The 69,926-nt window shown below is 43.5% G+C and overlaps 1 protein-coding gene across 1 annotated transcript; it reads right to left on the reverse strand.

Moving 5' to 3' along the window:
- Positions 1–768: 768 nt before the first annotated feature.
- LOC109427893 (titin) lies at positions 769–31,696 on the reverse strand. The gene is made up of 5 exons (XM_019703499.3): positions 28,875–31,696; positions 28,656–28,808; positions 28,497–28,597; positions 11,203–11,300; positions 769–11,143 (listed from the first exon to the last, which is right to left on the reverse strand). Exons 1-5 carry the CDS (start codon positions 30,795–30,797, stop codon positions 975–977), a joined length of 12,444 nt encoding a protein of 4,147 aa, XP_019559044.3. The 5' UTR covers positions 30,798–31,696; the 3' UTR covers positions 769–974.
- Positions 31,697–69,926: the final 38,230 nt, after the last annotated feature.

A 69,926-nucleotide genomic window follows, 5' to 3' on the forward strand; every position in this document is an offset into this window, starting at 1 on the left:
GTTCTGATGCATATTCTCCTGTTTCGCTGTACCAGTGCAGTGGCTGGGGCTCATTGGTGGGGGCTGATTGGTAACGGAGGCGCGTTCGCAGATTGCGGAACACCGCCCTTATTTAGCCTCAAATGATACTAGAAGGGCAGCTGATTGTTTCGGAGAAACACAAGGTCCACTGCACCATTGCTCCGGTTAACGCAGTAAGGGTAACATACTGTGGAGGGCGCCCTGGTACTCCACAGGCTCCGTTTGCAGTTAGGTTTTTATTAGACCCCCCTAGCCATTCATTCCTAGGCTCGGTAAGCATAAAGCCGCATCACACCATGAATTTGGGGTCACCTGTTGGTGGGCTCTTACTGAACTAGGTAGCTGGTGGAACGCTTACCAATAGAGATTACACATGTACGGCCCCCTCCTTTCTAGAAATCATCCCTAAAGGGCGTACTGCGGAGGTACTACTTTTCATTTGGTGGGTCAAGCCGATCAATGTGACCGTGCTGTAAGGATGGGAAATATTACATGACATTTTTCAATTTCCACTTCTTTTGGTGTAAATTTCCGTCCGATTTATAACTCACCAATCAATAATTGCGAATGATGTCGTCGAAAAACATTCTTACTAGGGACAGAGAAATTACGAAATCACAAAATGGCATTATTTTATGACAATGCCCATCCTTGCCCTGCTGATCAATGATTTTCCGTTGTACGAAACTGAATGTTTTAAATAGGAGTAAAACAAAAAGGGTTTCTCATAAATCAGAACACGACAAATGTTGTACAATTCGTTCATTTTTATTGCATTTCAAGCAAGGCTATAAAGTAGATATGAATAATATTAGTGTAACAAATAAAAAAAAATATAGCAAAGAAGCTTCTTTTTGTCATATTCATTCACTTTTATTGCATAAAACAAGCATCAACAAGCTGCTATTACTGCGATAGCTAATATACTTCTTCCACAGGGACAGTCATTGCGATCATCGTCTGTCGTGCATGTAGTAGGTGTGCTGCTTGGTTACTTTCGAAATCTTGAGATTATCGTTGATGGCATGGGCGGGGCAGCGGCCGTCATTCTGTTGCACGTACTGCATCTTGTACGAACTGGTGCCGTGGAACTTATTGTCATCGCCGAACGAAATGCTGGACGCGTTGGACTTTGTCGAGCTTCTTGTCGTGTTCAGAGCTGCGTGGTAGTCACGCAACACTTTGGTTTGTTGCGTGCTGCTGGAATGTTGTCCGATGGCACCGCTAGTGGTTGTGACGTTGGTTGAGGTGTTCAGCGTTGGCGGAGGACAAGGCTGCAGCTTGGTACGGGTAGTGATCGTTCCAGATTCCAACGTTTTCAAATAGTTCTGCATTCGCGAGTCGGCAGATTCCTTCTCGCGACGATGCAGAGAGCTGTAACTGGTACGGTTTGTTGTTGAATACATTGCACTGTCGTTCAGATTGGAAATGCTCTTCCTCTGAATTGATCCGGAAACGCTCATGCTGCTAGTATTGGATGGCTGCACATTGGTCTGCTGTTGTCGACATAGAATAGAATTGCCAGCATTTTCTGACGAAAACGTACTCTTGCGGTTGAAATGCTTGTCGGATGCAGCATTGGAGTCGTGCGACACGATCTGTGAAGATGTCTTCGAGTCCGTTCGCTTCGATTCGCTACTTTCGGTTTTTGATGACTTCGTCATAGATGTTGATTCGGAATGAGTAATGTTGTTAACAGACTTGCTATGAGCTCCATTGACTGTCGAAACTACATTGGAACCCCTGTCGTCGTGTGAGCAGACATGTACTAATTTTCCACCTATTATCTTGGACGTCAATGTTTGCTTGCCACTGCTAGACGTATCTTCTCCAAGGACGATACTAGAACTACCACGTTGCTGAGTGCGTCCAGACTTCTGCTGTACATTATCAATTTTAGCGTCAGAGGAATCTTTAACATGCACTAGTTTGCCACCTACTAGCTTCGTACTCTGACTAGTACTGGAATGCTGACTTATGCTACTACTAGAGGAAGTTTGAATAACGGAATGTTCCTGCTTGGAGGCGGTGCTGCGCATTTGTTTGTCTGATTGAACGTCATGTGCATCGGAAACCTTTTCTGTAACCGTTCTCGTAACCCATTTGCCTCCAACCAACTTTTTCACTTGCACCTGAGTAGTACCGTTGTCAACAGTTTTTCCACCCTTGTCAACACCGTTAGTTCCGTGAATAATGTTGTTCGTTGTCCGTCCTTTACCGGTAATCGTTCTGGTCGACTCATGACCCTGCAACGCTACTTGTCCATCGAATCCAGCCGATCGTTTCTCACTAAAAGATTTATCGACCTTTACCACTCCGTCCTCGACCATTTTCTCCAGTCCTGCCTTGTGGGTGACCGCCTTGTCCGTGACCACGTTTCCGTCGATAACTACACGCTGACTTGCGGAGGAAACACTTGATCCCGAGTGGTGTTCATGGGATGTAACATGTGGCGCATGAGTTTCCGGGCCATCCGATGAATGGACAATATGTTGACTCGTTGACGATGTTGTATGGCCTGTTGTCCTCGAAGTCTTGCTAGACGTGTGATGCTTGGAAGAGACGTCACCCTGCTGGATGTCCGAGTCAGTCATTACAGTTCTCATTGAATCAGGCTGTCCATGCGATCCATGGGGATAATGTGTTTCGTGAATTTTTCCATCCGTAGAATGGATAACCTGCTGACTTGTGGATGACTTTGAGTGAGTAGACATTTTCGATGTTTTACTTGTAGTCATATGTTGCGAGGAAACATCACGATGCTGAACATCAGATCCCTGCACCACAGTGTTCATAGTTTGCTCCATCACATGTGGTTCATGTGGTCTGTGCCCATGAGGACCTCCAACCATTCCATCGGTGGATTGCATGATCTGCTGATTTGCAGTTGATCTGGAGGTTTTGCTGGTTGCGTGATGTTGTTGAATGTCCGTTCCCTGGATTATGTTTTTCATTGATTGAGTTCGCGCTGAAGTAGTAGTTTCTGTGGCCAATGATGTGTGTGCCACTTCTGGATGCATTCGATCTTGGATGTCTCTAGATGTTGTTCGATCATCGACATTTTGAATTGTTCTCGAATCTATGATGTTCTGATCCACTCGTCTTTGGTTTACTTCATCTTGATGTGATTGTGATGTAGATGATGTGACTTGCTTAAGATGTCGCTCCGTTGCGTGAGATAGACTCGTGTGATCTTCAGTTTCCGAAGTTGTTACTTTCTTTCCTGCTGCTTTCGGTTTGTCACCTTTGAGGATCGTGGTTACCGTTTGGGTGGTTACCATTACTGCTCCGTCCAAAATGCCATTCTCGTGCACTTCCTTTATCTCAGCTTCCTTACGTTGCTTCTGTTCTTTGTATTGCTTCAACGAATGGAACTCGCCCTCTATGTGCAGATTGTCATGAGGTTTCACTTGTTTAGGTCTTTCAACTGGTTGATAACCAGGTTTTTCAACGGGTCTCTCGAATTCTCCTTCCGGCCTTAGGTTATCCCCGTGGCGTATGGGCTTTTGTCTTTCACCTGGATGATATTTCGGCTTTTCTGGTACTTGGAATGAACCTTCCGGTCTTAAGTTATCCTCAGGACGGATCTGCTTGGGACGTTCAGCAGGTTTGAATTGACCTTTTTCAGGACGTTCAAACTTTCCTTCTGGACGCAAATTATCACCATGGCGGATTGGTTTCTGTCGTTCTCCTGGCTGATACTTGGGTTTTTCAGGCGTTTCAAACGAGCCTTCGGGGCGCAAATTATCCTCCGGACGGACCTGTTTAGGTCGCTCAGCAGGTTTGAACTGACCTTTTTCAGGACGCTCGAAATCCCCTTCGGGACGGAGGTTATCTCCGTGGCGAATAGGTTTTTGTCTTTCGCCTGGTTGGTATTTCGGCTTATCTGGAGTTTCAAAGGCTCCTTCTGGTTTCAGATTGTCCTCCGGCCGAACTTGTTTCGGACGCTCAGCAGGTCTGAATGGAGACTTCTCAGGACGTTCAAAATCTCCTTCTGGTTTAAGGTTATCACCATGTCGAATAGGCTTTTGTCTCTCACCAGGTTGATATTTTGGTTTCTCTGGTGACTCGAATGTTCCTTCTGGTCTCAGATTGTCCTCAGGGCGTACCTGTTTTGGGCGCTCTGCAGGTTGGAATGGAGCTTTTTCAGGCCGTTCGAAATCTCCTTCAGGTCTGAGGTTATCACCATGACGGATAGGTTTCTGTCTCTCGCCTGGCTGATATTTGGGCTTCTCAGGTGATTCGAATGTTCCTTCCGGTCTGAGATTGTCTTCCGGGCGTACCTGTTTCGGTCGTTCAGCTGGTCGGAATGGAGTCTTCTCTGGTCTTTCGAAATCTCCTTCAGGTTTGAGGTTATCACCGTGACGAATGGGCTTCTGTCTCTCACCCGGTGTGTATTGTGGCTTTACAGGTGACTCAAACGTACCTTCCGGTCTTAGATTATCCTCTGGACGAACTTGTTTGGGACGTACAGCTGGTTGGAATGGTGCCTTTTCAGGGCGTTCAAAGTCTCCTTCGGGACGGAGATTGTCATCATGACGAATGGGTTTTTGTCTTTCACCTGGTTGGTATTTCGGCTTTTCGGGCGACTCAAATGTTCCCTCAGGTTTCAGATTATCTTTGGGGATTACCTGCTTGGGCCGTTCTGCAGGACGGAATTGAGGCTTTTCAGGCGTGACGAAATCTCCTTCAGGTCTAAGATTATCATCAGGTTTGATTGGTTTCGGCCGCTCTCCAGCGATATACACTGTCTTTTCTGTACGTTCGAATGTTCCTTCCAAATGTAAATTGTCTTCATGGCGAACAATTTGAGATCGTTCAACCTTTCCGATCGACACTGGCTGTGGACGCTCAAATTCACCTTCGGGTCGCAAATTATCTTGAGGTCGCACTTGTTTCGGTCTTTCAGCAGGTTTAAACCCAGGTTTTTCTGGACGCTCGAAAGCACCTTCAGGTTTCAAATTGTCCTCCGGTCGAACCTGTTTTGGCCTCTCAGCTGGCTGATAATGCGTTTTCTCCGGTGTGGTGAATTCACCTTCAGGTTTGAGGTTATCATCGTGCCTTACTGGTTTAGGTCGCTCACCGGCTATGTAAACGTGCTTTTCAGTTCTTTCGAAAGTGCCTTCCATATGCAAATTATCTTCATGTCGCACGATTTGTGCTCGATCCACTTTTCCAACTACTGTAGGCTGTTTAGGTCGCTCGAAATCACCTTCAGGCTTAAGGTTGACTTGAGGTTTGATTTGTTTCGGCCGTTCTGCTGGTGTGTATTGCGGCTTTTCTGGAGTAACAAATGCACCCTCTGGCTTAAGATTGTCATTGTGTTTTATTGGTTTCGGGCGTTCTCCGGCAATATAAACAGTCTTTTCAGTTCGCTCAAATACACCTTCCAAATGCAAATTATCCTCATGTCTCACAATTTGCGACCTGTCTACCTTTCCAACAACGACAGGTTGTGGTCGCTCAAATTCACCTTCCGGGCGCAAATTATCTTGCGGACGGACCTGCTTTGGCCTCTCCGCTGGTCGGAATTGAGGCTTCTCAGGCGTTTCAAACGATCCTTCCGGTCTCAAATTGTCTTCTGGACGAACCTGCTTGGGACGCTCAGCTGGTCGGAACTGAGTCTTCTCAGGACGCTCGAAGTCTCCCTCAGGCCGAAGGTTATCATCATGACGAATGGGTTTCTGTCTCTCTCCGGGTTGATACTTCGGTTTATCGGGAGATTCGAACGTTCCTTCTGGTCTCAGATTATCCTCTGGGCGAACTTGTTTCGGACGTTCAGCAGGCTGGAATGGAGCCTTTTCAGGTCGTTCGAATTCTCCCTCAGGGCGAAGATTATCATCATGGCGAACAGGTTTCGGTCTTTCACCTGGCTGATACCGCGGTTTCTCCGGTGACTCAAATGTCCCTTCAGGTCTCAAGTTATCTTCAGGACGAACTTGCTTCGGACGCTCGGCAGGTTGGAACGGAGTCTTCTCAGGACGTTCAAAGTCTCCTTCAGGACGAAGATTATCACCATGGCGGATGGGCTTCTGTCTCTCTCCGGGTTGGTATTTAGGCTTCTCAGGAGACTCAAAAGCACCCTCAGGTCTCAGATTATCTTCTGGGCGAACCTGTTTCGGACGTTCGGCAGGTCGGAACGGAGCCTTCTCAGGACGCTCGAAGTCTCCCTCAGGACGAAGGTTATCATCATGACGGATGGGCTTCTGTCTTTCGCCGGGTTGATATCTGGGTTTCTCGGGTGACTCAAATGTCCCTTCCGGTCTTAAATTGTCTTCAGGACGTACTTGTTTCGGCCGTTCGGCTGGTCGGAATGGAGTCTTCTCAGGACGCTCGAAGTCTCCCTCAGGACGAAGATTATCATCATGTCGAATGGGTTTTTGTCTCTCACCGGGTTGATATTTCGGTTTCTCTGGAGATTCGAATGTTCCTTCAGGCCTCAGGTTATCCTCCGGACGAACCTGTTTAGGACGCTCGGCAGGTCGGAACGGAGCCTTCTCAGGACGCTCGAAGTCTCCCTCAGGACGAAGATTGTCATCGTGACGGATGGGCTTCTGTCTCTCACCTGGTTGGTACTTCGGTTTCTCAGGGGATTCAAAAGCACCCTCGGGTCTCAAGTTATCTTCTGGACGTACTTGTTTCGGACGTTCGGCTGGTCGGAATGGAGTCTTCTCAGGTCGTTCAAAGTCTCCCTCAGGGCGAAGGTTATCGTCATGACGAATAGGCGTCTGTCTTTCACCTGGCTGATATCTTGGCTTTTCTGGTGACTCAAATGTCCCTTCAGGTCTTAGATTGTCTTCCGGACGAACTTGTTTCGGACGTTCAGCCGGCCGGAACGGAGTCTTCTCGGGACGCTCAAAGTCTCCCTCAGGACGAAGATTATCATCGTGTCGAATTGGCTTTTGTCTCTCACCCGGCTGATACTTCGGTTTCTCGGGAGATTCGAACGTGCCTTCTGGTCTTAAGTTATCCTCAGGACGAACCTGTTTTGGACGCTCTGCAGGTCGGAATGGAGTCTTCTCAGGTCGTTCAAAGTCTCCCTCAGGGCGAAGGTTATCGTCATGACGAATAGGCTTCTGTCTTTCACCTGGCTGATATCTTGGCTTCTCTGGTGACTCAAATATCCCTTCAGGTCTCAGATTGTCTTCCGGACGAACCTGTTTCGGACGTTCAGCCGGTCGGAACGGAGTCTTCTCGGGACGCTCAAAGTCTCCTTCAGGGCGAAGATTATCATCGTGTCGAATTGGCTTTTGTCTCTCACCCGGCTGATACTTCGGTTTCTCGGGAGATTCAAATGTGCCTTCTGGTCTTAAGTTATCCTCAGGACGAACCTGTTTTGGACGCTCTGCAGGTCGGAATAGAGTCTTCTCAGGTCGTTCAAAGTCTCCCTCGGGGCGAAGGTTATCATCATGCCGAATGGGTTTCTGCCTTTCACCGGGTTGATACTTCGGTTTCTCGGGGGATTCGAATGTTCCTTCAGGTCTTAGGTTATCCTCTGGGCGAACCTGTTTAGGTCGCTCGGCAGGACGGAATGGAGCCTTCTCAGGTCGTTCAAAGTTTCCCTCTGGGCGAAGATTATCATCGTGGCGAACAGGTTTCGGTCTTTCACCTGGCTGGTATTTTTGTTTCTCCGGTGACTCAAATGTACCTTCAGGTCTCAAATTATCTTCAGGACGAATCTGCTTCGGACGTTCGGCTGGTCGGAATGGACTCTTCTCAGGACGCTCGAAATCTCCCTCAGGACGAAGATTATCGTCGTGTCGAATGGGTTTCTGTCTCTCACCTGGTTGATATTTCGGCTTCTCAGGGGACTCAAAAGTACCTTCAGGTCTCAAATTATCTTCTGGGCGAATTTGTTTCGGACGCTCAGCTGGTCGGAATGGTGTCTTCTCAGGACGTTCGAAGCCTCCTTCAGGTCTGAGATTGTCGTCATGACGGATGGGCTTTGGACGTTCACCAGCCACATAAACTGTTTTTTCAGTTCTTTCAAATGTTCCTTCGAGAAACAGATTATCTTCTCTTCTGATAACCTGGGATCGCTCAGCCTGATGAAAAGCTGTTGGTTGAGGACGTTCAAAATCTCCTTCTGGCCGCAGATTGTCTTCTGGACGTACTTGCTTTGGACGCTCTGCAGGTCGGAATGGAGTCTTCTCGGGTCGCTCGAAGTCTCCTTCGGGACGAAGGTTATCGTCATGTCGAATTGGCTTCTGTCTCTCACCGGGTTGATATTTCGGCTTCTCAGGAGATTCGAATGCTCCTTCAGGTCTTAGGTTATCCTCTGGGCGAACTTGTTTCGGACGCTCTGCAGGTCGGAACGGGACTCTCTCAGGACGTTCGAAATCTCCTTCAGGGCGAAGATTATCATCATGACGTACAGGTTTCGATCTTTCACCTGGTTGATATCTTGGTTTTTCAGGAGACTCAAATGTACCCTCTGGTCTCAAGTTGTCTTCAGGGCGAACCTGTTTCGGACGTTCAGCTGCCCGGAATGGAGTTTTCTCAGGACGCTCGAAGTCTCCTTCAGGGCGAAGATTATCATCGTGACGAATCGGCTTCTGTCTCTCACCAGGTTGGTATTTTGGTTTTTCGGGTGATTCGAATGTACCTTCCGGTCTCAGATTGTCCTCTGGGCGAATTTGTTTGGGACGCTCAGCCGGACGGAATGGAGTCTTCTCGGGGCGCTCAAAGTCTCCTTCAGGACGAAGGTTATCATCATGGCGAATTGGCTTCTGTCTTTCTCCCGGCTGATATCTTGGTTTTTCTGGAGACTCAAATGTCCCTTCTGGCCTTAAATTATCTTCCGGACGAACTTGTTTGGAACGTTCAGCTGGTTGAAAACGATTTTTTTCAGGACGTTCGAAGTCCCCTTCTGGTCGAAGATTATCATCATGTTTGATAGGTTTCGGACGCTCACCGGCCACGTAAATAGTCTTTTCAGTTCGTTCGAAAGTCCCTTCAAGGAACAAATTGTCTTCTCGTCTGATAACTTGGGACCTCTCAGCATGTTGAAAAACTGTTGGTTTGGGGCGTTCAAAGTCTCCTTCAGGTCTTAAGTTATCCTCAGGACGAACTTGTTTCGGACGCTCTGCGGGTTGGAATGGGGCCCTTTCAGGACGCTCAAAATCACCTTCTGGTCTCAGATTGTCATCGTGACGTATAGGCTTCTGTCTTTCACCAGGCTGATATCTTGGCTTCTCGGGTGATTCAAATGTTCCTTCTGGTCTCAAGTTGTCTTCAGGGCGAACTTGTTTTGGACGTTCAGCAGGTCGGAACGGAGTCTTCTCTGGACGTTCGAAGTCTCCCTCAGGGCGAAGATTGTCATCGTGGCGAACAGGTTTTGGTCTTTCACCTGGTTGATATCTTGGTTTCTCGGGTGACTCGAATGTCCCTTCAGGTCTCAAATTGTCTTCAGGACGAACCTGTTTCGGCCGCTCGGCTGGTCGGAACGGACTCTTTTCAGGTCGTTCAAAGTCTCCCTCAGGTCGAAGGTTATCGTCATGACGGATAGGCTTCTGTCTCTCACCGGGTTGATATTTTGGTTTCTCGGGAGATTCGAATGCTCCTTCAGGTCTTAGGTTATCCTCTGGACGAACTTGTTTAGGACGCTCGGCAGGTCGGAATGGAGCTTTCTCAGGTCGTTCAAAATCTCCTTCGGGGCGAAGATTATCATCATGACGAACAGGTTTGGGTCTTTCACCTGGTTGATATCTCGGCTTCTCAGGCGACTCAAAAGTTCCTTCTGGTTTCAAGTTGTCTTCAGGACGAATCTGTTTCGGACGTTCGGCCGGACGGAATGGAGACTTCTCAGGGCGTTCAAAATCACCTTCGGGTCTAAGATTATCATCATGACGTATAGGCTTCTGTCTCTCGCCAGGTTGATATTTTGGTTTCTCTGGAGATTCGAACGTTCCTTCTGGTCTCAGGTTATCCTCCGGACGAACCTGTTTAGGACGCTCGGCAGGTCGGAAAGGAGCCTTCTCAGGTCTTTCAAAGTCTCCCTCTGGACGAAGATTATCATCATGGCGAACAGGTTTCGGTCTTTCACCTGGCTGGTATTTTTGTTTCTCTGGTGACTCAAATGTTCCTTCCGGTCTCAAATTATCTTCAGGACGAATCTGCTTCGGACGTTCGGCTGGTCTGAACGGACTCGTCTCAGGACGCTCAAAGTCTCCCTCAGGACGAAGGTTATCGTCGTGCCGAATGGGCTTCTGTCTCTCACCCGGCTGATATTTTGGTTTTTCGGGTGATTCGAATGTTCCTTCTGGTCTCAGGTTATCCTCCGGACGAACCTGTTTTGGACGTTCGGCTGGTCTGAACGGACTCTTCTCAGGACGCTCAAAGTCTCCCTCAGGACGAAGATTATCATCGTGGCGTACTGGTTTCGGTCTTCCACCTGGCTGATATCTTGGTTTCTCCGGTGACTCAAATGCCCCTTCCGTTCTCAGATTGTCCTCTGGGCGAACCTGTTTAGGTCGCTCAGCTGGTCGGAAAGGACTCTTCTCAGGTCGCTCAAAGTCCCCTTCTGGTCTGAGGTTGTCATCATGACGAATTGGCTTCTGTCTCTCACCTGGCTGATACTTCGGTTTGTCAGGAGATTCGAATGATCCTTCTGGTCTTAGATTGTCCTCTGGTCGTATTTGCTTCGGACGCTCAGCCGGTCGGAATGGCGTTTTCTCCGGCCGGTCGAAGTCTCCTTCAGGGCGCAAATTATCGCCATGCCGAATCGGTTTCTGCCGTTCACCAGGCTGATATCTGGGCTTCTCGGGAGACTCAAACGCTCCTTCTGGGCGTAAGTTGTCCTCAGGACGAATCTGCTTCGGTCTCTCTGCAGGCTGAAACTGTGTTTTCTCTGGTCGCACAAAGTCCCCTTCTGGTCTGAGGTTATCTTCATGGCGAATGGGCTTTTGCCTTTCAGCAACTATTGTGGATTCTTTCAGTCTGGAAATGTCAACGTTCTCGAAGTCCTCTTTAGTCCATGTTAGTCTACGATTGGACACATTCTGTTCGGTGCTGCTTCGTTCGATGGAGGAGGATTCTACGCGATTCAAATAATTATCGGCGTCTTCCTTTGTCCAAGTTCGGCGACGAACATACGTGCTTTCCTCATTGAGGTGTGAAGATTCTGAAAATTAAATGAATTATTGAAAATCTTTGTGTTTGTGGCACTGTGTTATGTCATACCTTGCTGGTAAAAGTTTTCTGTGGTACTGACGGTGGCAAACTTTGACGATGAAGTCTTTTGGGTTGTTCCGCTGCCGCAGTTGAAGCAATTGTGGCGACTGAAAGTAAAACAGTAAGATCAAAACTTTCGTCTGGGTAGATTTTGTTTAATGTTGCGCCAAAAGGGACAAAATCTAGAATATTTGATCAGAACATTTTAATATAATCAGGGTCAGTTTATATTTTTAGGAGCTCCTATAGCCACAGCTGCAAGACGAAGGTGGTCAGCATGAGCGTGCTTAAGGTGACGGATTCGATTCCTGGTCGGTCCAGGAACTTTTCGTAATGGAAATTTCCATGACTTCCTTGGGCAGTATCTTGAGTAGCTTCGTGCCACACGATATACACAATGTAAAATGGTGATTGGCAGAGGGAGCTCTCAGTTAATGACTGTGGAAATGCTCATAGAACACTAAGCCGAGAAGAAGGTTTTGTTACATTTGACGCAACGCCAAGAAGAAAAAGATGTTGAAAAGTCTCTATTCAGCGACCTCTCCGGCAACGCGCATTACTGTCGGCCAGGTTTCACCGAACAACATATGGTTTTAATGATCCGATGTCGAAGATGATACGAACATTCACGTTGGTTGAGGATCTTTTTGAATTCGAAGAATCGTCGCAAAGCTTTAAAAATAAGATTAATCGTTCGTCCATATTGTAAATGTCATTGTGTTTAGTTATGTTGTTTTTATTCATTAAGACTTTCAGGTCAGATGGATTATATGTAAATAAATAAATAAATAAATAAATAAATAAAGAGTGAATAACGCCTAAAGGTAGGCAATTTCTTAGGAAAGATAACTTTATGGAAGCATCTATTATGAACGTCACGCTAAAATTGACAACACCTCTTTATTTCAGTGCTCCTCAAAAAAGCATTCCTTTGCCTAGAAGTTTCAGTTCTTTCGAAATTAGCATGGCCCATGATTCACGCTTGGGAACCACTGAGCTTTGCCACTCCAATTTATTGTATTATGTGCTCCTTGAAACGCAGAATTTTTTAGCTTAAGAACCACTGTACATTGCAATGCCACTATACTGTGATAATGTTTCTTGAGACAATCTAAAAACTGTTTTCACTTTCTAATCGAACTCTCGGTACTGGAGAAATTGGCATGACCCGTGGCCTCTGCTTGGGAGCCACTGGGTCTGTGCAACACCACTTTATTGTAATGAATGTAATATACATTAGCGTTGTTCAAAAAATCGTTTTTGCTCTACACCACTTATTCAATTCGTAATCAGATCCTATGGCTTCTCCCAAAATTTGAGCTCAATTGGTGGAAAATTGTGACTGCACAAGCCCTTTAAAGTTTATATGAAAATTACTATGGGAAATTCAATCGACCGTAGGAGGGTTGATTGACCCTTGGTGCTCTTAAGCTCTTAAGGCTGCAAAACGGTGAGTCGATAAGGAGAACGTCCATATAGCTCTGGTCCTCACAAGTTCCTACCTCATGCTTCCACGGGTCAAGCGATTACAAAGACCGCCAGCTAAGAGTTGTGTGCTTAGCTGGTAGTGAAGCCTGGGCACTGTTGTCCTTCTGACTTCAGCTAGATTCAGGAGGTACGATTCGAGCGTTTGTTCAACAAGGAGGTGCGGCTCAAACAGCGTCTGTTCTGGCATCCAGCGGCTGAGTAAGAAAGGCTGCACCACGCCCAGCTAGATCCAAGGTGGTAGCTCCATCAGCGTGGTCGTCCTAGTGTTGGTTGGGACGTTAAACAGACTGGTACGACGGCGAATGTGAACAGTTTAAAAACAAGAAGAATGCAGCATGGGCGACACCGTACGAGAGCAAATGAGGCACGTTACAAACAGGCGCGGAACAGACAGAACTCAGTCTTCCGGATGAAGAAGCGCCAGCAGGAAGAACGAGATCGCGAAGCGATGGAAGAGCTGTACCGCGCTAAGGACACACGAAAGTCCTACGATAAGCTGAACCACTCGCGCAGAGGCTTTATGCCACAAGCCGACATGTGCCGAGATAATCACGGGAATATTCTCACGAGCTAGCGTGAGGTGGCGGAAGCATTACGATGAGCACCTCAATGGCGACGTTGCAAGTACCGAAGGTGGCGTGGTAACAGATCTAGGAGTATGTGCACAGGACGAAAGACTTCCGGCCCCTGACCTTCAAGAGATTGAGGAGGAGGTTGGCCGGTTGAAAAACAACAATGCCGCTGGAGCAGATCAACTACCAAGCGAGCTTATGGAGTGTTTTAAATTGAAAAATTTATCAAAAGTGAATAAATAATTCTTTCGGAAGTCCTTAATTACTGGATTTAAGGATAGACTTGTTAGAATCCCTTGAAAGTCTTGAAAATTTATATTTAATTATTTTTACTTGAATTTTCTTCCCCTTACGTGACCGTTTTTAAATCACGTAGACTTTTTGAGGGATTTGGGTTGGTGTGGGTTCTGGAAAAAAGTCCACACGCCAAGGAAAGTCTACGAGGGGGGGAGGGAGGTTTCGTTCTGAGATGGCCAAATATTGGTCTCCGTGGTTTATGAACAGTTCCTAAACGGCTGTACTAATTTTGTTAAAAGTTCAGAATACCAAAACCAACCTGTTTTTAAGCTTTATTGATGTTCCGAAAAAAATATACAGTAGACCATAACTGCAACATGTTTACGTTTAACTTAGCGAACAAAATTCGATAATTGCAACAAGATGTCAACAAGATGTCAAGAATCTCTGTAGATGTATTTACATAAAAGCAAAGTAGATTAAAACAATCAGTCGGATTGATTTTTGTTTTCAAAACTCACCGATACGCCTTAAAGTATGCAACCCGGTTAGAATGATTTTAGTCAAATCGACACTGATTTTTCATTTGGGCCTAACTGACATTTTCGAGTTCTCTTCATCGATCCTCGTTTTGTGTTATCACAGAATGTGTATTGACTTTTCCAAAGTTTTTTTGGTTGAAATGCGAAGAAGACGACTACATGTTGCTAAAGGAACAAAAAGAATAATGATTTTGTTTGTTGGCACGGTAAAGGCTGGGTATGCTGCGCAATTCAGATTCCATTGTGATCCACTAGCCTCTGCCCAGCAACTCCTATCCCTACCTCCACGCGATACCAGCCGGAAACTATGAGCAACCTTAGGGAAGATCGGGTAACCAACCCCGGTGGGAACTTTGGTCGTAGGCTGACAGGGATGGGGGGTTTGCTTCGGTAAACCTGAGCCTCTGTTCTTCAGGAGGAGCGGCTCACAACAGCTCCTGATCCCCATGTTAGGGGCTGATCTACGTCCGAGTTCCAGGGAAGGACTCTAAGCTCAACTGTACACTATGGTCCTCCGGAAAGTAGGGGGTTGGTGTCAGGCCCTACGAGCCAGCCGTAAAAACAATTGCGGGTTCGGTATCGTAGCGCTGCAGGAGGTGTGTTGGACAGGATCCATGGTGCGAACTTTTAGAGGTAATCATACCATCTACCAGAGCTGCGGCAACACACGCGAGCAGGGAACAGCTTTCATCGGGATGGATGATATGCAGAGGCGCGTGATCGGTTGGTGGCCGATCGACGAAAGAATGTGCAGGTTGAGGATCAAGGTTCAACTTCAGCATAATAAACGTGCACAGCCCACACTCCGGAAGTACTGATGATGACAAGGACGCATTTTACGCGCAGCTTGAACGCGAGTACGATCGCTGCCTAAGCCACGACGTCAAGATCATCATAGGTAATTTGAACGCTCAGGTAGGCCAGGAGGAGGAATTCAGACCGACGATTGGTAAGTTCAGCGCTCCCCAGCAGACGAACGAAAACGGCCTACGACTCATTGATTTCGCCGCCTCCAAAAATATGGCCATACGTAGCACCTTTTTCCAACACAGCCTCCCTTATCGTTACACCTGGAGATCACCACAGCAGACATAATCTCAAATCGACCACGTTCTGATTGACGGACGACATTTCTCCGACATTATCGACGTCAGGACCTACCGTGGCGCCAACATCGACTATGACCACTATCTGGTGATGGTCAAACTGCGCCCAAAACTCTCCGTCATCAACAATGTACGATACTGGCGACCTAGAGCGACTGAAGCAACCGGATGTCGCCTCAGCATACGCGCAGAATCTCGAGGCCGCGTTGCCAGACGAGGGCGAGCTCGATGAGGCTCCTCTAGAGGACTGCTGGAGTACAGTGAAAGCAGCCATCAACGATGCAGCCGAGAGCACCATCGGGTACGTGGAAAGGAATCGACGGAACGAATGGTTCGACGAAGAGTGCAGAATGGTTTTGGAGGAGAAGAATGCAGCGAGGGCGGTAATGCTGCAGCAAGGGACTCGACAGAACGTGGAACGTTATAAACAGAAGCGGAAACAGCAGACCCGCCTCTTTCGGGAGAAAAAGCGCCACCTGGAAAAAGCGGAGTGTGAAGAAATGGAACTGCTGTGCCGTTCCCAAGAAACACGGAAGTTCTATCAGAAGCTCAAAGCATCCCGCAACGGCTTCGTGCCGCGAGCCGAAATATGCAGGGATAAAGACGGAGGCCTCTTGACGGACGGACGTGAGGTGATCGAAAGGTGGAAGCAGAACTTCGATCAGCACCTGAACGGCGTGGAGAACGTAGGCACGGGAACCCACGGCAACGGAGGAAACGACGACGCCAGTGCAGCGGAGGACGGAAATGAACCAACTCCCACGCTGAGGGAAGTTAAGGATGCCATTCACCAGCTCAAAACCAACAAAGCAGCTGGTAAGGATCGTATCGCAGCTGAACTCATCAAGATGGGCCCAGAAAAGTTGGCCACCTGTCTGCATCGGCTGATAGTCAGGATATGGGAAACCGAACAGCTACCGGAGGAGTGGAAGGAAGGGGTAATCTGCCCCATTCACAAGAAAGGCGACCATTTGGAATGTGAGAACTTCAGGGCGATCACTATTTTGAATGCTGCCTACAAAGTGCTATCCCAGATCATCTTCTGTTGTCTGTCACCTTAAACGAATGAGTTCGTGGGAAGTTATCAAGCCGGTTTCATCGATGGCCGATCGACAACGGACCAGATCTTCACCGTACGGTAAATCCTCCAGAAATGCCGTGAATACCAGGTCTCAAAGCATCACCTGTTCATCGACTTCAAAGCGGCATACGACAGTATCGGCCGCGCAGAGCTATGGAGAATCATGTACGAAAACGGCTTTCCTGGGAAGCTGACTAGACTGATTAAAGCAACGATTGACGGTGTGCAAAACTGCGTAAGGGTTTCGGGTGAACTATCTAGTTCATTCGAATCTCGCCGGGGACTGCGACAAGGTGATGGACTCTCATGCCTACTCTTCAACATCGCTCTGGAAGGTGTGATGCGACGAGCCGGGCTCAACAGCCGGGGAACGATTTTCACAAAATCCGGACAATTTGTGTGCTTTGCGGACGACATGGACATTATTGCCAGAACATTTGGAACGGTGGTAGAGCTGTACAGCTGCCTGAAACGCGAAGCAGAAAAGGTCGGACTAGTGGTGAATGCCTCAAAAACAAAGTACATGCTGGTAGGCGGAACCGAAAACGACCGGATCCGTCTGGGTAGTAATGTTACGATAGACGGGGATACTTTCGAGGTGGTGGAGGAATTCATCTACCTCGGATCCTTACTGACGGCTGACAACAACGTGAGCCGTGAAATACGAAGGCGCATCATCAGCGGAAGTCGGGCCTACTACGGGCTCCAGAAGAAACTGCGGTCGAAAAAGATTCACCCACGCTCCAAATGCACCATGTACAAAACGCTGATAAGACCGGTTATCCTCTACGGGCACGAGACATGGACCATGCTCGAGGAGGACCTGCAAGCACTCGGAGTTTTCGAGCGACGCGTGCTAAGGACGATCTTCGGCGGTGTGCAGGAGAACGGTGTGTGGAGGAGAAGAATGAACCTCGAGCTCGCTGCACTTTACGGCGAACCCAGCATCCAGAAGGTGGCCAAAGTCGGAAAGATACTGCAAAGCTGGTGTTTGCAACTGATCTGGTTGGCACAAGAAGGCGTGGAGCGCAGAGAGCACGATGAGTGGACCAGGTGGAGCGTGATTTGGCGAGCATCGGGCGCGACCGAGGATGGAGAGCGGCAGCCACGAACCGTGTATTATGGAGAAATATGTATTGTTGATTCACTTTTATCTTGAATTTGATGTAATACTAAATAAATAAATGAATGAATAAATGGTTTTGTTTGTTTTGATCAAGTTATTAGCGAAAGAGAGAGTCGACGAAGAGAAATCGATCAAGTCAGTTAGGCCCTTATGAAAAATCATTGTCGAAATGCATAATTATGTGAAAGTCATTTTTTAACTTTTGTACATATGTTCGGACTCAATGAACCGAATAAAATGAAACTTTGAACATCCATGATTCATACTGTTCAGGACGGTGCTGTATTACCCCGATTTCTCTCCCAGGAGAGCGTACTGGCAAGTGATGGGAGAGAAACGACTCCTAGGAAGAATGACGACTTCGTAGCCAATCGTTCGCAGCTACACCAACAGTAGTTAAACTGGAGCCACACGACACACACGCTACACAGTAAACATCGGATTTATAAATGAATTGTTGGACAGGACAGGACAGCAAAAGGGACTAGAAATGTAAGATAATAAATAAAATTGTACTGAACTAACATACAAATAACTAACTAATATTGATAGATAATGAATTGAATATGTAATATGAACTTAAAAACTATGTATGTTGAACTTAAACTAAATAATTAAATATAATTACAGCTAAAAGGAAACTCAAAAATAATAAAACGAGTTTCGCTCATTGGATCGTCCGAAACAACAGTTCCTGGCCAACAAACTTTTAGATTTCTAACTGCGAAGGGAATAATTATCCATTTCGACCGTTTCAATCATCACCACGCGGTAGCAGCAGTTCGCAATGGCGGCCAGATACACATTAGACTGTCCCAAAAAAAATCGATGTTCGAAAAGTCAAGGTGCTCAACCCTTAAATGAAAGATATGCATATTTGAAGCGTTTTTGTAGAACATTTCGATTTTCTAAAAAATCGTGTAGAGGTTCCGCCAGGGCGATTTTTGAAAAATGACCCTTTTTCATGAAAATTCTGAAAAAAATATTTTTTTCGTAATATTTTTTCAACATCTGAATTTTTTAAATATTTTTATATTTCCCTATGGACCTATAGGCATTCTTTATGGGTATTAGTTTTTGAAATAATGTGTTTATATTGACAGCAGAACCTTTTTTGTGCTGATAAAATGTCTATTTTTTAAGCATTTTTCTTCAAAATTTGCTAAAAAAACACATGTACAAATTTTTATTTTCAACCATGGAAATTTCATCTGATAGTACTATTCGTATGCGTCATTTCTCTAAAAAAAGATTTAAAATATCTTGTCTATAAGCTGAGATATTACGCTTTTCAAGAATGGACAATTTTTCAAATATTTGCAAAACTTTGTACGTTGGTCTTTGTGCCACCCTAATTCATTTTCATTCATTTATTTAGTACACATCAAATTCATGATAATACTGAATCAACAATTTGCCGCCATAATACTCGATTTGCAGCTGCAGCTCTCCATCCTCGGTCACGCCCAACACTCGCCAGATCACGCTCCACCTGGTCCGCCCATCGTGCTCTCTGCGCTCCACGCCTTCTTGTACCAACCGGATGGTTAGCAAACACCAACTTTGCAGGGTTGTTGTCCGGCATTCTTGCAACATGCCCTGCCCATCGTATCCTTCCAGCTTTGGCCACTTTCTGGATACTGTGTTCGCCGTAAAGTGCAGCGAGCTCGTGGTTCATCCTTCTCCGCCACACAGCGTTCTCCTGCACACCGCCGAAGATCGTCCTTAGCACCCGTCGCTCGAAAACTCCGAGTGCTTGCAGGTCCTCCTCGAGCATCGTCCATGTCTCGTGTCCGTAGAGAACCACCGGTCTTATTAACGTCTTGTACATGGTACATTTGGTGCGGGGGTGAATCTTTTTTGACCGCAGTTTCTTCTGGAGCCCATAGTAGGCACGACTTCCACTGATGATGCGCCTTCGCATTTCACGGCTCACGTTATTGTCAGCCGTTAGCAAGGAACCGAGGTAGACGAATTCTTCTACCACCTCGAAAGTATCCCCGTCTATCGTAACATTGCTGCCAAGGCTTGTCCTGTCTCGCTCAGTCCCACCTACCAGCATGTACTTTGTCTTAGCCGCATTCACCACCAGTCCGACCTTTGCTGCTTCACGTTTCAGGCGGGTGTACTGTTCTGCCACCGTTCCAAATGTTCTGGCAATAATATCCATGTCATCCGCAAAACAGACAAATTGGCTGGATTTCGTGAAGATCGTACCCCGGCTGTTGAGCCCGGCTCGTCGCATAACACCTTCCAGGGCGATGTTGAATAGTAGGCAGGAAAGTCCATCACCTTGTCGTAGTCCCGTCGAGATTCAAATGAACTGAATAGCTCACCCGAAATCCTTACGCTGTTCTGCACACCGTCCATCGTTGCTCTTATCAGTCTAGTCAGCTTCCCGGGGAAGCTGTTCTCGTCCATAATTTTCCATAGCTCTGTGCGGTCGATACTGTCGTATGCCGCTTTGAAGTCGATGAACAGGTGATGCGTTGGGACCTGGTATTCACGGCATTTCTGGAGGATTTGCCGTACGGATCTGGTCCGTTGTCGACCGGCTGTCAATGAAACCGGCTTGGTAACTTCCCACGAACTCATTTACTTTAGGTGAAAGACGACGGAAGATGATCTGAGATAGCACTTTGTAGGCGGCATTCAAAACGGTGATCGCTCGAAAGTTCTCACACATTAACTTGTCGCCTTTCTTGTGGATGGGACAGATTATCCCTTCCTTCCACTCCTCCGGTAGCTGTTAGGTTTCCCAGATCTTGACTACTAACTGGTGCAGACAGGTGGCCAACTTTTCCGGGCCCATCTTGATGAGTTCTGCTGCGATACCGTCCTTACCAGCCGCTTTGTTGTTTTTCAGCTGGTGGATGGCATCCTTAACTTCCCTCAGCGTGGGAGTTGGTTCGTTCCCGTCCTCTGCTGCACCAACATAGTCATTTCCTCCGCTGCCTTGGTCCTCCGTGCCTACATTCTCTTCGCCATTCAGGTGCTCGTCGAAGTGCTGCTTCCACCTTTCGATCACCTCACGTTTGTCCGTCAGGAGGCTCCCTTCCTTATCCCTGCATATTTCGGCTTGCGGCACGTAGCCTTTGCGGGATGCGTTGAGCTTCTGGTAGAACTTGCGTGTTTCCTGTGAACGGCACAGCAGTTCCATTTCCTCGCACTCCGCTTCTTCCAGGCGGCGCTTTTTCTCCCGGAAGAGACGGGTCTGCTGCTTCCGCTTCTGTCTGTATCGCTCCACATTCTGTCGGGTTCCGTGCTGCAGCATTACCGCCCGCGCTGTATCCTTCTTCTCCAGAACCGCTCTACACTCCTCGTCGAACCAATCATTTCGTCGACTCCGTTCTACGTACCCGATAGTGCTCTCGGCTGCGTTGTTGATGGCTGCTTTCACTGTACTCCAGCAGTCCTCTAGAGGGGCCACATCGAGCACACCCTCGTCCGGTAACGCTGCCTCGAGATTCTGCGCGTATGCGGTGGCGACATCCGGTTGCTTCAGTCGCTCTAGATCGTACCGGGGCGGCCGCCGGTAATGTACATTGTTAATAACGGAGGGTTTTGGGCGCAGTTTAACCATCACCAGGTAGTGATCGGAGTCAATATTAGCGCCACGATAGGTCCTGACGTCGATAATGTCGGAGAAGTGCCGTCCATCAATCAGAACGTGGTCGATTTGCGATTCCGTTTGTTGTGGTGATCTCCAGGTGTAACGATACGGAAGGCTGTGCTGGAAGAAGGTGCTACGAATGGCCATGTTCTTGGAGGCGGCGAAATCGATGAGGCGTAGGCCATTTTCGTTCGTCAGCTGGTGGGCGCTGAACTTTCCAATCGTCGGTCTGAATTCCTCCTCCTGGCCTACCTGAGCGTTTAGATCCCCTATGATGATCTTGACGTTGTGGTTTGGGCAGCGGTCGTACTCGCGTTCGAGCTGCGCGTAAAATGCGTCTTTGTCATCATCAGTGCTTCCGGAGTGAGGGCTGTGCACGTTTATTATGCTAATGTTGAAGAATCGGCCCTTGATCCTCAACCTGCACATTCTTTCGTCGATCGGCCACCAACCGATCACGCGCCTCTGCATGTCGCCCATCACTATAAAAGCTGTTCCCAGCTCACGTGTGTTGCCGCAACTCTGGTAGATGGTATGATTACCTCTAAACGTTCGCACCATAGATCCTGTCCAACACACCTCCTGCAGCGCTACGATTCCGAACCCGCGGTCCTTCAGTATATCGGCGAGTATGCGGGTGCTCCCGATGAAGTTGAGAGATCTGCAGTTCCACGTACCGAGCTTCCAATCGCAAGTCCCTTTTCGTCGCTGTGGTCGTCGCCATTGGTATCGGTTCGCATTCTTCTCTTGTTGATTTTCCGGTGCTAGTCTTTTTTACGGCTAGCGCGCAGGGCCTGACACCAACCCACTAACCCAGGGAGCTGGGCTTACCTTCCCGGAAGCTACGGGTTCTACATTGGCATTTCCTCCAACTACAGTGCTAAATAGCTAGCCTCGAGCGCCAGTCTTCGCCGGGGGTTGTGTTTTTAATGGGCGCCCAGGAGATAATATTTTACCTGAGCTTCCACCCCCTTGTGCCACCCTAATGTATGTATATTAATGAAGGTTAGGCTTGAAATAAAAGCTTTACTTGTTAGATGGTTCAAACATGGATTGTTTTATATTCTGGGATGGTTGGCAGTAGATTCATGAAAGGCTTTTATGTGAATAACTACAACATTGACGAGTGTCGTGATTACTGGTAGCGACGTATTAAGTTCGAGATTATTTCATGGAATCCCTGACAACTGCGCCCTTTTTTGTTAAGTAGGTATAATCATTCAGTTCAGAGATTACGTCATGGTGATGAAATCAATAAAAAACCTAATAAATTCAAGATAGATTCGAAATGGGCTTTTTATATAGTAGACCAAATTTAGTTTTCGTAGAAATAAGTGATTTTTTCTCTTAAACATTACAGGTAGAATCAACTCTTTTTTTTTAATTTCAACACAAATTTAGAATGAAAAACAGTATGGAAGGAATATGTATGCATTTAAATTACAAAAAAAAATGTGTAAATTGTGAAAAATGCTGTTTCTCTGTTAAATTTTAGACAAGGTCTTGTAATCACATTCAAATCACGACTTAGGAAGTCCAGAACTTCCCACAGATTTGAAAATTCAATTCTTAAGCTCTATCAAAAAGCAAAACTTCAGACAAATGAATGCATCAGTAAGTCTCAAGGTAAAGGCACAATTTTCAAATTGGACGATTTCATATGTAATTCGGCATTGTGGTGCAAAGTTGATTGGACAAACGCCGTTTGTCATACAAAATTGCCAACTTTGAGATGCTATAACTACATTTTCTTCAATGAAATGAGTTCAAATTTTGACACAAAACTAGAAATAATGCTGAATTTCGCGTATGAGAAATACAAAACGTTTCTGATCACATATCTTGGCGCTGCAAGGCAACTAAAATGTACAAAACTGATCGGACAGCAACACACGTGTAAATCAAAGGGCTGCGTTGTCCGATCACTTCTTAATATTTTGGTTACCATGTCACGCCCAAACTTGCGATCAGAAATTATTTGTATTTTGTATACACAAAATTCAGCATATTTGTGGTTTCACGTGAATTTGAGATCTTGAAGCATTGAGGAATCAACATTTAAACATCAGAAAACTAAGTACTTCCCCAAAAGCTAAATATTGTGTTTAATATTATAAATTTCGTTTGAATCAATTTTAACCTAATTAGGTTTTTTATATTGATTTCACCGTCATTATGTAACCACTGAATGGAATGATTATTCCTACTTAACAAAAAAAGGGCGCAGTAGTCGGGGATTCCATGAAATAATCTCGAACTTAATAAGTCGCTACCAGTAATCACGACACCCGTCAATGTTGTAGTTATTCACATAAAGGCCTTTCATGAATCTACTGCTAACCATCCCAGAATATAAAACAATCCATGTTTGAATCATCTAACAAGTAAAGCTTTTATTTTAAGCCTAACCTTTATTAATATACATACATTAGGGTGGCACAAAGTCCAACGTACAAAGTTTTGCAAATATTTGAAAAATTGTCCATCCTCTAAAAGCGTAATATCTCAGCTTATACACAAGATATTTTAAATCTTTTTTTAGAGAAATGACGCATATCAATAGTACTATCAGATGAAATTTCCATGGTTGAAAATAAAAAATAATACATGTGTTTTTTTAGCAAATTTTGAAGAAAAATGCTTAAAAAATAGACCTTTTATCAGCACAAAAAAGGTTCTGCTGTCAATATAAACACATTATTTCAAAAACTAATACCCTTAAAGAATGCCTATAGGTCAATAGGAAAATATAAAAATATTTAAAAAAATCAGAAGTTGAAAAAATATTACGAAAAAAATAGTTTTTTTCAGAATTTTCATGATAAAGGGTCATTTTTCAAAAATCGCCCTGGCGGAACCTCTAAACGATTTTTTAGAAAATCGAAATGTTCTACAAAAATGCTTCAAATATGCATATCTTTCATTTAAGGGTTGAGCACCTTGACTTTTCGAACATCGATTTTTTTTTGGGACAGTCTAATACACATGCGTTTGCGGTCGTTCAATAGATACCGAACAAGAGATGTGCCAGTGCGGTGATTGTTTGCGGACTATACATCACGCATGTACTTCAACAAGACGAACTATCGCGGGGAACTGCGTTGTGTGTGTTCGTTGTATGGAGAAAGATACCCCACCGGCGCGATCGCTGTCGAGAAGATCCTCTAGTTCAACTGCCCGTGCGAGAATTCTCCTTGCGTTGAAGCGACTGGACGACGAAAGAGTTCTGCTGGAGAAGGCAGCCGAGGAGAAGGTTATGCGGGAGAAAGTGTATCTAGTGAAGAAGTACGACCTCATGCAGGCTCAGCTGAAGAAGCAAGAAGAAGGCTGTGCAAGAAGTCGCCACTCGATGTCGAATATCCACAAGGTGGAACAGTGGCTTCAGAACGATCCCATCACGAATTCTGTTTCTGGCATCGGGTACTATGTAAGGGGCTGTCCATAAACCACGTGGTCATGAGGGGGGGGGTAGGCCAATGACCATTTTGTATGGACAAATAAAATTTTTTGTATGGACCAATGACCACGCGGGGGGGGGGGGGGTTGAAAAGTCCCAAAAAAATGACCACGTGGTTTATGGACAGCCCCTAATCCCCGCCGACGACGAATCACGAACAGGGACAGTTCACAAGCCAAAACCATCGATATCTACGGTAGCCGTTTCAACTCCGAAGTCCGGTCAACTAGCGGAGTTCACCTTCCGCCACAATCCGAGCCTACCACTTGATGCTTCCAAGCGGCACTTGTCTGGGGCAAGTTGCGTACAACCAGATGAGTCCGAATATCAAGTCCAGGACCCGTTGGACTGGAGTCTGACGTGGGATGTGCCCGTCGTTCTCCAACCTCTAGCGGAAGGACAATACGCAGTGGATTTGCAGGAGATTCAGCGGAAATTGTGTGGTGTACAGCATTGTCTGCCAAAGCCCAATCAGCAGTCCGTGGGTCCATCGTCATTAAACCCACCGACGGGCGGAAGTCAACCAGTCACCAGTCATGAAGCCAGCACTTTGAAGCAGGAGGTTCCGATTACAACGCCAGTAGTGGTAAGTGATCCGCAACCGAGCCAGGTAACGCTGGATCAAACCGCCTACCACGCCGGTCAGTCGTCCGATCTCGAAGCACTACCTACCGAGCGTCAAGGACCTGTATCAGTAACTCCGGTAAGTCAGCCGTGCTCTGATTATACGTTATCACACATAAGAACATACACAGTGACGTTTAAAGTACCAAAGCTTTCTTCAGTAACCGAACCATGCAAGCCCCTCCATCCTCTTCGGCACAGTGCATCTACGTTTCACCCAACATACAAAAGCACACCCCATGTCCGCCCCACAGTTGCCCCTTTCGTGCACTTCGCTGAAAACCCAATTGCATCGTCTTCTGGATTGTCAACGTTTGCCCCTGTACGAACCGTTTCAAGCCATACGCTACCAGCAGAGTCATCAATCGCTGTTAATAGTGGTCCTCCGATTCTTATTCCGACGTCCGACTCAACTTATACCCTCGGTCAGACTGCTGCTCCGTGGATCAACGCTCCGACATCTCAACAACTCGCTGCCAGACACATCGTTCCCAAAGAACTCCCACTCTTTTCGGGCGATCCTGTCGAGTGGCCGTTGTTTGTGAGCTGTTACCAAAACACGACGCAGTTACGAAGTTACCCAGTGCGAAGTTTGCTCCTGGAAGAGCATTGCCAGTGCCCTCTGTGTGAGAAAAAGCGTCGGCCTGACGACGAGTTACACGATGTGATTGAAGAGTGCTTCTTGGCGGAAAGCATAGGAGTTGCCGTAACTCCGGTACTGAAAAGTTCTGATGAGATGCGATCAATAAAAATCCTCGAGGACACGACTGTGCGTCTACCTTCTCGACGGTTCCAGACAGGGCTGATCTGGAAATATGACCATGTCGAGTTTCCGGACAGCAAACCCATGGCAGTGCATCGACTGCAATCTTTGGAACTGCGAAATCCTGAGATTTTCGAGAATCTTAAACAACAGATAGTCGAGTACGTGGAGAAGGGATATGCTCACAAAATCAAGCAGGAAGAGATCGCCAACTCAGATCCCAAGAGACCATGGTATCTGCCCTTGGGAGTAGTAGCTCATCCCAAAAAATCTGGAGAAGTGTGGATTGCTTGGGACGCCATGGCAGCGGTACATGGTAAATAGCTCAACTCTGCTCTGCTAGCAGGACCAGTTCTGCCGACATCCCTTCCGTTTGTTATCTCTAGATACCACCAACGTCCGATTGCCAACAGTGGTGGATCTCAGCGGTTCATCTTTCGAAGTGATCTCTCCAAGACGCCGGATACGTATTCGGTGGAAATTGCAAGTTTTGGCGTAATCTGCTCGCCAATCCACGCGAAAGCTGAACTCCACACAAGGTACTTGATGTCAAGTTCGAAAAAGGGTCTCTCACGGGTCGGGGACATCGCAGAGGAACAAATGAGGAGCTTCATGATCCACACTTCTTCAAGTTCAGATGGCAAATTGCGAGAACAGATTCAGGGAATCAACAACGATTTGGCTTCTGCATTCATCAACACCGTAATCCACAGGCGCTTCAATGCACCGGCGGTACCACATATGGGGGGTGCTTGGAAGCGCATGGTTCGGTCAATTAAGTGTGCTTTGGATGGGCTATTTTCCGAATGCAAGTCGAATGAAGAATCTTTGGTAATTCCGCTGTTCAAAGCAGAGTCTGTGGTAAATTCGAGGCCGTTGACCTACATGCCGATAGAAACCGCGGAACACGAGGTACTAACGCCAATATGCCTCCTCCTTTTAAGCACTAGTGCTGTGAATCAACCTCCGACTCAACATACCGATGAGAAGGTTGCTCTACGATTCAGGTGGTTCGTTGATTCCAAACCGGTCTCGGCCGGTGACTTGGTGATGGTAGTAGAAGACCGATTACGAAATGGATGGATCAGGGGACGAGTTCTACGTGCATGTGGGACGGAAGATGTCGTAGCGCAAATATAAAAGCATCAACTGGCGTTCTGCGACGTGCGATGGATAAACTGACCGTCCTGGAAGTAGCAGCTACTGCTCGTGAGGACACGGAGCAATACGGGTCGGGGAATGTTCAGGACGGTGCTGTATTACCCCGATTTCTCTCCCAGGAGAGCGTACTGGCAAGTGATGGGAGAGAAACGACTCCTAGGAAGAATGACGACTTCGTAGCCAATCGTTCGCAGCTACACCAACAGTAGTTAAACTGGAGCCACACGACACACACGCTACACAGTAAACTTCGGATTTATAAATGAATTGTTGGACAGGACAGGACAGCAAAAGGGACTAGAAATGTAAGATAATAATAAATAAAATTGTACTGAACTAACATACAAATAACTAACTAATATTGATAGATAATGAATTGAATATGTAATATGAACTTAAAAACTATGTATGTTGAACTTAAACTAAATAATTAAATATAATTACAGCTAAAAGCAAACTTAAAAATAATAAAACGAGTTTCGCTCATTGGATCGTCCGAAACAACAGTTCCTGGCCAACACATACATATATGGAACATTGGAAAGCATTTGACTTAGCTTTACATTTTCTATGAGAGAAAAGAAGTAAAAGTAAATGACGTTATTTAACGACATATCAGAAAATTGTTCTAATTTTCACATGTATCTCACTACTTTTTCAATTTATTGCCGGCTGTTTTGTTTGCCATTCAGGACATACATACATATATATATTCAAGTCAATCAGATGCAATTTAATTGAACTAAAATTATAATCTTGAATTTTGGAACGATGTTGAAGTTTTGGTTTATTAAAAAAAACCTAATCGCTATAATGTTGTTCCTTGTCAACAAATTAAAGCGAGGTTTTAAGATAACTCAAACGTTTTAGCTTATTATACTAGGTAGTCATGAAGGATCAAATTGCATTCAATGAACTAAAATTCAAAGATACATTATACAGAACAACTTAAAGTAGAATAACCCAATATTGCCCAAATTCGGGCCATTGTTACACAACTAGTTGATCATCCCTGTACAATGGTTAAAAGATAACAACCATTATTTTTCTCCACTTCAGCGCATGGATTATGCTGCAAAAGTTATGCTTCAAGCATGGTTGCAGCCGGCGCATAAATACACCCATCCACATCGACACCCAAATACACGTCGACCAAAGAATGAGTAAACAAAACAGAAAACCTGAACGATGACGACATGCCTGCCGACGACCTGAGCGAGATGACGGACGATGATGTCATGCCGCCTTCTGCCCTGTGCCCGACCGATCGTACTGAAATGTAAATTAACAACACGCGACGTATGTAGGCACATACGAACGAACGAAGGAAGGCGATCTCAATTGACCATCTACGGGAGTGCTGTTCAATGTATAGCGTGCACTGCTGCAGTTCAGTAGGAGAAACAGGTTTTTGCCGAGGTGCCCGGGCGCGCGCGACTTCGTCGCCGGCCCGGCACTTGAGTCAGAGACGTCGGAGCGTGAATGTTTCTCGGGGGAGAATTCATTTGCGTGGTCGTCGGAAGAAATACTCACCCACAGGTACAGATCTCACAGATGCATTGCTCCTTGGTGACTTTCTCGGTTTGCCGATTCAATTTGCTAAGATCGCTGCGATCTTTGATGATGACTTTGTCCTGTAAGAAAGAGTGAGTCAATGTTGCGCTCTATGCCTTCTCAAACTTCAATACTCACAACTGTATCGCGAGACTGAAGGTTCTTAATCCGCTCAGACTCGTTCAACTCGGTGCGACCACTGCTTTCTTCAAGGTAACTGATTTTTTCCAGCACATCTGTGTGCTTTTTCTGGTCTACCGTCGTCCATTGCTTAGTTTTCGCATCGTAGACCTGGACATTAGAATATACTTATCAGAAACCATCGTTAGAACTAAGAATCAACCTTCTAGGACCTACCTTGGTCAGCTGGATCGTTGTGGTGATGTTGGCCAGCTCGGGTCGCTCGACCTCCAGTTCGTGGACGATTTCCTCAGGAATGGCCACGGTGATGTCCTTCTCAAGGATGGTCTTCTGGTCGACCAGCTCCCAACGTTTCGTTTTCGGATTAAACAGTTTCGCTTCGAAAGATGTTCTCGTGACATTCGTTACGTCATCCTCAATGTCCTGGATAATCACGTCTTTGGGAACGATCTTCTGGTCGATCAGGCTCAACCGCTTGACCTTCTCGTCGTAGGTCTTGCGCTTTAGGATTGCGGCGTTGGATTCGCGCTGTTCGTAATAATCGGTGACCTTCTTACGAGAACTACTTTTCTCGTCCATTTTCTCGAAATGGGAAGAGCTTTCGTACGTTTTGGTCGTTTCCGCGTGTTGCTTCTGGTGTGAGGAACTGTCCTGCGTTGATTCGGTTGCAAGCTGTGTGCTCTGAATCGTGTTCCCGAGGGAATCATGCGCAGATGACAGGCTTGTGATGGTATGCGCTGAAACGTCTTTAGTCAACATATTGCTACCCACAAGCGGACTAGAATCTTGGATTTTGTAGTTCTCCAGAGAGGTGGAATCTATGACAGAACTCTTCAGGTTGTTGTTCTGAAGGGTACTGGTTGATTTTGTGGAGCTCGATGAGACCCTCTGATCGGCTGCCGATGAAGACATGTACGTGGAAGAGCTGGACGTAGCGTGGTTCGTATCGTGGGCTGAAGAACTGCTTTGAACCACATTTCCACCAGAGGGTGCTGCATATGTTCCACCACTAGTTTGGAATGTTGAGGACGTAAATCCTTGGGCAGATGCTGACGATGATTTCGTGCTAGTGATTTTGTTACCAGCTGAATCATACGTAACCTCTGTTGTCGGAGCATTCTTCTCCGCCATCGAATAACTTTGACTGTCTGCGTAGCGCTTTCCACCTGAACCATCGACGTGAAAAGTGCTAGACTGTTGTAAAACGGAATGATCTCCTCCAAAGTCCCGCAGCTGACCTCCGATGGTCAGCTTTGTGTCTTTTAAATTGGAATCTGACGTTAACTTTTGTACGTCGGCACTATCTGACAGGAATGTTGAGGAATCCAGGAACGATTTGGACGTGGACGATGATTGTGTCTTCGATGAGCTTACATTACTTGACTTCATTACGGAACTGCTTGCATGATGCGCACTAGAAGAACTTTGATCACTTATCATTTTCTCACTACTGCTCATTGACGACTGCTTTATGGCACTGCTGCTAACTGTGGAACTGGCACTGCTACTTTGTACCATTTTGCTACTGGACATGCTTTTTTGTACGTTTGACACACTCATTTTTTCACTGGTATGGCTTTTCGTGGATCCTTGAATGTCTGATATTGTTGCTTTTGCTACCTCATCAAAATTGGTCAAGGCTTCGCGCAATTCCTTGTCACATTTGGAACTGTCACTGATTTTCTGAACGGTCGAAATACGCTTTGTGGAGTCAACCGTGTCACTGGCTATATACTTTATTTCTTGAATTATATTTTCGATTTGCTTCGATCCGATTTGGGCGACCTGACCGGTCGAGTCACTAAACTTTTGACCCTGCTGCGATTCTTTACCACTTGTGCTAGACTTCGATTCACTCATTTTTTGCGACACATCGTGTGCGCCACTAGCAGCCACATGTTCAATTACACTTTTGCTGGTCGAACTGGACGAAGCTGATTGCATTTTACTGCTAGTACTGCTGGTACTGCTACTGCTATACATCGTGGAAGAACCTTGCTGTTGTTGTACATCCGCTACAGCAGCCACCCCAGTTACACCTTGCTCCGTACTGCCAGTAACGAAGTGCACAGATTTTTCCGAGTCAATCAGATTCTGACTCTTCAACTTATCCCGTTCATCTCGCTTCTTTATCCCCATCTTGAACACACTTTCACGCTAATGAGAATAATCAATTTTCAATCACTTGTGCTCGCTTTACAGGCCTATTAGATTCACTTAAACACTTATGCCCGAGAACTTTGCATCACATGCCGTGCATAGTAGGCATTGGTTGATTAATTTCAATAATTCTCTGCCTGCTCTGTTATTTGCCTTTTTCACCCACAACTTTTCTCGGATTGCTATGATGAGGTAATCCGTTTCAGTCGCACCACAAAAAAACACCATAAAAGTAAGTATCACTTTTTCCTCAATCTTCTTAGTAGGAGGCTGTTAGGTACACTATACACTAGCTGCGCGAGCTGCCACGGCAAGTCCGGAGAGAGATCACTTGTTCACTGTTCCACGAGTCCGACGTAACTAAGCGGAGTTTTTAAAATTCATTCAATTAAATATCAACGCGCGAACTCGACGACTGTCGCGCGAAGGTCTTTTCAATCTACGGACAGACGGATCCAACTCGAGAGCAAATCCCGCGCACGCGAGAGAGACTGAGTGGGAACATCCAACACCTACGTACCTTGCGTGAGGCGACAGTCAGACGGACACACAGTACTCCACCGCCCAAAACATGGAATGAGACTGTTACAACAAGCTCAGCGCCAGCGCACTAGAACTGACGACGACGACTGCTATTACCGGTGACACAAAACGAACTAAAAATTGTCCACTTAGGCTCGACCGACGGAACGCCACACCGGCTCCATGCTAAACGATGCGAAAAATGAACTATCTTTCTTCTCTCAAACGAGCGTGCATGAATCGCGCGCGACTCACCTGGTTCATCGACAAATCTCGCGAAATTCTCAGCGCCGGCGACGCGCGGTCATCGCGCTCGCACATCATCTCGCATCCAGCCCAAGTAGGCTGTGGTACACTCACAGACTCCGCGACTCCCGGTCGATCATCGAACGCGATCGAATGGACCAGCAGGCCGGGTTACAACAACTTTTTCACCCCCAAAAGGAAAAATCGCTCCACCGCGGTGAACCGCGAGCGCCGATAAAACTCTCTTTGGAAGTTCGCTGTGCGCCGCGGTAATTTATTGTATGTAAGGTACTTTAATCAACAGCGCCGCGACTGCCGCCGTCGCCAGTCAGCCTGTACTCAATATGTGGAAGCAAAGCCACCGCTTACACATGTGTGGGCAGCAGCAGTAGGCTATGCAGTCGGGGTTCTAAAAATAGAGTCTTGCGTAAACGTACCTTTCTCATCCTGACGCGTTCGGCTGATAGGAGCGCTGGGCTTAAGATGAGATGACTTTCTTTGAGACGAGATTGCACCGGTCGAAGGTGTAGTACCATGTCCTGTCGGAACTCCGCGTTAATTGGACATTTAGTGTGTTTGTTTTGATGCTTTGCAAAATTTTACATGTCAAATTTGTTTGTTTAATATAATTAAATTATATGTTTGAGCTCATAGAATGTTCAGCTTTTTCATGCGATAACTTGTTTTATTTTTCAAAGTAGACTATAGTCATTGTCGGTTTTCTTGTCTGGTTTCCATAACGTTTAATAACCATTCTAAATGCTAGAAAACTATAATTTTGTTAGAGCGTTTATCATAATAAATGTTCAAATTTTCATAAACTATAGCCTAGTTTTCGATGAACAACATTTGTTGGGTTTGTTACCACGATATTATAGTTTATCAATCAAGTTAAGGAGAAACGTCAGAGAATTCAAATATGGCGGTCACAATGGCCGACTTGGTCCCCTATTCACGTTTCAAGAGATTGAAAATTCGTAAACAAAAGCTCTCGATTTGGAAAAACTGTCTCTTTTTGCAATTGAGCAAAGCCAGTATGAACAAGTGCGGCTTTGTTTGATGTTTCGTTCATCATATTTGTGCCTCTAAAGTTTGTATGCAAAATGGCAATGGTATTGATGTTTCACCTTAAAACCCCGACATTTTGACTAGCGATAATGGATTATTCTACAAATCCATGCGTCGGACCTAACTTCGGAAGTGGTTCACTATGTATACCAGGTCCACTACATAGTACGTAACTTCTGAAGTATGAGCTCGCAACCCTCAGGCACATATGCCTATAAGTACCGTAAATCGGGGTGAAATTGGTTATACGCGGACCAAATTGTAATTCCATATGAGCAACTTCTACACGTCATTATGATTATAAAATTTATATCTCATCTAGTTCATAGATATCTACAAATGAGTTTAGGCTTTTCAGTTAAAAAAAAAGTTAGTTTAGTATTACTTTTTTAAGGGGTTTTCAATGTGCTTCTTACATAGCCGAAACCGTTGGTACTAAACAATCGATTGCCACTAGGAGTACCTGTAAACCTCCTGTGTTCACATTTTTGTGGAACCTTGATTGTTATGTGATTTAGCTATTCTGTACATGAATCATTTTCAATAGCTTATTTTTGCCAGTTCGTTTAATTTATAGGCTCACTTGTTTACTAAAACCTCTACCGAGCCGAAAACCTAGATAACAATTTGTTGTACTAAAAACTATCAATAAATATTCAGTAGCGAGTCCGACGGGGAACTTTTATCCTGGACCCGGAACCGGAACTGGAGCCAGAACCAGATACTGCGGCCGCGAATTGTGCTCGCCGTTGGCTGGCTTGTGGGTTCAGCATCGCTGCCGTGATAGCTTTCAACCTCTTCCAGTGTTTCTAAGCCTTCCTTTTGCCGCCTTTCTTTCTCAGAAACGACCTCTGTATTACACGCGATTTGCTGCATCTGGTCTTCTTCCTACGGCGGCTGGTTAACAAAAACTTCCTCATCTTCTTCCAAAACTTCGAAGATGGTGTCCTTCGAGACTTCCGCAAATTTTTGTTCATCCGAAGTAGTTCCTTTCCCAGAAACGATGTCAGCATATTAATTGGATCCCGAGTTTCTTTGTTTCTTCTCCTTCTTATTCCGGCCTTGGCGCAGAGGGTAAGAATCCCTCCAATAACCCAATCCTTGACACAGAGAGCAGGTATTTTTCAGAGACTCGTAGAAAATCCTGGCCTTCATATTACCGACAACTACCGCTGACGGAATAGTCGCTTTTACACCCATGTATATTCCTCGCATTACAGTGTACATATAATCCAGGCCTAAGTCTGGTGGGAACTTTTCCCGTACCACATGTTGTAATTCTCCAAACTCTCCAAGAACCGATGATAAATCAGCATCTGGTAGCTCTGGTGGCAGGTCGAACACGCGTATGTACGTGATGCTTGTTTCGCCCGCGATTGACATCCTCACGACAACTCTCTTTCCGTTCGCATAAGTAAAATGCCTTGGTTCCACATTTTTACGCAGCGATTCCATAGCTTCCAACGCCGCGAGTTTCAAATAAGCGAGCGAGCTGTTGCAAGCGATGTTTCTCCTCATTTCGTTCATGTCTAGGGTAGCGAACCACTTGAGTAGTGGCCGGTATTTTGGACACTTTTCACTAAAACCGAAGACGTCTAATAACAAGACGGACAGCTCCCACCATATCGCAGGCGACAAGGTTGAAACGCCCTCAACGATTCACAGGAACATTAAACATGATTGTGTGCGTGTACGTGCAAATAGGTACACGGAAGCTGTAGCATCTCACGCACACTTATTCATAATGTTGTACCCGGGAGTCGTTCGCGGCGCTAGTGTGCTTGAAGTTCTCAGAGTATATGGAGCAAGCGGGTAGATGTCTGTCTTGTTATTAGCCGTCTTCGCTAAAACTCAATCAATTCCTGAACAATTGACTTGAAATTTTGTATACGGCTAGATACTATACGTGTCTCACCGCGTTATAAAAATTGTGTCAATTGGTTCAAAATTAGCTGAGTTATTGCAGAAAAGTACCCAAAATAGGACCCCTGCCGAGATGGTTCCACTTCCCTATTTTGTGCTATTCTAACGGTACAGATAGAAGCAGCGGCAAATGAGACAAAAGTTAACGACAAAAGTAGCGACACTAACCAGAAGATTGCGCCCATACACCGCAGAGCTATTGGACATCATCCGGGACAGTGCCACTATAGCTGTGGAGGCTCTTTTGCAGGCGCAATCAACGTGGCTACCGAAGGTTAGCTTGACGTCGATTATAACACCCAAGTGTTTGACGGAGCGCTTCGAAGTTTGTTTTTTTTATCTGTATTACGACTTACGAGATCGTCTACACCACCACCTCAGTTTTGTGTTGAGCCAACTCCAGTTTCCTGGATCTCATCTACGCCTTTACAACCTTGATTGAAAGCACTTCCGACCTACATCTGTGTCGTAAACTAGTACTCGATTCTGGAAGTAACTTCCGAGAATCTTGTACGGGTACCTGGGTATCTCAATACGTAGCCAAATGACCCAGACGCAGGAACGCATCGGCAATAGCCGGCCAATGGACCACTAAAATAACTAAAACGGCCGCTATGAAATGAACAGATTGCGCCACCGTAGCCTTGTGTGTTTGACGTAACTCAACTGCTGTCACTGTGTTACCGTCCATATACGGTGGCGCTTTTGTTTTGATGCGGTGAGTAGCGGAAAAGTCGGCTTCAGTGATCCATTGGCGCTATTAAACGCGTTCCTTACATCCAGACCTGTATGTATATAGAGGTGACTGTAGCGCTGGCCAGGGGTCTCCAGTTAGCCTAGTGGTTAAGGCTATGGATCGCCAATCCGGGGACGGCCGGTACGATTCCCGTTCTGGTGGGGAAAATTTTCTCAATTCCCTGGGCATAGTGTATCATTGTACTTGCCTCACAATATACAAATTCATGCAATAAGGCAATCCATGACGACTTTTCGCGATAGGGGTGACAGCCAAAAATGTAAACACAGTGTGAGTAGCACTTAACAAAGTTTCGTCAAGTGTCGTCGATGCTTAACAAATTCCTTTGTGTTCAACTGTCACCCTGATCATCGAATGTCAAAAATACATGGTAAACAAAAAAAATCAGCTGATCGCATCTGTCTCATGGATTGCCTTATGGCAGGCAAAGAAAGCCCTTCAATTAATAACTGTGGAAGTGCTTAAGGAACACTAAGTTGAAGCGAGGCAGACCAAGTCCCAGTGGGGACGTAGAGCCACAAAGAAGGTGAAGATGTAGCGATGGCCGGCAACGCACTGTGACTGCTGAAGACGGGTGTTTTCGAGGTCCGAAATTAACTGCAGAGGCTTTCGGAGGCTTCCAGGACAGTCTGGACACTGTGGGTCGCCTGGCCTTCTTATTTGACACCAAACGGCAACCGGATATAGCACAGTGCTCTTCAAATATTTGAGGCCTCTTGGTATGGTCTCACAAAGCTGCGTGTGATGCGCTATCACAACCACCTTCAAATCGAGGTACTACTCCTGAAATTGTGACATCTGAGCACTGGCGACTGTCTCTCCCGGCTGTAAATGTTTGGTTCGTTAATTGATTGTGTTGGAGTGATTTTTTATTCAAAAGCTTGTGGTGAACCTAGTTCAAGAATTACAAGAGTGCTTAAGTTGTGTGAGCGTGGAGAAAAAGGACGTCCCCTCTGTAAGTTAGAGTTTTCCAACAGATAATGAGCATGCGACTTACCTTTAGCAACTCATCTCAGGGGCGCCTCACTTCCCTATTCGAGAGGGTGTTACGATGGGAAGGGGAATCCTTCCGCCGCTCTTCGCTGGGGCACTGATGCACACCGACACTCATTCACCAACGTGGCTATTCTCCGGGCTATTTCTTCTCCGTTTTAATTTCACAGCGTGCCGTCTACCGCTCTCGGTCTCCCGCGTCTATCACTCCCGGTTCACGGTCACAAAGGGCTGTCCGTGATAACTTCACTTCCTAGGTACTCAACTGCGGCCTCAGGGTAATTTCCACCGACTTAGGACCCCACACGGAGCACATATACTGTTCCCTTGGTCACTTGGACACACGCGGCGGATTCCGGACTATCGACCGTCGTACTCAGAGGTTGTCACAGAAGAGACCGATCTACTCCTCATCGCCGACGCACCAACCTCTAATTTCTCTTCATTCGGGCTTCGATGGGCGGAAACTCTCGGCCGAATGCTCGTTTTCTGCGTTTTCCCTTGGTGTGGACGTTCGCATTTTTCGAGTTGTCGGAGTGGGGTTTATAGCGCGATAGCGGCATTACAAAAAGGGGTTTTTTTTAACAAAATCTAAGCCTACCTTCTAATTTTGCAACTTACAATATTTAGAATGATGTTTTTTTTTTGACTATCTTTTTATGGGACATTGATTTTAAATGTTACATTCCCCCGAGGTAGAATAAAAAAAAATAATGGAATTATTTTTTTTTAATCAAGAAAACTAAAGCACGAAATGCAATTGTAAATAAATTATCCTCATAACAAAAAAAAATATAGAAACAAAAACAAAATGATCTAAATATTTACCAAATTTAACAAAACTAGTTTTAATGAAAGATTAATTTTGGATTTATAAGGTGTTCGATTCGGGTACGCGCAATTGGGGGACCCCTGTGATCTGGCACGCCATCACAGTGAGTCCAAAAAATCGTAGTCGGCTCGTCGAACACCCGTACAACCCTGCCATCTGGCTAGGGTCTGGCTGGTCAACTAATTATCTTCGTCCCACCTAACCGTTGCCGGCAAGTCGCATTCTTTTGGATTGTCAATAAGGAAACTTTGTGCAGGGCGAATCATCCCCTTTTTCTTTCTATTCTGTCCTACCTAGCTGGACTCGCTCGAAGGTACCTCATACTCACTCTTGATTTGACCGCTAGAGAATTCCCTAAATTGGACCATCTTCTTTCATGAGAAGACACACATTCGAATTTCACAGCAATCTGTTTTTAACGGGGATAGCCACTCCCAGGTAAAACTTATTTATAATTCGGCCGGCCTAAAACATGGATCTGGTTTTCCCAGAACAAAACAACTTCCTATGCTAATCTTTTACCGCCCTGCTCCCGCTGAGTGGCACATTAGACATTTACATTAGGAGATTGTCACCAGTAGCAGCATGCAGTCCTCTCTCAGGGAACTCGAGAGAGACAAATGCTGCTTTATATGGTGAGGAGAGTGAGATTCTAGGATTTCCCCTTAGCTATTCAAGATCACAACAGGAAACTGATAGGATAGAAGGAAAAAGGAAATGATCGCGTATGGCACCAGCAAAACTAAGGCTTAATATGCTCAGCGGGCCAGACACCCAAGTTTTTCCCATCGACGTCCTCGAGTTCGTAGGAGCTTGAACCGCGTTTGGCTACAATCTGACAGGGTAAATACATAGGTGCCAACTTAGCATTATAGTATTCTCCTGCGTTAGATTGCTTGAAGTTGCGACGGTATACGTTCTGACCCACTTGGAAATCTTCCGGCCGCGCACGTTTGCGCAAATTGTAGCACTGGGCGCTGGATGTATAGGCTTTAAGTAGGTTTTTTTGATACCAGGTCGTATATTTCACCGCTAATTCTTTTCTGTTGGAAAGCTCGATCTTCCTGTTCGTATTCCTCCTTGCGTCGCATCCGGGTATGATCGTCTCCACTAATCGCGATCTCGTGGTTTCGAGTTACGAAGAAGGGCGTGAAGCCGGTTGCTGAGTGCACTGAATTGTTGAATACGTGTTCAATGTCGGCAATCTTAGTATCCCAGCCTCGCTGGTCCTTTTGACAGTACGTCCGTATCGCCGCATTTATGGACCTGTTTAGGCGTTCCACTGGGTTTCCCTGGCTGTGATGTCGAGAGGTTGTCCAGTGCTTGACGTTGTACTGCTTCAGCAACGCCTCGAATTCCTTCGAGAGGAAGGTCGTTGCATTATCTGTCAGCACGATTTCCGGAATGGAGTTCCTTAGAAACCAACCTTCCCGGATAGTCTTGCAGCTTCAATTCGGCGGACGGGGTGGAGTTGGCACCATTTACTGAACAGGTCCTGCACGACCAGAATGTGCATAAATCCCGCCTTACTTTTCGGCTACGGTCCTATGTAGTCCATGGCGATGATTTGCCAGGGATGGTCAGCAATTTTCTGCTTTCCCATAACCGGGATTGTTGGGACGGTGGCTGGCTTGCTCTCTTTACAGACGGTGCATCGCTGGACCCATTTCCGGGTTTCGGTAGCCATGTGCGGCCAATAGTACCGAAGTTGTAATCTGGACAAAGTCTTTTCGACTCCGAGGTGAAATGATTGTTCGTGTTCCTCTTGTATAATTCGTGGACGGTTTTCGGGCGGCGGAACCATCTTCCATTCGAATCGCACGTCGAAAGGCTCTTCGTCTACCGGGACATACTTCCACAGCTGCCCGTCCTCGAGACGGAAGTCCGGATAGTCCGCCGGCTCTTCCTCTATCTTTTGCACTAGATCCCCGTAAGACGTCGACCCTGCCTTGGAAGCTTTTATCGCGCATATGCTTCGCGAAAGTGCGTCGGGCACAGTGTTTTCGGTTCCCTTCCGATGTATGATCGTCATGTCCAGGTGCTGCAAGTCTAAACTCCATCGACTGAGTCTGGACGACGGACGCCATTTGTTGTTCCGAATGTACTGGAGCGCGGAAGCATCGGTTATTAGTGTGAAGTGACTCCCTTCGATATACCCGCGAAACTTTTCCACTGCCATCAAAACTGCCAGCGCTTCCTTCTCAGTAGCTGAATAATTTTGTTGGGCGGAGTTCAGTTTCAGAGATACAAAGCTAATCACTTTCTCTGACCCGTCCTGAATTTGAGTTAGCACTCCGGCCACGGTACGATCACTCGCGTCCGTCTGAACGCTAAATTCCTTCTCAAAGTCCGGGTTTGAGAGTATCGGGGCAGTAATGAGACGCTCCTTGATGATCCGAAATGCTTCGTTCGCCTCTTTAGTCCATCGCACGATCTTTGGTTTACCAGCTAGGAGGTCCGAGATCGGCGTGGTGATGGCACTAAAGTCCGGAATAAAGCGCCGGTAATAATTTACCATCCCCAGAAACCTTCGCACTTGGCGAATGGTCTTGGGGGCTTCAAAGTCCAAAATCCCTTGTACCTTGGAAGGATCGGGGCGGAGTCCGTCACACGACAGCAAGTATCCCAAAAAAGGAACTTCTGACCTGCAAAATTTCGATTTGTCGATGTTTATCGACAGGTTTGCTTTCCTCAGTCGACGTGCCACTTCCTCGAGAAGCCGGATATGATCCTCGAAGCTGTCGCTAGCCACAATGATGTCGTCTAAGTAGACGAACACCCATGGTTCTAGTTCTCCAGCTCCGAGGATCTTATCCATCAATCGAGATAGGGTTGCCGGACTGTTTGTCAAGCCGAAAGGGAGACGAGTATACTGAAACATGCCCCGCCCTTGAATGCAGAACGCGGTAAGAGGTTTTGAATCTTCACTCAGCGGAATCTGAAGAAAAGCATCCTTCAGATCGATGGTGCTAAGATACCTCGTTTTACCCAAACGTCCCAGTATACGACCGACGTGAGCCAATGGATAGCCGTCTCGTTTAGTTCGGGCATTAAGCTTTCGTGCGTCTAAACATAAACGAACAGTTCCGTTGGGTTTTTTGATTGGCACTGCGTTGAGAGCCCAATCTGAATGTGACTCTTCGATCACTCCTAGCTGAAGTAGTCGGTCTATCTCCTCGTTTAAGGCTTTATGTATAGCCGGAGAGTACGGATAAGGAGATACCCGTATTGGTGGGGAATCTTTGGATTCCTCCTTCAGTTCTATTGAATGTTCGATCAGCGAGGTAACCTCGAGCTGATCATTCATAGCTGGCTTGAAGATTATTTTAACTTTTTCTAGTGCCGCAACCTGTTCGGAGCTGAGCTCAACGAGACGAGGTGGGTTACTATCCGTACACTCATCTTCATTCACAAGGAAGAGAATTTCTTCCCCTCTTGTTATATAAAGATCGAAAGCTGTGAAGAAATCCATGCCTGCAATACAGTCGACAGGGAGATCTTCAACGATCGTGGTTTCAATTATTTTGGTTCGTCCTTCGAACCAAAATGGAAGAAACACGCGTCCCACTACGTCGAGGCAATCCCCTGAAGCGCTAGTGAGGATCAAATTGCTTGGAAAAACCATGGTATTGGATGTTTTCCAAAGCGGGGCGGTTGCTGCGGAGATCAAATTTCTCTGGCTCTCGCAGTCCAACAGTGTACGGATTGGTGTATCGAAAATTTTTGGTTTGATGTGAGGTCGATTATCGTTTATAATGGACAATACTGAGGAACTGGATACATCTTCCTCAGAATCGTCATCGCGTTCGGGTAGAGGTTCATACCCTAAGGCGATCAAAGAATCTGTCAAGCAAGAGGAGGAATGATCGTTTGCTTGGAGACAAACGTTCACTTGGAAGGACTCTTGTCCTTCCGGCGCTTGGAGTTTTTTGAGCAGAACGGGCATCTAGGGGTTGGAAAACCAAGAAATCCGCATATCTGACAGTGAACTTTGTAGGGTTGGGTGCACTGCTCGGTTAGGTGCTGTTGACTTCGGCAGTTAAAGCACACGAACTTATCGTTCAAAGGCACGTGTGTGCGAAGCTGGCCTTCCAAACCGTTGTGGGTAGCTTTCGAAATCTCTGGGGGTTCTCCGTCGCTTGAGTCATTTTTGTCTGCTTTCGTAATCCTTTTAGGTTTTTCTTCTGATTTGGATGTGGCCTGATCTTTCTTGAAAAACGGCTTCCCTCCTGGTTTGCTTGGATTAAATCCTTGGTTGGATCGGAACTGTTGACCGGATGATTTCTGGGGTTGCTGTGAGCCCTTGCCTCCAGATTGTTGAAAGTTTTGTGCAGGTTCGCGATTACTGAATGTAGAAGGTTTCTCGGCCGCTTGGATTGCATTTGTCTGAGCGTTACCCTGTGGCTTGGAGAAGAGATAGGTGTTGGTGGCGTCGATTTCTTGACCCGCCATTTGGAGAGAATACAGATCTGGAAACTCTCGACCGATGAGGGCACGTTTGTAGTCTGCGCGCAAGTTTCGCCGCACCGTTTGCGCAATCTCTTCGTCCGACACTGGCCTTGCCAAACTTTTGAATTTCCTCTCGACGTCCAAGAAAAACTCCAGAAAACTTTCGTTCTTCTGTTGCCTACGTTGGTAGATCTCCAGCAGTACATAATGGTCCAGATCTGGATGACGGAACGTCGCTTTAAGACTGTCAATCAGATCCGAGTACGTTGTAAACCTGTGTTTATTGCTAATAAACCACATCTTGGCTTTCCCTGTAAGTAAGTTGCCGAACGATCTCAACAACTCGGGTTCCGAAATCAATTCCGATTGTGTCCAGTCATTGACTTCCCATAAAAACGTGTTGAGTCCTGCTCCACGATCCTCTCCCGTGTAACGCATCGGCCATTTAGCCACCGGTATGGTTTTTGTCCGATTGGCCACCGGTACAAAGTCTAAATCTTGGAAGGGATTTACCGAAGGGTTGGGAGTTGGGATGTAGGCTCGCTCATTGGATTGGGAATGGTTAGGTCTCATATTCAAATAAGGATTTTGCGTTTGGCTAGGTGCAGTTGGATTACTCCTACGTGCATCCGACCCAAGCAAATCAACAGATGTCGGCATACCCCTGGAGATCATCGAATCAGAGGACTGGGTAGGGCTGGGTTCTCTTGTTGGACGCCCTACCTGAGGAAATGATGGTTGGTACGTTGAGTTTCGATGATACTCCGGAATCGATTGAACGGGGTTAACATAGTGGGGTTGTTGGTATCGGATGTTTGAGTATCCCGAATTTGGTTGTGGGAACTGGATTTGGGATTGTGTTCGAGGGTAATCATATGGATTGGACCATGATGGCGTATTCAGCGGGGCACTAGGGGCAAAAGAGGCTGTGCACTGCGACGGCTGCTGCGACACTGCGCACCGATAGTAAGCTGGTTGTTGTTCCGGATAACTATCCACGGCTGGAATTCTTGCTCCGGATCCACTGTCCACTAACGACGCATTAATAGAGCCCACTGAATTAACTACACTCGTTTGCGCGATCGCATTCCCCCCGGAACCCATCGACAAAACTGGTAAATCCCCTGGCAGCTCACGAACCGTGTCGAACCTGACCTGTCTGGATTGTATACGTGACGCGACCTGGTATCGTGGTGTTGCCCACGTCATATGTACATCACTTCCTGATGCAACGGTGACAATCGGATTGGTCCTTATAGGTGTAATGTTGGACATCGAAACCGACGTCGTCGAAATCGATAAATTCTGCAAATTCAAAAGTGGGTCGCTTTCCGCTACAGAGAGAACTGCATTAGGAACGGGTTGCGATTCGGTTGACACCGGCGCCGCTGTGGAGGTATCACCCGCCGACGACGACGAAATCGGTTGCTCCAAAGTAATTAAATCATGCGAATGTTCGGCTGCCTGAGCTGCTAAACTAGCAGCCCCCTGCAACTCCACAGGAATGGTATTCTGCACAGTGACAGATTGAGAAGAATATATTGCATTTTGGTCGAAAAATGATGCATAAGTTTGTATTACTTTTGAAAATAACCAGTTTGCGTCGTTGCCATAACTGCTAACACCATATGTCCGTTTGAATAATTTCAAACGATGATACAAATGTAAGAGTCCTGCCTTAGACATTTGTCTGTCGAGCGAACTATTATTCAATTCATCGTACACCGTACACCCGTTCTAACCGCTCTCTGCAAACGGCAAGCTCAATTCTCGGATCTCGCTTGTACGAAAAAATCCGAATTAAACCATCCGCCTCTTCTCGCAACGCATTTTTGAGCTTCCTACGGCTCACACTCAAACTCCGCTCTTTCTCCTTCACATTTCTACTTTCGAGCTCAAACCCAACTTCTTCGGATGTTAGGTAGGTAACACTCATCCCTACCTGATACTCCCTGTCCATATTCATGACCGCGATCAAGTCAACAAATGGGCTATTGTGCCTTGCAAGATAAATCCTCGAAACGCGTTTGTCTTCTTCTTTTCCATCAACTTTCCAAAATATGACCGCACCACAACGAGCGACCTGATGGTCAGAAATTCTGCATGCGGCGCTCATATCAAATCCACATGAGGCTGCGGCGATTTGGCCGCGAGGAGATGCACGCGATACAGACGCAATGTGGAAATGGAAAAGATGAAGCCGCATCCTCCTGCAGCATCATTAAATAACATCCCGATTATTAAATACAAAGCCGACGAGGTGATGCGTATGCGCATAGTGAAACCACAGACAAACAGACGTATCACTTGGAACAAATTGCGATAAAAATCATCGTCACGAAAACGTAATCGCCCAATACTAACCAGGCTATGTTACGCGAACCACTCAGTAGGTGGCAGTAGTGAGTAAACGTCAAACAGGAGCAAAAACGATGCGAGCGCCGTGATCGAGCGATTTGCGAACTACAAAATATTTGAACTAACCGTTAAAAAGGATAACGATGAGAAGTGAGTAGAGTGCGACGTCTGTTTGTCTGTGGTGAAACAATGTCGCGATAAATATTATTACGATTTCTGGCCACTTGAGATGCCATTGTGCTAACATTTGTTTTGATATGGACGGCCTGAAGTCTGCTGCGATGCTGCTGGGTGGGTGACAGTATTTGTTCGATTTTGACATTGCGTCTGTATCGCGGGAATCTCCTAGCGGCCATATCGCCGCCGCTCAATGTGGATTTATTATTGTCGGGCCGCCACCAAACCGGACTTCGCACAATCAAGTCGCGACGCGACCCAACTCGCGACGTTTTTAATCATGTTAAAAGTAGTGCGCATCCTTCCCGTTGTTGTCAGCCACATAGCGCACTAGATGCGAAACAGTTGCGACACTTGTGAACCAAGAAAATGGCAATTTTTGATTGAATGTCAGTCTTGATTCCAACCGGATAGACAATATAAGCGCCGCAATAAATTATTCCTTATTCCACAAATAACTGGCAAATACCCTTCTACTGATGTCCAATGCGATCAAAGAAAAAGAAAAGAGAGAGAAAAAAAAGAAATGCATGCACAGAATATACGGTATTTAGTGATGTGGACAACCAACTATTGATTCGATCGACCGTGTGATATGTGTGCTTCTATCGGGCAGCACGCGGTCCCTTTAAAGCGCAAAATCTCCTATCCACCGTACGTACTGCCTACAGTTTCTCTACACTGAGAAAAAAAGTATAGTAACGCGAACCATGACATTGTGCTTAATTTTACTATTCCCAAATATCGTAAACACAACTAAAAACTTCTTTACATGTACCACAAGCTAGTAAAAATTACCATGCTACATGGTAACTGTGACATGGTGAGATTCATAATGTACATATTCAACAGTACCATTCCATTTTTACCATTCATCGAGCAGACATAGTAATATTGACTAAAAAAAATATTAGCCCAAACTTCCAACATTTTCGAGCTAACAACGCATCATAGTTGTTGCAAATATGCAGTTGTTATTGTAATTCCGGCCATTTTGGCGAAAGATTGACAAATGACAGAAGTCTTTGGATAATCCAATTTACAATTAGAAATCTCTCTTAATTGATAAAGCGGGTGCAAAAAGTTCACGGTAAGTAAATGCATTATCCATCGCAAATAATGTCTAATCAAATAAATCCACCCTCAGTAACCGAATCATCTCTCAAATGATGCTCCCAATATCCATCCGGAAGTTAGTCGAAGCACCTCAGCAAATAAACCGCCGCTTCTAAACTAAACCAGATTGTTCGCTATTCTGCCAGCTGCAGACCCTGATTATCGGTGTTACCGCGGTGACAACACCAGGTAAAGATAATAACATGAATTTCCGTCGCCCAAGCTTTTCCAGATTGACTTCCACTTTCTCTGATTTGTAGCTGTCATCAATACTAATCCGGCGTAAACGCTCAAGTGATGCAGGAATCCCTGAATGAGGCACCAAGCTGAATGAGGAACCTATGGAGAAACTTATCTTTCGGCGCAGCGCTCATGGGGAAACTCAAGTCTCGGGCCGCGGACGATAATTTTGGTTGGAATCCTTGAGTTTGATTCCATGGATATTGCCAAGATGTACATCCATGGAGTTTATATATTTATATTTAGATGTAAATTATTAAATAAAATGTGGAATAAAATAAATCAAATCCATTTTTTCATTAATAATAAACAACGAAAATGACATTACCATGCTACCACACACATGGTTATTCATACCAAAAACGATGGTCAATCGTACTATGTGCACATAGTAAAACTAAGCATGGGATGGGGTTCAAAAATACTATAAAATGTAAACATAAAGCGACATGGTAAATTGAACCCCGCACATGGTAATTTCAAGCAGGAAGCATGGTCTACCAAAATCAAGTGGTAAAAGTGTTTTAAGTTGACCCTCGATCCGGTCAAAATTACTATGTCCTTTTTTTCAGTGTAGCTACCAGATCGTTTATTGAGTATGAGTACCTCGGTAGATTAAACTAGACTGGTACAGAAATTTGAAGATTATTTTGAGAGTGATATTTTTTTTCTCTAAAGGATAAAATGATCAACCCTCCAAAAATTTCCCCCTTCTCCTACTAAAAAAATATCTCGAAAAATTGAAAGCGATTTTTTTTGTTGGAGCGACAATATGTAAGTTAGAGTTTTCCAACCGATAATGAGCATGCGACTTACCTTTAGCAACTCATCTCAGGGGCGCCTCACTTCCCTATTCGAGAGGGTGTTACGATGGGAAGGGGAATCCTTCCGCCGCTCTTCGCTGGGGCACTGATGCACACCGACACTCATTCACCAACGTGGCTATTCTCCGGGCTATTTCTTCTCCGTTTTAATTTCACAGCGTGCCGTCTACCGCTCTCGGTCTCCCGCGTCTGTCACTCCCGGTTCACGGTCACAAAGGGCTGTCCGTGATAACTTCACTTCCTAGGTACTCAACTGCGGCCTCAGGGTAATTTCCACCGACTTAGGACCCCACACGGAGCACATATACTGTTCCCTTGGTCACTTGGACACACGCGGCGGATTCCGGACTATCGACCGTCGTACTCAGAGGTTGTCACAGAAGAGACCGATCTACTCCTCATCGCCGACGCACCAACCTCTAATTTCTCTTCATTCGGGCTTCGATGGGCGGAAACTCTCGGCCGAATGCTCGTTTTCTGCGTTTTCCCTTGGTGTGGACGTTCGCATTTTTCGAGTTGTCGGAGTGGGGTTTATAGCGCGATAGCGGCATTACAAAAAGGGGTTTTTTTTAACAAAATCTAAGCCTACCTTCTAATTTTGCAACTTACAATATTTAGAATGATGTTTTTTTTTTTTGACTATCTTTTTATGGGACATTGATTTTAAATGTTACACCTCACTTTCGGTGTGAAGCCAATAATGGTTTACCATTCACCCTACCACGTCCTGGTACTTGAACCGGGTAGAATCCGGCAGCGTTGTTGGCTAAAGGCCGGTCCGTACAATGTCGGCAGGACGTGTAAGCGGGTCCATGCAGCTGCAGCAGTACCCCAAAGCCACACGTGGTACTTGGTATCTCGTAGAAACGGATTCCGGCGGCCGACAGTGAGGAAGAAAGGAGAAGGAATGGATGTTGATGCAGAGAAGAGGGGTCTAAAAACAGAAAAGGTTAGATAGATTGTAAGAAAGTGAGGAGGAGTAGAGGATGTTGAAAACGACAATAGAACAGGCGAGGTTTCTGTTCTAAACCATAGGAACTGGTAGCGCTACCAGTTCAGGGCCTCTCTTTCATTCCATCTAGGTACAATTTTATACATGTGCTGTGTGATGCACCGCAAGGGTGTACCTACAGTCCAACACTCCTTCTCATCACACACTCAGATCCGATGCGCCCCGAGCTCTACCTGGTCACCGTACTCCTCCTGGATCCAAAGCCCGCCGAGCTCCTTCTAGATCCTTTGCTCTCACTACCGAGCTTCCTTTGCTACCAAGCTCCTCCTGGCTCCAAGCTTCATCTGACACCGAGTACCTTCCGCCATTCCACTCCTGCATTCACCCATCAGACAGCACTCATCGCCTCGATTCATTTAGTCCACGGTACAGATCCCTCAAGATACTAGATCCTCATCGAATATTGGTCTCCTCACCGTCTCTCGGTGTCTCAACGAGTATTGGCACTCGGTCTCATCGCATCTTGATACGCTCATTTGCTAAATTGTAGCAACTTGTAGCAGTTCCTGATAATCAAACACGAGTCGATTGCGATTTTATGATATGTTTACCAATCATTAAAAATTATCAAGTGTTTCGGAAAAAAAATCAGTTGCACACTTAAACTAGACCTTAGATCTGAAGTGGCTTCTGCACGTTATCAGCAAACATGAAAACGCCCAGCCTTATCACTGTGCATACTCACCAGCAAACTCAGTTTAAATTCTGCACTGATAACTGCATACCTCTAGCGTTAAACGGCAAATCCACCGAAACAGAAGTCATCAAGAAAAAAAAAGTTATCTGCTGCAACCTATGCGTCAAGTGCTAAGCACCTTGGAGAGAGACGCGGTTTCAGTTTAGATTTATTGGGTATTTACAAGCCGGTCAAAATGTTGATATCTAGGTATAGGAATGTGATAAGTGGCGTATCTATTTTTGTTTGAACATCGCTTAGGAAGCGTTACCACGCACCGGTGAATCTTCGCTCGCAGTGTTAGTGTAAAAATAGACAACGCTACACGATACAGTCGTGGCTTGAGCACTGTTCTGCAAACTATTGTGATGTATGTAGTGAGATTTCCGACTGATATTTCTTGGAAAGATCGATAGTCCTTTATCATCTTTATCAATGTGGTTTTAGCCCTGGGCTGTATCACGACTGTTGTTCCCTTCCAAAGGGAAAACTCACATCTTGTGTGTTTACCAGATATGGGATTCGGTCACAGATCCTCGGCGTGAAAGGTATGTTCTCTAACCATTACATCAGGTCCACTTCGCACTATATGAGCAGCTTATAGGAAGCGCACTTTCTTCGCTCCATAGTCCAGATAAGGGAGTTTTCTCAGGGATACATTTATATTCATACAAATATTGTTAAAAGATGAGGCTGTTCGGGCTCGTTCGGAAGTTAACCATTAATGTTAACTTATTTTCCCGATCAGCCTAGATAGCTGTGTAGTGTCGGTAGCGATTGTCTCAATTTTCTAAGAATAACACTACGGATCGCCTGATCCAGTGGTAAGAGTCCACTAAACAGGTGACCCCTAATTCATGGTGTTATGCGGCTATATGCTTACCGTGCCAAGGAATGAATGGTTAGGGGGGTCTAATAGAAACCTAACCACAAACGGAGCCTGTGGAGAATTAGGGCGTCCTCCACAGTATTACGCCCTTACTGCACATCGGAGCAATAGTGGCCCAAGTGGCTCTACTTCAAAAAGTTCATTTTCGTCTGGTAACTTCTGTATAGGTTACCTTGTGAAACCAGTTTTGCTTTTTTTCATTATAGATGATGTGTCGTGCCTCGAGCATGCTATATTTTAGAATAACGTTAACAGTATGTTTCATCCTTTCCTTTTGGATGCCTTCAAGCTGTGGACAGAGATATCCACTCGCGGAGAAGGAGGAAAAAGGAACTTCGGATCAAAGAAACGCGCACATCCGATTGCTACACAACTTAGCTTTATTCTGCTTCTGTATCGAGAGGTTAACAACTTTGGAAAGAACAAATGTTGCCGCTGTGCTTGCCGGCGCTCACTTACACACTAAGAAGAGTTCAGTCATGTTTGTGGATAAATTACACAGTCAAGATATAATATGTATGGGAGGTGGTCATTGTCACATTTCTACACAAGCAAGATCTTGTATTCAGCATCTTATCGCTGATATTTGACAGTATTGCTACGATGATTACATTATCTGAAGTACCTCAAACATTAATTTGAGATGCTTCAGTTTGATGGATTACTTAGGTAGTGCAGCTCATGGATAACTTACCATAGAAATGCACCTAACCAATCTCTGCATCAGCAGAATTTGTCATGAGTTGACTGATTGGCATGTGTCAGATGAGGAGTCTCCATTTGACCTTCTTTGCACTTTTGAGTGTTCCTTCGCAAAATTTGCGTATTCAGGCGTCCCTGCTCAACGAACTAGGGAACCTGTACTAATTGGTTGCGACCACATTTTGTGGATAACTCGCTTCCATTGCTACTTCAAGAGAGTTTCATTGTGGTTTTGTACCTACAACACCTTCGGTTGTGGTATACCATAACTATTGCTTTGAAAGAAGCTTGTCCTCTGCGGTCTGTGTGGACTGCAAAAGGTATTCCTGAATGGAACTCTGATCTGTAGTTCAGATCAGTACCGTTCTTTTATATAATAACGAATCTCTAGCTTCCGCTTGAGAATTATAGCTATATAATCGACTTAGTGGGCCCTTAAAAGCTCTACTTCATTCAAATATCCAGGAGGAAATGGGGGATTATCCTATTTTCTCCAGAGGAACATTAATACTTCAAACATGTTTTGATCTCTTGTAATTTTCTATGGGGTATTTTCATGGCGTGAAATTACTCCATAGTTTTATCCCGAAAGGGTGCGTGCATTGCATAAAGATGGAATGAGTTTCAGATTTATCTGGTTACCTCGTTCTTTCTGAAATACTTGAAACGCATTGTCGATTATCACATCTGTGATGTTCGTCTGGCTGACATGCCTATTCATGTGAACTCACATGCCTTCCAATTTGGAATGTCCACAGTGACTCTTTTACACAAAGTTGTATATGTTTTCAAGAAAGTACTCGCTCAAACGTAGGTTTTGCTTGGGTGATTTCTTGAATATTGATGATGCTTTCGATGACGTGCCTTTCAATGTCATATTGAAAGTCGCATGACGTCACAAGCTACCTCCAATGAGCTATAGGCTCTCTTTACGCTTATGCGTTTTACAGTGTCCTTTTCAGGGCACTGATTAAACCCGTTGTGGTATGGGCTATGAGCTCTCGTTGCGCTTATGCGTTCATTCCCTCTTCTAGGGTACCCCTTCCTATTTCATCACCTTTCCCTTTCCTTATTCCATTCCATCCCTTGTCCCATTCTCCCTCAGATAAATGATGAAATAGTCTTATATGTATGGCGATGGCACAAATGTCCCAAATGGAGGATAACGTGCCTCTGGAGCCGGCCTTCTGATACCCTTCCAAAGGGAAAACTCACATCTTGTGTGTTTACCAGATATGGGATTCGGTCACAGATCCTCGGCGTGAAAGGTATGTTCTCTAACCATTACATCAGGTCCACTTCGCACTATATGAGCAGCGAAGCATCGAGCCAAAAAGAATAGTGACCAGCTTAAGTTTAATACAGATTTACCACCCAAACAACTTTGGCGAAACATAAAAAAACTGGGGGTTACTAAGGAATCTAGATTTTCTAGTGACGATTTTTCAGCGAATGATATCAACAACTTTTTCACTTCTAATTTTTCAAACGATGTTTCGGTAGATCCAATATTAACGAATCATCAAGGTTTCAGTTTTCATAGAGTTTCGGATCATGATATCATCAACTGCATTTTTTCAATCAAATCGAATGCAGTAGGATTCGACAAAATTCCTATTCAATTCATTAAGCTTCTTTTACCCCTGGCCTTTCCAATTTATAAGCATCTATTCGACACCATCATCAACACCTCTATATTCCCTAGATCATGGAAGAATGCAAAGATAATTCCTATCAAGAAGAAAGCCAACTGTTCATCAATTGATAACCTACGCCCTATTAGCATTCTCAGTGCACTATCTAAAGTATTTGAAAAACTTGTGAAATCCCAGATTTCGAAGCATGTCATCGATAACAATTTGCTGCATCCTTTTCAGTCTGGGTTTAGAAGTAATTTCAGTACTAATACTGCTTTAGCTAAGGTACATGATGACGTAGCCCAGGCAATTGACAAGAGAGGCATAGCTATACTGCTGTTGATCGACTTTGCCAAAGCATTTGATCGAGTATCACATGCTAAATTGGTAAGGAAATTGGTGAATAAATTCAGTTTTTCCCAGTCAGCGGCTAGTTTGATCAAATCTTATCTGAGCAATAGACATCAGGCTGTTTTCTACAACGATGTTGTATCGTCGTTCAGCCAAATTAAGTCTGGGGTTCCCCAGGGCTCTGTATTAGGACCTCTTTTATTCTCTCTATTTATTAATGATCTTCCTAATTCACTATGCTTTTGTTCAGTCCATATGTTTGCTGACGATGTACAAATCTATTTTTGTAATTCTGGTGAGTTCAACATGACCGATATTGCCAGGAAAATAAATTATGATTTGAATTGTATCCTGCAGTGGTCGAAGAGTAATTTGTTGACCGTTAACCCATCCAAAACAAAAGCTATGTTGATATCGAAGCTCAGAAATCCTCCTCAAGCACCAGTACTTGTTTTTGATGGTCAAAGAGTAAATTTTTTTGAAAAAATTGATAATTTGGGGGTTATTTTTACATCCAATTTGTCATGGGATACTTTTATCAATGCCCAATGTGGGAAAATATACGGTTCACTAAAACGGTTGAACATGGTGAGCAAACACTTTCAACCAGCAATGAAAATTAAACTCTTCAAGTCTCTGATACTTCCTCATTTTATGTACGGTGAGTTCGTTTACAGTAATGCTTCTGCTGCATCGCTCAATAAACTGAGGGTTGCACTGAATTCTTGCATTCGATATGTGTATAACTTATCGAGATACTCCAGTGTCTCTCAATTCCATGAAGCGTTGATAGGTTGTTCCTTTTCAAAATTTTATGCCTTCAGAACATGCTTACAAATATTTAAGATTGTTAAGACAAAAGAGCCACCTTATTTATACAACAAACTGCATTTTTTTCGAAATACTAGAACTATGAATATGATTGTACCTCAGCATTCTACGTCTTATTATGGTGATTCGTTGTTCACGAGAGGCATATCACTCTGGAATCGTTTATCGTCCAATCTCAAATCATCAACTAGTTTGAATAGCTTCAAAAGGGGTCTGTTGGGGGAGCTCGAACACATGCAATTATAGAATAATATTTAAAAAAAAGAAGATTAAAGTCAATTCAGAAACTTAGATTAGGTGTAGATTGTCAGATAGCTTAGTTCCACCACAGTGTAACATTTTAGAAGGAGATATCCTTACGTTACATGATTTCAAATAAATAAATAATAATAATATAGGAAGCACACTTTCTTCGCTCCATAGTCCAGATAAGGGAGTTTTCTCAGGGATACATTTATATTCATACAAATATTGTTAAAAGATGTTCCTTGATAAAACCATTAAAAAGGGAATATATAGTAATTTCAATGAACTCCGGTGAACTTCCGAATAAATTCCTGACAAACGGTTTCATCAAATTGAACCTGTCCAATGTTTTTTTTTTTTAATCATTTTTAAGCCCTTGACTATGGCTGATCAACTTTATCCTGATTTCGAATGTTCAAATTTCATGTTTTATTTATTTTTTTCACCCAACATTTCTATTTCTTGCTTCTTTTGTTAGCTCTTTAAGTATGAAGATTAAAAGTGATAAACATCTGCCCGATGATCTTTGTTATTTTATGAGTTTCCTTTTTAAATTACCTCAGGTCAGTCTTGAAACGATTGTTAGTGTAACCATACATGTTCTGTAGCCATTGATCAATTTCTTCTCTCATTCATCAAACGCTACTTGATAACTCGCGGTCGTCACACAGTCAGAATATCGAAAACAACATGTTATTTTCAATCAACCTTCCGTACTTATCGACGGATTGACTTATACGGTAGTACAAGTTCACCACACACAAAAAAACTGACAAAACTCGTCTCACTCTTATTCCCGGCAAAGTTCAACCGCACACACAGTACAGCATATGAGGGTCATTCGACAGAAATACCAGCAATGCAAAATGATTGTTGATCAAACATCAAAGAATGCGCGTCAATGTCCCGATTGACTGACTGACTGACTATACCTACCTATAGAGCAAGGTGAGAAAACTGTTATCGCATGGCACTGGCAAATGATTTCCGACATGCGAGGCTATCATCAGTCAGTTCTGCTGGGCAGTTCCAATGCAAAAGTGCATCAGAAGTTGTTTTATTAGGTACCGTGCTGTTCGAATTTTGGGGACTAGATTGATAAAAAACAGTATTTACAACAGAGTTTATTATCAACTTTTAGCATAGAGGAAATTCATATTTAGAGAAATTTCTGCGAAATATGTATTGAAACTTTTTTATCTGTATACGAGATTTTTAACCCTGAACTTCTCTTCCGAAAGAAGAACTCACATTTTGTAACTGCACTATTGATCAATTACACGGTCCGACAAAAAATCAACTTTTTCTCTGCCCAGCTCTAAATTTCACCTTTTCTGATTGCTCCCGACTAGAAACTCATAAATACGAAGTTTTGACCCTCCCCCTCCTGGGAGAGGGGAGGGGCATTGATTTGAAATTTTGAAAAATCGAAAAATTTCGAGGTTTTTCGATCGCCATTTCGGCTAAATGCACGATATCAAAAAAGGAAAAGGTTGACCACGGAGCTTTAGGGGTTGTGCAACTACCAACAAAATTTCACGAAGATCCATCAAGCCATTCTCGAGAAACGGTGTTTTTACGAAATGATGTTTTAAAGATTTCTTATATTGCACGCAAAGAATCCAACTACTATATGGCACAATTGTTGATTTAACCATGTCGTTTGGCATCATAGTGTCTTCGAGGAAGTTTTTCACTACAATAACGTGCTTCTTTTAACCTGTTGGTAAAAATGATCAATCCCCCTAAAAGTGAGATAAAAAATTTACTTTTTGAATTTTTCAAGATACAAGGTTGATGACTTCACAAGAGTTGTAGAAAATGCTGTTCTGAATAACTTTGTTGAAGACGCCAAATTCGTAGCTCCGTTAGCTTTCAAGACACGTTAGGTTTTTATTACCGGCGGTCTCTTGAAAGTGTTTATTCCTCAATAACTTTTTTCACTTTTGATTCCCCAATTCTATTCTTACAGTCTCTAATAGGTCAATCATTTTGACTTTTTAAAGGAGACAATTACTTCTACTTTTGCATTTGTATGAGGTAATTTGCTTACATTTGCCTATAAAGTAATGCAGGGCAAAAGTTCGCACCTAACAGTCTCCACAAAATAACTATTAAGCAGAAAGACAATAATTTCGCTTTTCATTGCTTAACAATGCCCTATCATGTAACCTTTAAAAAAAAGCACTAGATTTTATCGAGATCTTTCTGTAGCTCTAGTAATAAAACCTTTAATGCAAGTACTTCAATGCGAACATTTGCCCCATACTTGCGGAAAAAGTTCGCACATGATAAAAGATAGTTTAATGGTACAAAGTCCATTTATTTCAAGTTAATTCATGTTTATCCTTTCACTATAGCAACGGAATGTGTTTTTTTATTTGGATCTCAACATCATTATTCGTCTTTTTAAATCGACTTAAACGTGATTTGCTTGAAAATACTTTTTAATTCGTGCGATTTTATGAATTTCTCTTTTTTTCTATTTTTTTTAACATCCGTACACTACTATATTTTTGCTTAAAGCCAATTTAAGTTCTCATTGTTTGAGTCAAAAACATTTTGAGATTTTGTGATTACTGTTGAAATGTATTGGTTTTTAAATATTCTTCAGGAAAATTTCATTTTTCGTATTACTTTTGGAAAAATAATGCTAGTGTTCAATTCCGCAAAACTATTTTACGATGATAGAATGGATGGGGAAAATTTTGTAACATGTAAATAGTCGCTATTTAATACAAAAGAAACAATTACATCTCCTAAGAAACAATGCTAGCTGAATAACACAAGGAATAACAGTTTCTTAAGCCAAAGTTCACTTAAAAGTGGTTTGTAGAGCAAAAATGTTTGTTGGGCTGAGAGGTTGCGAAAACATAAATTTTTAGATGATAAAAAAAGAAATACGCTTCAGAAGACATTATAAATTATTTTCAGATATACTAAACAGGCCTAGCCATTAGCTATAAAGTACAAAAATGTTCCCTTACCTAAGGGTTAAAATTAATAACTGTTATGTCAACATAAATATAAAATATGATCCAATATTTTCCAAAGAACGACAAACCCATCAAATATAACGTCCACGTGGTTTCCTATGAAATAGCTGAATTTCAAAAAAATATGAACTTTTGCACAAGTTCACTTATTTGGCGTTTAGACGGTGCCATTGCCATATTTACACAGAATGTACTTGTTATCATTGCCACCTAGATAACACGGCTCCGCACAAAAGTCAATCAATTGAACACGTGCATTAATCCACATTCTTCTTCTTTTTACCCTTCTTACACCCATAAGAAGGGTATAAATATCGCTCGAAAAACCGACTTTCGATCCGAGGCCCGGAGGGCCGAGTCTCATATACCAATAAACTCAGCTCGACGAACTGAGCAAATGTCTGTATGTGTGTGTGTATGTGTGTATGTGTGTATGTTTGTATGTGTGTGTGTGTGTGTGCGTTACAAAAAAAAGTCACGCACGTTTCTCAGCCGTCTGTCAACCGATTTGAGTTCTCTTGGAAGCAAATGAAAGCTACTACATCCTAGTAGAACGCTATTGATTTTTGTTTCGATTGGACGTTTGGTTACCGAGATATCTCTCGAAGAGTACTTATGAGTCATACTTCTGAACTTTTAAAGATTTTTGACCAAGTGTATCATAATAAATATTTCGACCGTTTGTCAATCGATTTGGGTTCTCTTGGCACCAAATGAAAGCTACAGCATCCTAGCAGATCGCCCAGAAATTTTATTTCGATTGGACATTTGGTTACAGAGATATCTTTCGAAGAGTACTTCAGATTTATACAACTAAACCTTTTGAGATTTTTGAGGGTACCATAATAAATATCTCAGCCGCCTGTCAACCGATTTGGGTTCTCTAAGCACCAAATGAAAGCTACAATATGCTTGTATAAGGCCCTGAAATTTTATTTCGATTCGACATTTGATTACTAAGATATCTTACGAAGAGTATTTCAATAAATTCTTTTTTTTATTATATTCACTTGTTATCGTGCATTTGCTTTTGACCAGTCTATGGGAAATTATTTTTCAATAAATGATGTTGACCTCATACAAAGTGTATACTAGCAGGTTATTGTTTTCAACAAAATTATAATTAACAAATTACAAATGCACAGGAATTTTATGGAAACTAACAATATGTTAAATGAAAGCTTTGAAGAACCAGACAGCCAAAATAACTAGCTAATGCCAAAACTGATTAGCTTAGTAGATATATCATTTTTGTCGTTTTTACACCATAACCATGAATACCAAGTACTTCGGAGCTAATTTAATTGACTGATTTAGACAAAGTGTATCTCGCTGATTTTCTTACCCATTTATTAATCGATTCAAGATCTTTTAGCAGCTAATAAAAGATACAAAATTCCAGAATATGTAAGCTATTTTTTAAACATTCCATACAAGACTCTAGGAAGTGTCTGGCATTTCTGGTAGTTTAGTCCATGGTCCATTATGCTATTTTGGAAACCAATCCACTAGATGCCAAATCCACAATTTTTTCTAGAACTTTTGGTCAATTCCACAAAACAAATATGTTAAATACAAATAATACAACAATTATTTTTTATAAGTGTAAGAAGGGTTCTGTGTACCATAGGTGGATTAAATCGGGTTCTACCATGGAACAATGAACCACTACACAATGGTCCAGTGCCGTATCTAAGGCTTAACTAAAAGCTTTACATCTAAACTATTAGATTTAGCTATGTTGTCAATATTATGTAAAATTAGAGAGTTTTTTATAATCCAATTTAAGAAAGTAATCCTTGGGTTTCTTCTAGAAATGGCTTTTTCTTTTTGGCACTTCTTATCTTATGATGGTTCAAGTTGATTTTCAATTTATAAGTATTGTTCAAAATTTCTAATTTTCATTTTTTAATGACGAAGAAAATCAAAAATGATTTTTTTTTGTTTAAGGTGATTAAGTAAATTTTGAAAATATGGTATTTTCATATAAAAACGGCCATAATTACGAAAAAATAAAAGGATACGAGATTTTAGTCTTAAACACAAATGTATGATATTACAAGTAAAATAAAAGTATTCAGAGATTTGTGGACATTCATTGCTTTATATAAAAAAAATAACAAGTTGATAATTTGATCTTAATATAAACTTAGACCTCCAATATTAAAAAGGAATTAAAAATTTGAAGAACTTCTACATTATTGCATAAATCAAAAAATTATAATTTGGCCGTCGCGTGTAGTGGTGAGCATGGTTGGTTACCTCTCACCTCAGTTGGTGAGACAAAAATTTCTTATCACGTCTTACTTTGGAAGGAAAGTCTAGCTGTTCGTCCCGGCCCATGTGTCAATGGGTATGGTATGTAGGGCATTATGTTTAGAATACCTCTTTTCCCGCACCTCCTTGCTTTGATATTTGGTCAAGCTCTCTAGTATATATTCACGTGTTTTTAGATTAACCATCAAAAAAATTGAAAATTGAAGTCGAAAAAGCTAGCCAGGACCATGTTGGCCACACTAGGGTTATTACCCAGTCAACCAGTCATCGTATAAGATGTTGTATAAGATGTTGAAATGGAGGCGATATGCGTACATTTTACATGTGCCTAAATGGAGACCCACTTTATCACCTTAATGCAACATCTTATACGATGACTGGTTGTCTGGGTAACAACTATTATATTATAGTATTTGAAAGTATTCATTAAATACATTGTATACAAAAACTGACGGGTTCGATTCCCGGTCGGTCCAGGATCTTTTCGTAAAGGAAATTTCCTTGACTTCCTTGGGCATAGAGTATCTTCGTGCCTGCCACACGATATACACATGCAAAATGGTCATTGGCAGAGGAAGCTCTCAGTTAATAACTGTGGAAGTGCTCATAGAACACTAAGCTGAGAAGCAGGCTTTGTCCCAGGAGGACGTTACGCCAAGAAGAGAGAGAGACAAAAACTGAAAACCAAGCCGAATCCCTGTTGGGATGTAATGCTATAAATAGAAATAAACACATTTCGTGGCTATAGTGAAAGGATAAACATGAATTAACTTGGAACTTTGTACCATTAAACTATCTTTTATCATGTGCGAACTTTTTCCGCAAGTATGGGGCAAATGTTCGCATTGAAGTACTTGCATTAAAGGTTTTATTACTAGAGCTACAGAAAGATCTCGATAAAATCTAGTGCTATTTTTTGAAGGTTACATGATAGGGCATTGTTAAGCAATGAAAAGCGAAATTATTGTCTTTCCGCTTAATAGTTATTTTGTGGAGACTGTTAGGTGCGAACTTTTGCCCCGCACTACTTTATAGGCAAATGTAAGCAAATTACCTCATACAAATGCAAAAGTACAAGTAATTGTCTCCTTTAGAAAGTCAAAATGATTGACCTATTAGAGACTGTAAGAATAGAATTGGGGAATCAAAAAAAAAGTTATTGAGGAATAAACACTTTCAAGAGACCGCCGGTAATAAAAAACCTAACGTGTCTTGAAAGCTAACGGAGCTACGAATTTGGCGTCTTCAACAAAGTTATTCAGAACAGCATTTTCTACAACTCTTGTGAAGTCATCAACCTTGTATCTTGAAAAATTCAAAAAGTAAATTTTCTATCTCACTTTTAGGGGGATTGATCATTTTTACCAATTGGTTAAAAGAAGCACGTTATTGTAGTGAAAAACTTCCTCGAAGACACTATGATGCCAAACGACATGGTTAAATCAACAATTGTGCCATATAGTAGTTGGATTCTTTGCGTGCAATATAAGAAATCTTTAAAACATCATTTCGTAAAAACACCGTTTCTCGAGAATGGCTTGATGGATCTTCGTGAAATTTTGTTGGTAGTTGCACAACCCCTAGAGCTCCGTGGCCAACCTTTTCCTTTTTTGATATCGTGCATTTAGCCGAAATGGCGATCGAAAAACCTCGAAATTTTTCGATTTTTCAAAATTTTAAATCAATGCCCCTCCCCTCTCCCAGGAGGGGGAGGGTCAAAACTTCGGATTTATGAGTTTCTAGTCGGGAGCAATCAGAAAAGGTGAAATTTAGAGCTGGGCAAAAAATTTGTCGGACCGTGTTATTTATGTTGCTTGAATAGACCGGAACTGTAATCATTACGGTAATAATCATTCTGTTATTGCACAAGCGATTATAATGTTTATAAACATAGCTGTGGACGCTTTTTATCTAATGCTCTTAAAATAATTTCAGCTCGAGTATTTATAATAAATTATAATAATTAATCAAACATGAAAATAATTTCCACCTACAAATGTGTGTTGATGAACTTCTACGTCACCAAACACACTTTGTCTGGAGTTTTATGCTAAATCTAAGCATTCGTTTGTCATTATTGTGTATTCCGTTCATATTCACAGCATTTGATGGTATTTTGACGGTATTACAAATAATACAATTGATTGCTATAGCTTCTTCCATAAAACCGAATAATTCCCGCAATCAAGGCCTCTATCATCATCAGCTGAATAGAAAGAGTTTTTGTGTTGAAAATCCCAGAAAATCCTTTTCACTTTTGAGTGAATATCTAGCGGGATATGTGGATATGTATATTAACCCTTTGGATCCGGAGGGGTCATACATAATCTACATACATAATGTTATAACTTTTCGCCATACAAAAATAGCAATGCAGATCCGTTTAGCACTTGAAATCTACTATGTCAGTTATATACATTATCATTAGCCATATCTGTTATACTGAATATGGTTCAATCAACCTCGATTACTGCACCAATATATGAAGTCTACTTGATATTATTATAAACCTTTGGGACATTCAAGGTCGTCATAACTGTCCTATAATTAAGTCCTTTAGGGGCAATTTCTTCACCCTGGCTTAAGCGTTAAACCAGGTTTAACTATATGGGTAAGCCTGGCTTACCAGTTAAGCAGAGGTGAAGAAATCGGCCCTTAGACCTACAAGAATAACTTTATGTGTTTTTGCCACAAATAATATCACTGCATAATCTTCTGGGATTCAGTGGGCTGTTCGGGCTCGTTGAAAGTTGACCATCAATATTAACTTCTTTTCCCGATCAGCCTAGATAGCTGTGTGGTATCGGTAGCGGTTGTCTCAATTGGCTAAAGAATAACACTACGGACGGTCTGTTCCTGTGGTAAGAGTCCACTAAACAGGTGACCCCCAATTCGTGATGTAATGCGGCTTTATGTTGCCTGTTAAATGAGTGATTGATAGTTGGGTGCTAACCGTGCCAAGGAATGAATGGTTAGGCTGGTCTTATAACAACCTAACCACAAACGGAGCTTGTGGAGCACTAGGGCGCCCCCACAGTATTTTTCCCTTACTGCGGTGAGCGGAGCAATGGTGCAATTGACCTTGTGTTTCTCCGAGATAATCAGCTATCCTTCTTAATTCTCAACTGCGAGTTTAGTAAGGGTTGGATTATTAGTATCTTGTTTATTAGCTTCAATTATCACCTATATGACTCTTCCCCTGGTGTTCTTCAATCGATACAGAAATGGTTTTTTATCGTTGCTGTTACTTTCTTGTCTTGTGATTGTAAGAGTTTGATCTTGCCTAGTTTGGGTAGTGGCTATGGCTATGACAGCTCAGTTCAATTTTTAGCATAAAAGAACAACTTTAGTCCAAGAACCTTACTTTTGTAGGGGGATTTCTATGTAGGTGTCGCTTTAATTACCACCTATATGGATTCGCATTATGCGTTTTACCCGGTGCTTGCTACTTTCAGTATGGGGCTGTCCATTAATTACGTAAGGGTTTATGGGGCGAGGGGGGGTTCGAAAAATCTTACGCGTCATACAAAAATATTTGGGTTCCCATACAAAAAATCTTACAAGGGGGGGTGTGGGTGTCGAAAATTCGCAAAAATCTCCTTACGTAATAAATGTACAGCCCCTATAAATAAAATGGCAATCTCGCGTGTCATGCCTCGAGCGGCAATTATCTTCCTCTGTTGATAATTTTCTGGAATGCTTATTCAATACACACTTTCCCGGATGTGTGAATATTAATTACATCTTCGGATGAACCTGATAGATATCGATTGAATGTGAACTGAATCGCTTTGTGTTCGCGCACAACGCGAACGGTGTGCAGCGTTTCAACCCTGGTCTGTACAGTTGCGTTTTTCACTCTGCTGTTAGCCCTGTTTCCATATCCCGTTCCCACCTGAATCCAATCCTCGTATAGAAAACACACAGCTAACCTCGAGTCGCCGCGACTATTTCGGCCACCAACATTAACAAGCACCCTCATCCTATCCAACTCCAACTCTCCACACACGCACTACTACCATCATGATCCAACATGAGCTCTCCACCGGCATGCCAGCTAACCGACGCGCCAACAGTCTCACGCTGATTGGTTGGCGCCTTTTTCTAACTTCGTCCAATACCATGTCAACAGAGAAGAAGAATAAGATTATTCCCATTATAAATACCAGACCCATTTCTTAATCAATTGATTCAGTTTTTAGCCGTTGTATGGCGCGCGAATAAATCGATCAATAGCAAAAAGCAATTTTCTTTCCTATGAAGCCAGCCGAACCACCAATCCACTAGTCCTTCTCAGGACTGAGTTATTCATTTCCCGTCTGAGCATCGACACTCCAGGCGTTCCTGAGGAAGGAACTGGCCGATCATCCCTGGCATTCCGAAGAGGAATTGGCCGCCCCAGCAGGGATCATCCAACCGAGAGGATTGCCCTCATCATCGAGTGTCCGTGATCGGACACTTTGCTTTTTTTTTAATCTCCAAAATGTGAATACTCTAAACATGTTTTGATAAAACTGCTTGCATGCAGCTTTGCTATTACCGAATCTAGGCGGGATTTTACTGTCAAGAATCAAGAATGACTCAAGATTATTCCGGGGGTGGATAATTCATCATATAAAGATCATACCTACCAGTTTGACCTCTTTCTTCTGAAATGATTAGAACGCTTTGTCGAGCATCACATCCGTGATGTTTTGCTGGCAAACATGCCATGGTAATCAACATGCTTACCAAAGTGGAAAGTCTATTGTGATTCGTTTACACAATGTTGTTTACGATATCGATGAAGCATTCACTCAAAAGCAGCTTTGTTTGGGTGTTTTCTTGGATTTCCAAGATACTTTTGAACACGTATCTTTCGATTTCATATTGGAAGCCGCGCGGATTTTCCTGTTTATCTTTGATGATTCCCAATTGGATTTACCAAATGCTCATAAACCGGCATTTCTTCTCGGCATTACGTCAAGTAGCGATAAGGAAATTGAATGTTTGTGGATGCCCCCATGCGGGAGTCTTGTCGCCACTTTTAAGGAATCTTGTAGCAAAAACGCAATTGAGATAACTCAATGTGGTTTTCCTACTTATTATTATTATTTTTTTACTTATTCGTTTATTTGGAAGGCTCGGGCGCCAGCCTTACTGATTATTTTGCCCACGACAAGCCTCAACAAACTGCTTCATTTTTATGTCTTAGCTGAGAATCCGACTATGGAATTTCTTATCATTTGATATGTAACTAATTCAGTTTTTACACAACTGCGTTTCCGAATGCTCGGTAAACACTTAATTAAGTGAAACTGACCTAAGAAGCCTGAACCCTCAGAATGTTCTATTGTTCTGAACCCGTTGAGGTAAGTAGCTATAGGCTTTCTTTACTCTTTAAGCTTTTTCTACTGTGCCCCTTTTAGAGCGCTGCTTGAACCCGTTGTGGCACGCTTATGCGATTATGTCGACCCTATTCCCTTACCTTCCTTTCCCCTATCCATCCCATTTCTCCCTTCCCTCTCCATCAGGTAAATGATGAATAGGCTCGTATTCATGGCGATGGCACAAATTTCCAAAATGGAGGAGAACGTGCCTCTGGAGCCGACCTATTAATAGATCTACAAGAATAACTTTAAATATGTGTTTTCGCCATAAATAATAGCATTTTATAATCTGCTGGGATCCATGAAGCTCATCAAATCTCAAATGTCATTCAGAGACACTATAGGGATATTGCAGGTCAGCCAAACTACCTTCGAGTTCAGAACTTCAGGTCTACACTACTGTTACAAGCCATATCTGTTATACTGAGTAACGTTGCATATATGCTATAGTTATTCTCACAATGAACTGTAACATTACACATCCAACTGTAATCTGTAATCTCCCTGGCATTTCATGAGTCATTCCAAGATAGTTTTGAGATATTCCAGATCAACCAAACTACTTCGGAGACCACAGCTTCAGGTCTACACTTGTGATAATAGCTTTTGCCTCTACGTTAAGAAATGTTACATAATCCACTGTATTTATCAAAGCAGTTCGAGGAAAAATAAGCGTTGTTATAATTTTTTAGGGATAGAGGGTAGTACGGTCAAAATTTGGTCACACCATTTTTACCATAAAACAGTAAAACCATGTACTTATTTTTTAATCCCCTTTGTAAATACTTTAAAATTGCAGATCTCAGGACACAACAATATCTCCGTAAATACTAAACCGATTTTGAGGAAAATTTTATGGTATAAGCTACATACAATGTACCATTACTAGTCCATCTCTATTTTGGTGTACGGAGTCTGAAGTTATGGAAAAAAATGTATGACCAAAATTTGACCTTATCACCCTTTACTATGGTCCATCCTTACTGAGAGCTTAGTTATAAAAATAACTACTGTAGCCTGAGGTGCTTTCGTTTTAGATAGTAATGTTACACAGCCAAATGGGATCTTCTTAACTCTTGAAGGTAACTTCATGATAGTTTTGTGATAATTCAGGTCATCCAACCTTTCACGGACTACACAATTTAAAATCTCAACTTGCAATGCTAACCTGCTACACTGAATAATGATACACTATGAACCATATTTACTTATATTCTTCAAAGACTAGTAGGCTGTTCTGTACTGTTACCGTAACTAACGGCTACAATGAGACTAATGTACTGCCGGATATCAAAAACTTCAGATAGGTTAAAATTTGTTGATGTTATTTATATAAAATCAGGTCAGATAGTTGTAGGATAAGACACCTTTTTTGAATTCGGTCCGATAGTAGATAGACCTCTAAATACCCCCTGTTGCAATCTCACTTCTCACTTCTGTCCTAAAATATACATGTATCGGAGAGGTTGGTAACACGATTTCCGGAGAAAGGAAGAGAAGAGAACGAGAGAACGATGCGGGAGCTGGGAGATCGGTGAAGGAAATTGGTTGGATGCTCGGCAGTCAATAGCGAGAATCAGACGAGATTGGTCGAACGAACGATTACCGTCGCGAGGCAATTAAATCTACCGCGTCCAAGAGTGCGTGATTTTCTCCAACCGCAGAAAAGTGTTGCGAAGACCATCAAGTGCCCCGAGAAGTGTTGAGGCCCCCGAAAAGGGTGATCATTGATCCTGCTTCTTCCCCGTTACCCAAAACCCGGTGACGAAGGCAATTTTGGGACACGACCTGGGAGTGTCCCCATGTGCTAGTGATCTCGGCCTGGTAGACAGAGTCTGGGCACCATCCCTCCCCCGGGCATCGAGGAAGACCGCAACGAACCACCCCTCCCCCGGGCATCGAGTAAAGTGTCGAAAGTGGTGGCGAGTCAAAGGCTGGTGGCCGGCGAGCCCCCTCCGTTATTGTCGCGCCACACGTGGCGGGAGAGCCTCAACGACCGCCATTGAGGTGAGGGCTACTGTGAGGTCCGGTGGGATTACCCCCGCTCATAGCAGCTCAATATCCGATGTGTTGAGGCCCCGTGCACGAGTCTTTGAACGTCACCGAGAAACTTGGACCAGAGAACCTCGATTATTGGACCACACCTTGTGAAGGACGCCTGTCGGTGAAGCCGACTCCAAGAACCTACCGTCAAGAAGACCTGCCGCCATTCCACGAATCCCCTGGACGCTATCCGAATCTGGCCGATTGCCGGATCAAACGGACTGATCTCCTGCGATTGGAACAGCAGGGAGGCGAGTGGGAAGTGTAGCGTCCCATCCGACACGCAAGCCGCCCGAAGTAACCACCAGCTGCCGTCGTTGATGTCGATCCGACCGATGGAATCGCGGTTGGCTTCCCCAGCTCCACTAATACCAGCGAGTGGCAAGTACCAACACCAAATACATGTTCTCTCTCTCTCCTGCATGCCCATGGGCCCCATCGTCAATGCATCGGCCGCAACGAACTCCCCCCCCCCCCTCTATTTCTATGTAACTTTCTTTAAATAAATATGTATAAGCGTAGCTTCTCTTGTGTTGTTGCGTAAGTTATTTCTAGGAAGAAGGACTTGATTTTCCTGTGGCGTTGCTCGTTGTTCCTTTGGTAATGGTATCGTAAGTCTACCCCAAGAAAGTGATGCGATCGACCCTGAGAACGTAAGCCTGAGCTAGTCGATAACTTACAGTACCTTTGAAACATTTAAGGTTGTTCAAACGTTTATGAAACTCATTTTTTTTTAATCTGCTCTCGTTGTAGTCATTATTTGTGCTATAAAAAGTTACGTTACCTAGTCTAACACACCCAGATCCGTGGACTTCTGCGAAACTCAGAGCCATTCCAAAATACTTTTGAGATATATCTGGATTACTAAACTAAATTAAATAGACAATTATAATTGTTGCGCAACTCAAAATAGCAAGAAAATAAATTATTACGGCTGTAGATTCTTTGTAATATATTGCAGAACAGTGTGTACGATTCTTAATGTCCCTAAGCTATGTAATAGTCTCTGATTGTATTCTCTGCGCTCCAGTAAGTATAATAGATTACACAACATCTATTTAGCCAAAACAGAAACTTCAATTGCTGTATATGCAAGATTTTCAACACCATAATAGTTTATAGATTACATATCGTAGCTTTGTATAATGGAAAAAGTTACTGTTACATCCATAGACTTTAGGATGTAATCTTAAGAACAATTTGGATGACCTAGGATATCCCAACAGATCTGATACTGTCTATTGAACTTTCAGAAGACTTACTGGACATGATAGATTATAAATCGTAGCTTTATATAACGAAAAGGTTACTGTTACATCCGTAGACTTTAGGATTTGAACTCAAGAACAGTTTGGATGACCTAGGATATCCCGACTGACCTGATACTGTCTATTGAACTTTCAGTAGACTTATTGAACATGATAGATTACAAATCGTAGCTTTGTATAATGAAAGAAGTTACTGATACGTCCATAGACTTTAGGATCTAAACTCAAGAACAGTTCGGATTACCTAGAATGTCAAAAAACATCAACTACATCATGTTCTACCCTTTTCATGATTTTGAGCACCAAAACCACAGAAATGCGTAGAAAAGGTACTATAATAATGCTTGGAAAAATTCCGGCTTCGCGGCTTAAAAGAGGTAAGCAAATACTACTCTTGTAATAATTTGTACCCATATTCCTTGCAATCATTCTCAAAACTTTTGATGAAAATTCTGAAGACGCATTTCACGGAAATGTATGGGCTGCAAAACGATGCACAGTGGGGAAAAACCGACCCAAAAAGGCACCTAATTATTGCGGCTGATTGCGATTTTTGAAGCCCGACTTTTCCGAATGGAAGGAATCGATTGATGTGATTGTTTCATTCACCGGAATTGAGTGTAAATGTCCATTCTGCCCCATTTTCCCCTAAAAAACACTGTTTTTCTGAATTAAATAATGGTTGCAACTGATTGCGGCTAACCAACCAATTTTTTATTGATGTATAATTACAGGTGCATTCTATGGGGCATGTCTCGATCTGTGTCTTTGACTGGAAGTGCCCATTTTGCCTCATTTTCCCCTAAAAATACTGTTTTTCTGGATTATAAAATAGTTTCAACTGATTGCGGCTAACCAACCATTTTTTTCTTGATGTAGAATTGACAGGAGCATTCTATGGGACACACCTTGATTTGTGTCATTGACTGAAAGTACCCATTTTGCCTCATTTTCCGATAAAATACTGTTTTTTTCTGAATTAAAAATTAGTTTCAACTGGTTGCTGCTTACCTACCATTTTTTCTTGATGTAGAATTGACAGGTACATTTCATGAGGCACACCTTGACCCGTGTCATTGACTGGAAGTGCTTATATTGCCCCATTTTCCCCTAGAAATACTGTTTTTCTGGATTAAAAAATAGTTTTAACTGATTGCGGCTAACCAATCATTTTCAATCTGATTTAGTGATTCGGCGCATACTTTGGGACGCACCTCGATCTGTGTCATTGACTGGAAGTACCCATTTTACCCCATTTGCCCCTAAAAATACTATTTTTCTGAATTGGCTTCTTTAGCGATGTTGAGATAATTCCATATTCTGAATCTGCATGCAAAACTGAGCCGAAATCCAAATTTTCATGAATTTTGGTGCCCGGGAACCTATTTAAAAATCAATTTGAAGTTTGTATGGGAGCGATTTGTTGAATCACCCCTCGTCGCATTTTGTACTGGGTGGAACTGTCAAACAGTTACTCAGCTGTCAAAAGGTGATTTCAACAAATATCTTTGAAATTGATTTTAGGTACCAAAACAAAGTTCTAAAAATCTGAAAAAAATCCTAGTGGCTCAGAAAAAGGTGCTCTTTCGTATAGAATCAAAAAATCGATACATTTTTCTTAATTTAAAAACCCAATTAGTGAAATGTTTCACCTGATTGCGGCTAACCAATCGATTTTTACTTTATGTAGAATAAACCGGCGCATATTTTGGGGCACACCTCGTTCTATGTCTTTGAGTGGTGGTGCCTATTTTGCTCCATTTTCACCTAAACTACGGGTTTTCTGGATTTAAAAATAGTTTTATTTGATTGCAACTAACCAATATTTTTTCCTGAAATAGAATCGACCTATGCATACTATGGGATACACCTCGCGCTATGCGTTAGTCCGAAATTGCCCGTTTCCCCTAAAAAAATATTGGTTAGTTGCAATGAATCAATCAATTGAAACTATTTATAAATCCAGAAAATCCGTAGTTTAGAGGGAAATGGAGCAAAATGGGCACCACCACCCAAGGACACAGAACGAGGTGCACCTTAAAATATGCGCCGGTTAATTTTACATCAAGTAAAAATTGATTGATTAGCCGCAATCAGTTGATACAATCGTTTAATTCAGAAAATAGTATTGTTAGGGGAAAATAAGGCAAAATGGGTACTTCCAGTCAATGACACAGATCAAGGTGTGCCAAAAAAGTATGCGCCGATTGATTCTACATAAGGTAAAAATTGGTTGGTTAGCCGCAATCAGTTAAAACTATTTTTCAATCCAGAAAAACAGTATTTTTATGGGAAGATGGGTAAAAATGGGCACTTCCAGTCAATGACACGGATCGAGGTGAGCCTCATGAAATGTACCTGTCAATTCAATATCAAGAAAAAAAATGGTAGGTATGCAGCAATTAGTTGATACTAATTTTTAATTAAATTAAGGTGCCTTTTTGGGTCGGTTTTTTTCCACTGTGCGATGGGTCGATAATGAGAGTGTACAGCAAAGCTCTGGTTCTCACAAGTTCCTACACTGAGGCAAAAATACTTAGGAATTTAATAAGTCGCAACTTATGAACGGACGATTTTCATGTTTCATTACTCGCTTATGGATCTCATAGTTGTCGTGAACACGTTCCATATCTAGAACTTAAGATTGACATAAGCGACATGGTTGTGAAAAAGCCATAATTAAAATCTATGAAAATCTTTACATTGAGGCTATGGATTCCAGTACGCTGCGTCCTAGACAAACAAGCATTACTCACAGATCAGTTTTCGGAGCTATCGGACACTCAAAATCAAATTGATTTTATTTAAGTGCCCATGAATTCTCCCAAATCAACAACAACGATGGAATTATGCGTAAGTAAAATGATCGATTCCTCTTAATTGATCCTAGCGTTTTTCGTAAAAGTGACAAGAAGCAAGTTTGTGACATAGTATGGTAGAAACAAATAATGCAAACTTGCATTATCAAATGAAAGCACAGTCGAATACGCTCCTTGTCACTTTGTTTTATGTAGTCGATGAAGAGAAATCGAACATTTTACTTACGCGGTAATTCAAGACACATGACATGAATTGGAGCAGAATTATTTCATCTAAAAATCCTCAATATATGTATACAAATATCATTTTGCTTACGACATGACATTCATAATTACTAATATTGATTTCTTTAAGTTTCAGTAGTTGATTTCAATAAGAGCAAACATACGATAGTTATAGTTTTGATTCAATGATATCTCTAAGCAAAACTTATGATTTTGATAAGTGACTGGACATAAAATTGTCTCTCTATTAATCATAAGTGAA

This window comes from Aedes albopictus, chromosome 2 (genome assembly GCF_035046485.1).
Source record: "Aedes albopictus strain Foshan chromosome 2, AalbF5, whole genome shotgun sequence".
NCBI classification, from domain to species: Eukaryota; Metazoa; Arthropoda; class Insecta; order Diptera; family Culicidae; genus Aedes; species Aedes albopictus.

Bases quoted from the DNA above. Each gene is read 5' to 3' on its own strand.
- LOC109427893 (XM_019703499.3), bottom strand. From the start codon at position 30,797: ATGGGGATAAAGAAGCGAGATGAACGGGATAAGTTGAAGAGTCAGAAT. The intron at 28,598-28,655 runs GTGAGTATTGAA...TCTTTCTTACAG, and splicing joins TTCAGTCTCGCGATACAGTT to GACAAAGTCATCATCAAAGA. The intron at 11,301-28,496 runs GTGAGTATTTCT...TTTTACTTTCAG, and splicing joins TGTGAGATCTGTACCTGTGG to TCGCCACAATTGCTTCAACT.